At 46.5% G+C, this 71,915-nt stretch overlaps 2 protein-coding genes across 2 annotated transcripts; both read right to left on the bottom strand.

Moving 5' to 3' along the window:
• Positions 1 to 32,978: 32,978 nt before the first annotated feature.
• Positions 32,979 to 39,814, bottom strand: LOC311195430 (keratinocyte-associated transmembrane protein 2; the record flags this gene model as incomplete). The annotated part of the gene is made up of 3 exons (XM_084268828.1): positions 32,979 to 34,550; positions 36,292 to 36,881; positions 39,715 to 39,814. The coding sequence occupies 3 exons, from the start codon at positions 39,812 to 39,814 to the stop codon at positions 34,419 to 34,421; spliced, it is 822 nt and encodes a 273-aa protein (XP_084124954.1). The 3' UTR covers positions 32,979 to 34,418.
• A 1,348-nt stretch (positions 39,815 to 41,162) lies between these two features.
• VDAC1 (voltage dependent anion channel 1) lies at positions 41,163 to 56,821 on the bottom strand. Its single transcript, XM_084268405.1, has 9 exons — positions 56,731 to 56,821; positions 50,391 to 50,460; positions 49,777 to 49,826; positions 48,280 to 48,432; positions 48,122 to 48,174; positions 46,116 to 46,343; positions 43,901 to 44,051; positions 43,036 to 43,093; positions 41,163 to 42,137 (listed from the first exon to the last, which is right to left on the bottom strand). Exons 2-9 carry the CDS (start codon positions 50,455 to 50,457, stop codon positions 42,046 to 42,048), a joined length of 852 nt encoding a protein of 283 aa, XP_084124531.1. The 5' UTR covers positions 50,458 to 50,460; positions 56,731 to 56,821; the 3' UTR covers positions 41,163 to 42,045.
• Between the last annotated feature and the right edge of the window lie 15,094 nt (positions 56,822 to 71,915).

Below are 71,915 nucleotides of genomic sequence, written 5' to 3' on the forward strand. Positions count from 1 at the left end.
GAAATTCCCAGTGTTACAATCCTCAGGGGAAGACCAGAGAGGTACCACAAAGCCCAGAACAAACACATGAAATCCCCAATACAGCTGGTGGTTGCCCAGAGACAAGCTGTGATTCGTATACTTTGCTGAAGGAGAATCTTTGCTGAGGGGCTTCAAAATAAGACAGACCACCAAGGACCAGCTTTGGAGTCAGTCTGTGTGGGGGTTAATGGACAGACTTGTTGCCCTTCTCCAACCAAACATAGCACGGTCTCCACCAAGGTCTGACCCCTCCTGCTCTACCTAAACTCATCTTACATCACACCTTGAGTAGCTACACCACGGAGTAGCAATATCCCTCTGGGGATTCCCTATCAGTGTTCCTCTAAAAACCACGGTGTGGGGAACAGGACATCTCTTCCTTTTGCCATTCATTTGAGTTTGATGCTTCTGTGGAAAGGGAAATGCAGCTCAGTTGCCCATGGTGGTGCTTCCCTCTTGTTCATAGGATCCCTGTGACCATGAATTTAGGTGCACCCATGAAGTGGTTATTCTCCCAGCACTGCCAGGCATCCTTCTCTCCAGAACCTGCAGGAACAGTCACAGCTGAAGTTCAGCCTGTGACAGCAAGTTCTCACACTGTGACCTGGGTCACTGTGGAGCCTATTGCATTAGAAGTGAAAAAAAAAAAGGAAAAAAACAGAGATTAATCTGAAATAAAAGCATAACTAAATGGTGTGTGAAAACTAAATTGCCGTATCACAGCTTAGTGCCCAGCCCAGATCTGGGTATTATCAGCAGTTATGATACAACAAGCCATTGACTCATCAGTGGCATGACAGTTAACTGCTCTGCTGACAAGCATAAATCTATCCCACCACTATTTTGTATTATTAATTAGGCGAGGGGGGAGCTGCACTCCTAGCACATACAAGTGGCTCATCTACTGCCTAATGTGAAAGGTTTTATTTGGCTTGAAAAAAAATCATCTCTTTAAATTGTGCATCGAGGTCATAACACATGGGTAGTTTCATTCACCATGGCATTTTGATGGTGGCTGGCAAAGTTGTGAGCTTACACGCCGTATCATCATTTCCTACACATCAACCAGAGAAGCAAATAAACTTTTGATTCATAATGGGAATACAATGGAAGCAAGCTGAAAGCCTGCCCTGAACAGCTCTAATTAAAGGTATTAGGAGTTAAGGTACAAGCTCGCAGCAGGATAACAATATAAATCTACTCAGTCCTCAGGCTCTACAGAAATATTTATCACTGTCCCCCAGTCTTGCTACTGGTGTGTGCATTTGATCAATATTCAGTATCACCTCCACTTTACCCAAAGTCCATGCAATATGCTAAATAAGCTTTTTCTATTACCACATCAAAGGTATGTTTGAAATGGAACATCACAGTAATTTAGCTGAAATTACAGGCAGACCAGGTCTGTCTTGATCAGTTTGTGAAACCCTCTACATTAATCATATTAAAGACATTGCAGATGAACAAATCAGCACTGCAGGTGGAGAGCTGGCTGCCTTGGAGGAAGTCCTCACACAACCCTGATGCTAGAGACATGGATATGCCTGTCCACCACTGCAGAAGGCTGCAAGCCATGCTATCACCTTGTTCTTATACCCATACCCTTCCTCACTCTCCCACCACCCAGCAGTCTTTCACGATCACCAACAGCATTGATCATCACCAAGGCATCACCCAGATGATAAGCACTGGTTGCAGCTGCTCCTGCACAAGATGTTTCAGCCTGGTTTGAAAACACCATGATTTCCCCCAGATCATGCCACAATTCATGTTCCAGCCATCTGTCAGCAGCTGAGAAAGCCTGGTGTGGTACAGGTAGCTTAAGGCATGCAGCAGGACTGGCTGAGTCAGCTTCATGTGCTGGTGTTCCCCCACAAAAGGGAGGCGGGTAGATGGAAGAGCTGGCAGCAGGAGCTTCCATTCATCCAGCTGAACACAAGTAGCACCTACCCACAAAGGACAGGGTGGATACATCCCACCCCGATGGGTGTTCAGCTCCTGGTTCTGTTCTTTGCTAGGAACAGCTCTTGCCTTTGTCTCCTCCAGCTCCTCCACCCTTTCCTGCCCACCTCCTCCTTGGACTCAGACATTTATTGTTCAGTAGCGATTTCTTTTCTCTTTTGGTGGTTTCCTTTGGCTCAGGATCTTTCTTTCTGATTTTGACAATCTTTAAATTACGTCCTTAAAATAAACCTCACAATCAGCAATATATAAATGATAATTTCCTTCTCCACATGCTTCAACTATTATCTCAATCAAGCAATCATGTCGCTTCACATATAGCCCCTTATTATCCAAGTCGTGCCCTGTTTGTATTATATCATCCCTATCTGATGGCACACCAAACCATCTGGCAAATCCCCAGACCTAATGTCATCCTGAGCCCTTAAATATCTTCAGGTTCTTTGGTGCTGCAAGAACAGATTTCTGTGTAGATAATGCCCATTAGATGAGCTCCAGCTGTAAGCTGGAGCATAGGAAGTTCCGCACCAACATGCGGAAGAACTTTTTCACAGTGAGGGTGACGGAGCAGTGGAATAGGCTGCCCAGGGAGGTGGTTGAGTCTCCTTCTCTGGAGATATTCAAGTCTCGTCTGGATGCCTATCTGTGTAATATGAGATAGCGAGCCTGCTTTGGCAGGGGGGTTGGACCCGATGATCTCTTGAGGTCCCTTCCAACCCCTAAGATTCTGTGATTCTGTGATTCTGTGATGAGATGGGTTTCTTCACACATCCACCACATTATCTGGCCTTTTCAGCCAAGATCTAAGAGGAGGGAAGTGTCATTCTGCTAATCACCCAGTGATCTGGGGCGCGGCTTCGTCCGTGCAAGGAAACGCTCTAGATCCAAAAAGTCTTTGCTGGGATCACTTGCACAAGTGAAGCTGGGAACATTTGGCCCATTGATGGAGAAGTTTTTGAAGGTATAAATTCTCCATGGAATGGCCATGTATTTGCCTGGGACATGGTCCTCCAGCTCAGGAGTACCCTGAGCACCAGCTACAGAATACCTGACCGATGTGATGCAGACTCCTGCTTCTTTTCCATCCAACCACTGCCCAGGATGAACACTCCTCACATGGAAACGCCCCATTTGTATGCTGGGAGCCAGCTCAGCCGCTCACCCAGCACCCAGCCTCTCTCTATGCATTATTAATGAGCAACATCAGTCTCCTGTTTTCAGTCAGCTAATTTGTTCCCACAATCATGATTCCAAATATCACATGAATAATTCAGCAAGTTATTTTAACTGTGGTTAGATAAGCCTGTTAGCCATCATAAATTTAAATAAATTATCCTTTTCTCACACATGAAGGTGCAAAGGCAGAGCACCTTGTCAGGTGAGATACACCTCTGTGCATCTTCAGTAACACATACGGTACCTGGTGACTCAAAGCCACATGATGTGTGGCCTCAAGAGCCCTTCCCTGGTCTGTGGAAGGGATGGAGATGGGGGCAGCCAGCCTCAGACACCAGCCCTGTCCCGTGCCAAGGGTGTCAGGGTCACCATGACTGCCTCAGACACATGCAGCAGTGTGATTTCAGTGTCACAAGTGCCCCAATCAGTGAAGATAACCCAAAGATGGTGGGGCTTGGCTTGGTCCTGCCCCTCCAGAACTGCTGGGTTTTGCTCAGCCACTGTGTTTCCTTTAGAGAAGCCAAACACCTTCTTCTCTCACTCGTCACATTCCTCTGAAAGAGAATTTTAGGGTAAAGCAGAACTTCAGGCATAAATCCTCCCTTGGGCTTCTCATTGCAGGGTCCTGTTCAGTGTTTTGAAGTTCTTCCTTCTCCAGCATCTTTGAGGAATGGTGCTGCCAGTGCCCTGGGGCTAGGAAAGGAGAGGTATGGCCAGGCAGTCTTCTGTCACATCACTGCTTGCTTTGATCAACAGGGACTCACCTTGCTCTAGGGAAGAGAAGTAGCTCCATGTGACCCCAAATTTCTTCGTTCTTATGAGACTTAACCTCCCCCTAGCAGAAGAGGATGACATACAACAAAAAAACCTCACCTCAACCCCCCTCACACAAACAACCGACTGTCATTAAAAGTAACCTCAGTGGTAAGTGACACTCTGCAGATGTAAATCTTTCCTGGCTTCCAACACACCGCATGAGGAACACCCTCACGCTGACACAGAGAGTCGTGTGAGGGGATGTCATGACAAGCTAGTGACAGATTTTCTGCAGAAAAGCCACGAAACTGTTGTCTTTATCACAGCAGGATGACAGTAAACAACTGTAAATAATATATAGGGAATCTAATTTTAGTAGGTGGAAAAAAGAAATTGCAATCCCAGCCTTAGTTAAATTGCTGGTAAGAGGGATATTTTGAGGATTGTGGTTGAAGGTGCAGACATTTAACTGCACACTAGCAACCAGACTGAGCTTTATAATTAATTAACAGGAGAAAATGTTGTGAAGAATACCAAACCTTGGGTTTTTCTGAGACTAAGGCGCCCACTGACTGTGAGGGATTAGGGTTAGATACTGAGGCAGATATAGACTATCTCACATCCCACTATAAGGGGGCTCTTGCAGCAACTGGTATCCACCACCATATGAAACACGGGTATTGGACTCAGTGAGGGCTGGAGTGGAGACACTCAGGCAATTTTTAGCATCCCTGCCTCTGCATGGATGCTGGTAACTGTGGGTGGAAGATGTGTAGCTCCTTAATATCACAGATCTAAAGAAGCAGTTTTCAATTAAATTGGTACAAGTACAGAAGGAGCTTCCTCTCAAATATTGCTTAGGAAGCACAGAGGATGAAAAGGTACTTTTCAGTCTAGTTGTCCAATTTCTTTTTAAAGTAAGTAACAAAGGGTCTAAAGCCCCTGTGAAAGGGAGCCAGCCTATGGGTTGGGGTTATTCTGATTTCTGAAGCAAACACAGAACATCAACTGCTTCATATCTGTGGGCTACACAGGCAGATAACCTGAAAAAACGAAGGACTGCTTCCTTTAGGGCCGCAAAGATGATCAGAGGGCTGGAGCAGCTCCCCTATGGAGAGAGGCTGAGGGATCTGGGATTGTTCAGCCTTGTTTTTTTTTCTTGCACCTGTTTCTTGTCACCTTCTAGCTCCTGTCTTTGCCATTCCCTTCTCATTCAGGTCTGCCTTTCCCTAAATTCCCCTGCTTGCTCCCCTGCCCATCTTTCTGCCCCAAGGTGCTTCAGTTCCCTACATCTGCCCCAGGAGGGCTGAGAAGTGGGACATCATTTCTGACCTCTTCCTCCATTTCAGCACCCGTGTTACCCTCCCACCACACCCACCTCTACTCATAACTGTGTTTAAAACTCCCTCATCTTCACCACAGGATCTGAGGTTTCCCTACCATATTGCCATGCCAAAGGCAGAGCTACCCCACACCCCATAGCATCCCAGGGAGAGGAATGGAGGTGAAGGGTCTGAACTTGGGGTGTCCTCACCCCCATCATCAGTGGGTGGAAGCAGGAGTTGAGGTTTTACCCCAACCCTGCCACAGACTCACTGCATGGAGCAAGTCCCTGGGATCTAAAATGAGTATCAGACCCTGCTGGACTGTAGCAGCTCTCAATTAATGAATATTAGTGGGACGCAGAGATCCCTGGATGAGACCTGGAGTGGAGGTGTAGACTGCCACGTTTCATTAATTTCTTATTATCTTATAAGGGCTTCACTAGAGCCTAGAGGGCTGTATGAATAGTGCATGAATCTGAAGAGCTTGCTGTCAGCCTCACCTTCAACTTCAGATTGTTGGAACCAGGACCTGAAGGATCCCTTGGCTGAGGTTGGACAACATGCCCGGGAACCCACCCCATCCATTGGGAGGCGGCCAGCCTCACACACTCTTTTAGAGTTCAGAGCAATAAACAAATCACACTTAATTAAGAGGAAAGACCTTCCCTGAAGGTGGAACAAACACACTGCAGCTGATGCAGGGAAGCGATGGACTGTGCAGGGTAAGGAAGGAACGGTCAACGTGGAGGTTGCAGGAGGGAGAGGATGCTGCTAGTTAGAGGATACTCCAGTAGGCAGCAAAGCAGCCATTGTCTGGCACCTCCAGTCTCTCCAGCCCCCATAAAAGACATCTATCTTCTGACTGAGCAAGAAGTGCTGGCAGAGGAAAGCACTAAGGTTGGGGGTTTCCTCTTCTGGGTGACCCTCTGCTGACAGACCAGGTGGAATGTGGTAGGAAACACAACGGTGAAGCACCACGCTCTGAGCAATTAAGTAATCTCTGTTACTGCTTTACAGGGCCTTTCCAACTACTCCTCTAATCAGTGCAAGGTAGCTCTTAATTTGTTTGTAAGCACTTCACCATGTTCTTTTAAAGGCAAATTGCATCGCTTTTGCCTAGCTCAGCAGTTTGAAAGTTCATATGGCTGGAACACGGGGACATCTCTCAGCAGGAGAGATGGGAGCAACCAGGTTCTGAAATCAGTGTATTAAATCACCATTGGCATTTATTTTATAGGGATAATTGTTCTATATCAGCTAATTTGCTAAGAAACACAGTGCTATCGCCACATCTTCTTGGAGAATGTGAGGAGACCCATGTGCTGGTCATTTAACCTCATGTTCCTGCTGGCTTCAGCTTAGCTCTGGGATCCAAACCCACACACCTCTGCTCGCTCTACACCCCCAAATACCTGGGGAATGCAGGTCTCCAGCTCACCCAAGCAAGAATGCTGGGCAGCGTGTGAAAACCACCAAATCACAGATGCTGGCGTTGGCCATTTCTGGCACTGCATATTTTTCTTCACCTGTAATTTAAGAATGTGTCACCTCAGAGATACTCTACTGCTTATTCCTAAATACAGCCTGATTCTTACCCTGTTCTCAACTGGGAATCTGGGAAGACGGGTGAGACTGTAGAAGCCACCTTGGAAATGCCAGCTGCTATCCCAGAGATGGAGGTAGTAATTGTTGGGCATCCCTTATCTCAAGCCCTCGGTGCAGTTGACCCAACAAGGTAATACTGTAGCTCTGGAAGAAATACTGCTGGGGAAGCGATGCTATCCAGCATGCCAGGCTCTCTGAGGCTGGGGCAGCAGACCCTGCACAGCTCCCATCAGTGAGAAGGTGTTGAGACCAATCGCTCAGAGAAGGGCAAAGTGCAGAGAGAGCAGGGAGGAGAATTGATGGAGGCCCAATAAATGAAAATGGGTTCAGGGATCTCCTACACATCATGCAGATCCAGCTCCCAAACCTCTGCCCCTGCCCATGCAGCTGCTGGGCTGCAGGAACCGCAGTTCATCCCCTGCTGCTCCCTGATAAAACTCAGAGCAGGAGAACACGGCAAACACCAGCACAGAAGACCGACAGGCCGGGGGGGTGGGTGGGTTTGGGGGTGGGGGTTGCACTGACCTCTCGGTTTGGGGCTCGGAGGGAGAGCTGGGCGCAAGGGTGCAGCTGAAGGAGGACGTGATGCCTCCTCACCAGGCAGCAGCAGGATGCTGGCAGCTCAGCTGCGCTAAATTCCAACCCAGAATGAGTGCCACCCCCTACACAAAGCCTGTTAATGACTCAGGCAGCACTGGGCTGGCCTTGCTGAAAAACCTTTTGATGTTGCCCTCCCTCACTTCACCTCCTGCTCAGCCCGGGGCTCTGTTTCCACACTAACGTTGCCCATATTGCAGGACAAAGCTTTGGCGTTTTAATCCAGGGGCAACTCAGACCACTGTAACTCCTCAAGCACAGATATCGATGAGTTTCACATTAGGAACAAAGCAAAACTCTCCTTATCCTCCAAAGCCACAGGTTCTGACGGCCCTAAAACCTCTCCCAGGTATCAGCAGTGTGGGGCCAAGAGCACACAGCAGAGCTGCTCCACTCCCAGCTGGCAGAGAGCACTGGCCCCCCGAGGAGGCATCACAGAATCACAGACTGCTTTGGGTTAGAAGGAACCTCAAAGACCATCTAGTCCACCCCCCCTGCCATGAGCAGGGACACCCTCACCAGATCAGGGTGCCCAAAGCCCCATCCAACCTGGCCTTGAGCCCTGACAGGGACCCAGGGGCTTCCACAGCCTCACTGGGCACCCTGTGCCAGGGCCTCCCCACCCTCAGAATAAAGAATTTCTTCCTAATATCTAACCTACCCCTGCACTCTGTCAGCTTGAAGCCATCGCCCCTTTTCCCGTCCCTGCACTCCCTGGTGACCAGGCCCTCTCCCTCCTTCCCGTGGGACCATCCTGCCCTCACCAGCCTGGCTCCAGAGCCCTTGAGTCTGTCCCAGCAACTTCACCTCAGCTTTGGCACATGCAGGACGAGCTGGATGCAGTTTGTTTTCCCAGCCGACATTGAAATAACTTTGCAGCAAGCAGCCCACAGGCCACCCCGTACTCCATTTACCTCCCCCAAAAGAGAAAGACTGTGCAAAGCACTTTTCTCCAGCCAAACACATCATGGAGATGCAGTAAGCATCTTTGCTTCCTAATTGAAATCATACATCACTTACTTAAGTGATACTAAATCAGAAGCAAGCACCACCAGCAATTCAAGCATTAATAACCAGTTCCCTGCTCCAGAGACAACAGGTCCTCTGCCAGCCTGAACCTCACTGCTTCCCACAATGGTGGTCCTGACCCTGCTCCTGCCACCCTGCCCCACATCACTGTCACTGTGCACATCAGTCCCACGGGCAAGCCTTTACTGTATGGTTCTTAATTGTAGTGGCTTGGTGTAATGGGGAGGTTGCATCTTGCAGCTGTTGGAGAACAGCCATCACCCAACCACGTTTTGCCCCATATTTCTCCCTCAGCCAGCTGTAGGTGCTGGGAGATGGCTGCAGCTCAACCATGCCTCCAGTGGGACCAGAGGAGTGGGGCAGCTGCGCATCTCTGCTTGCTTTTTCCTCAGGGCCAGGGGCTGTGAGACCTCCTTCCATCAGCCCCGAGGTCACCCCCAATCAATCATCTCACAGAGGACACATAGGGCCAACCCAGTAAGCTCTCACGCTGAGGACAGAGTAGTCCCAGCTCCCCATCCCATGTGAACATCACCTCCAAGGCAACTTTGACTTGCAGGAGCCATTCCAAATATTTTTATTCAGGCCAGTGATCCCATCCACAGCTCTGAGAAGCAACGACTGACTTTATTTCATTGCTTTTTGTTTTAGTTTTTGCTTTTGTTTGTTTTATTTTCAAAGAGAGATTTGATGATGGATTTTTAACTCCTCTTGTAGTAAAAATGCTCTTCTGTGAGAATCAGAAATAAGCTCTAACTCAGCTTTTAATGTGCTGCTTGCAATGATTGTCCCTCACCACTGCTTTCAACAGGTCTGTGTTCCTTCTCTGCACAAAAGCTTCACAGCTTTAAACATCTCAGTCCCATAAGAGCCTTTCACATGGCTTTCTCCATGAACTTGACCTCTTACACCCCAGCAGCAAGGAGAGCCCTGCACGTGGTTAGGAACATAGCTGAGTCAATATGCAAGTAATTAATTTAACAAACTTTGCCTCTTCAAAGAGACCTAATCCCCTGCCTGGCCAGCTTGGACCTTGACTGATGCTGCTGGAAGAGCTTCCAGGGGGGAATGAGGAGTTCACACCACTGAGCCCTTTCCCCGTTACGATCTGCTAATAAAAATGCCTATTCAGTTTACCTGTCCTGTGTGGCTTTCCTCTGCTCAAGCCCCATGCCAATAATAATAACAGTTATTATGAATAATCTGTCAATTAGCTAATTTACAAGACCATTCAAATGGCCCTACGAGCTGAAATGTGATTCTCTTGTTACCAAGCCCATTCAACTTGTCCTGCTCCCACACCAGAGGAAACCCACCGCCTAACTCCATCTCCACCTCAGAAACAAGGTGGTTTTTCCCTTCCTTTTGATTTTCATTTCCCATTCAGCTATTAGAAGCAGCCCATTCATCACAGCTATAGGTTTTTCCCTCTGAAAACCTTCAGCGTTTAAAAGCTTTTGACTGAAATATAACATATTAATGGGAGCCGTGATTGCCCAGCCCTCTGCTGACCTTCCATAGGCTGAAATTGCTTATTTGGCTAAATTTATTTGCCACCCATTTATCAATCTAAATCTAAGGTGGTTTTAAAGGTCAGAAACCAAACAGCCACTGAAATATGATTAAAGGATATGGAAATAAATTACAAATTCATAATGTTATCTCTTCCTGTGACTCAGTGGCAGAAGCTGGGATGAAGGATGGGAACTTGTTTAACATCTTACATATTTGGGGATTCGTCTACCTCCAGAGGGTCGCTCAAGCTCTGTTAATTCACATTGTTCCTACCGAAAAGAGGATTATAGGAGGCAAACTCTAGGTCAGAAGCAGGCTACGAAAAGGCTTTCACTGTCCTTAGAGGGGAAAAGTCTCTCCTTGGTGACCAGACTGCATTTATTGATGGGGGTTAACGCTGTGCTGAGAAGTTGCTTCCTGTTGGATAAGCAGGTGAATAAGCAGCCGGTGCCAGCACGGTTCCCAGGCCGCCTCCAAAATAATTAATGGAGCATTAAACTGCTTTAACACTGCAGGATTAGCACCAAACCTGCTGAAGGTGATAGGAAAACCAAGCAAATTTTCATGTTTTCTGTCTGGAGGATGGATGTTAAGGTGAATCCTAACATGAAGATTCAAGGCATGTAGAGCAAATCCAGTTAGGGTAAAATAACTGAGTTTGGGAGCAATTCAGTGGTGAATGCCAGGGAGGAGGAGATTGTGCACAACTAAAGCTGGGGGGATGAAGCATCACCAAACTGCCCTGCACAAGCTGCTCCAGGAGCATTCAAGGCAGCATCACAGAATCACCGAACGTGAGTGGAAGGGACCTGGAAAGCTCATCCAGTCCCACCCCCCTGCCAGAGCAGGATCACCCAGACTAAATCTCACAGGAACGCGCCCAGGTGGGTTTGAATGTCTCCAGAGGAGACTCCTCAAACTTTCTGGGTAGCCTGTCCCAGCTCTCCATCACCCTCACAGGGAAAAAACTTCCTCCTTATATGAGGGGAACGTCAGGTCTCAGCACTTCTTTGGGAGCAATGAGCTATAAGCAGAAAAGCAGCAGCCACGCTTGTCTCAGCTGCTCTCTATCAGGTGCTCCTGCCATCAGCTATGGAAATCACAGGTCCTGCCCTGGCAAGGGACAGAGCTCCTTCAGAGCAGGTCAGACCAAGGACTTCTTCAGACCTACACCAAAGCCAAAATCTCCCTCTCCAAGATATATTAAAAGTAACTGGCAAGTGACACCAGCTGTAAAAACAACCTGCCTGATCAGAATTCCTACACAGAATCCTTGAAAACTTTTGACTTTATTACCAGAAGCTTCAGTGAAATAACTCTGTAGTCACTGGTGAATTTTAATTCTTGATGAACCTGTAATTGCTTTGCCCAGCAGACTCCGATATCGGCTTCTCTGCAAAAATCAACCACCAGCTCCAGAAACACAGAGCCGGTTTTGCTTAATAGCAATCGATTTCCCAGGGAACATTTTACCACATAACAATGAAAAAAAGAACTTTCTTTTTCCCCTTCTTTCCCCCCTTTTAAAGCAGATCTACAAAGACAGACCTCCAGAGCTCTCTGGGAGGACTATTGCAGGTAGTGCTGGAGAATGATGCAGCCTGAGGTGCAAAATATGCACAGCGCAGTTCCTGAGCTGTGATCACTTCTAGCTGTTGGTTTTGGTGCCTTTTTTTCCCCCCTTCTGATCTAAATTGATTAATGAATTATTAATAAGAGCGAGACGTGCATAGCAGATAGACACTGTTTTATAAAGACCTCTTTAGAGACAACAGGATGAAGATAAAAATAAGCAAGGCAGTAAAAAGGCGAGATGAAAGCAACTAGCAGCCTTGTGAGTATAAGTAACGATAAACCCAACAGATGAACAAGAAGGCAAGTTACTCCCTGGCACAGCCCCTGCAAGGGTGCTGCACGGATGGGTTGTTGGGAAAAAAACAATGTATGTACCTAACACACTACTGCAGCCAGTGGAATAACCCTGCATGTCAGACCAGTAGTGTTAAACATGTGCACACATGTGATCTTTCAGATTGATTTACCCCTTGTTGTCTCAGACAGAGTGGCCAGTAGGTCTGGGGAGGTGATTGTGCCCCTGTACTGGGCATTGGTGAGGCTGCACCTCGAGTGCTGGGTCCAGTTCTGGGCTCCTCGCCATAAGAAGGACATTGAGGTCCTGGAGCGAGTCCAGAGAAGGGCAGCCAGGCTGGGGAAGGGGCTGGAGGGCAAATCCTATGAAGAGCAGATGAGGGAGCTGGGGATGTTCAGCCTGGAGAAGAGGAGGCTGAGGGGAGACCTTATCACTGCCTACAGTGACTGGACAGGAGGGTGCAGAGAGGTGGGTGATGGTCTCTTCAGCCAGGGGCCAGGAGCTGGGACAAGGGGAAATGGCCTCAAGTTGCCCCAGGGCAGGGTCAGCTCAGATGTGAGGGAAAAGTTCTTCCCTGGCAGAGTTGTGGGGCTGTGGCACAGGCTGCCCTGGGAGGGGGCTGAGTCCCCACCCCTGGGTGTGTTTAACAGATGGGTAGATGAGGTGCTCAGGGATCTGTTTTAGCACAGGACAGGAATGGTTGAACTCGATGATCTTAAAGGTCTTTTCCAACCTGGTGACTCTGTGATTTACTCCAAGGTGAATAATCCAAAGATAAAATAGAGTCAGAGATTTCTGACAGCAATTAAAAAAACCAACAGGACTTGTGACTTGGTTAAAAAATAAAAAAAAATTAAAAATCCAGCTCTTTTCCTCCTTTTCATCTAAACAAGCAGCTCTGCACGAGCCAGCACAGCTCCCTTCTAAAGCCTGAGCTCTGGGGAAGGTCTCTGCTCACCTGCAGCATCCCTACAAGATGAGCCCTCTCCTCTGCTCCTTCCCTGGTACGAGCTTACCAAGGAGCTGAGGAAACACTTCAGCCTTTCCCACAGTCTAAAGCTCTGAAAAGGCTTTTCTCTGCTGCCTGTCATCACAAAACTTGTAGGAATATCATCACTTTGGTGGAAAACAGGGTTAAAAAGGGTTTTATGGGTTCAAAACGCACAAGAAGTGAGGATGCACCCTCATGCAAACATGCACACTGGCAGCCTGCAACCCAAACATCATCTTCTCAGGAAAGCCAGCTAAAGAAATAAACTGCTCCACACTGTGACCTGTATCCCTTATATCAACTTTTAACCAGGTCCTAATTCTGCGCTCTGCAAATCCCAACTACACGGAGGCTATTCTGGGCTTGAGGAATTGGAAAGAGACCAGCTGTCAAGCAATTGACTGTACTGACATGGATCCAGGGGAATGCTTCTGTGGATCAGCCCCAACATTCATAAGATATTTCAGCAATTTCTCCAAGTCCAATTAGCAGCTGACGTGTAACGCGTTGAGAGAGCCTGCAGTTAAAGAGTGTTTTCCTATTAACACTCTTATTACCTGCTGAGTTTGACATGCTGTCAGCTTAAAAGGAATCACAAAAAATCCTATATTTAAAAATAAGGGTCAAGAGGATGAATGAATAGGCACAAACAGCATTTTATGGCTGGGAATTAAAAAGAACACGCAGCCATTCCCAATTCCATGATCACAAAATTATTCCTTGATTGACTCTTTGTCTTAATGCTTGCACTGGCTGGCACAGCTGGATCACAGAGTATTTCCTTTGAATATATTAATAGGTATTAAAAAAAAAGCAATCAATTTTGGAGTTAGGAAATGCCTCCCTAATTTACCACCCTGCAATTTACTGCTCAGGAGCCAAGTGCTCTTCCAGGAGGACACCCTGGGAGTTCATTCTGGCATGGCATTTCTTTCAAGAAAATTATTTGTTTGAGGTTTAGAATAATGCTGCTGGGGCGGGGGCAGCTGGTGGAAGTTGGGCTGGAAGGTCAGAGTGGTTGCAAGGACTGTGTTGTTCCTTAAACCCAGTTCTGTAACTAAACCTGAAGGGGATTATTCTGCTATGAAACTTGCACAGAAGAAAGAAATCAGAGCAATAATTTTAAGCACTTCCTGAGACCATTGCACACAAGCAGTCAGAAACTGGGGACTATTCCTGACCTCATAGATATGCATGGGGGAGACACAGAATCACAGAGTCACCAGGTTGGAAAAGACCTTTAAGATCAAGTCCAACCATTCCTGTCTTGTGCTAAACCAGATCCCTGAGCACCTCATCTACCCATCTTTTAAACACATTCAGGGATGGTGACTCAACCTCCTCCCTGGGCAGCCTGTCCAAAATAATAACCCCAAATAAGGCTGCCTGCTTTCTGCTAAGCACCTGTGACACTCAGGAGCTGAACTGGACGCACACATGGAGTACACTGTGCCTCTGAGTCCTGTCTGACTCCTCCAAAATAAAATAAAACCCCCATAAGTCTCCACCCTACCATCCCCTCCTGCTGTCAAGGGGGTTAAGAGTTGGACTCCAACTTAAGACACCACCTGATGAGCAATGAGCCTCGCCAAGTAGCCAGTAATGGACCAGGAACAATGGTTCCTATCCGCTGTGATGGACATGAATTAAGCATCAGCGTGGTGCACAGATGGAGCCCCAGCTCTACCCTGCATCACATACACTTCGGGCAATAGATTCCCTCCAGTGACAGAAGAAACTCTGGTCTGAAGAGTACTGCACCCAAACCTCATCCCAAGCCAATGCTGTCCAACAGCACAGCCTAACTCAGCTCATCTCAGCCCAAAGCCTCCACACATGCAGGTGGCTGCTCTGTGGAGAAACAGCCTTCAGGATGTGTGTTTGGGGCTCAGCTTAATGAATGATGGCTGTAGGTCAAGATCCACATGGTACAGGTGTCTTTTGATCCGTGCAAGACTGGAATTACAGGAACTCATGAGGCTCCTGAACAAAGCAGCGGATGGGGTATTTATTCAATAATGCTCCTTCTTTCAGCTGCAATAATAGCCACATCAATTAAACATGCATCTTCAGAAAATACAAGCTTCCGAGATAAAAGATCTTCTACCTCACTGCTGTGATTTTTTTCCCAGGCTGCCAGGGATTTGATTGCCAAGATCTCAGTAGGAATTGAAAAATTCAATTATTGACGCTGTGATCTGGTGCTTCCAACAAAGCTGTTCACCTTGCTGGAGATCTGGCAGCAAGAGAAAGCGCTCAACAGCTCTGTGAAACATCTGGATAGGGAGCTCCTATCACAGCACCCTGCTTCCAGCAGCTACCAAGCCAACATGGCATGGGGAGGGACTGGGCAGATAGAAGGGAGGCTCTCCAAGCCACATGCTTTTGCTTTAATAACAGTAAGCAACTTGCAACACGCTTGGCTCCCCGTCGTATCTATCCCAGTTGACTTGTTAAACACTTTGTGTAAGTTTGGAGACTCAGCTTTAGTGTTTGTTACTACTAATTGCCTAACTCCTCTCAGCTGCACAGCAACAAACCTCCCTTCCACCAGCACCAGGCAGGGATTAACTAATTAGTCAAAAAAAAAAAAAAAAAGGATTTTCTGGAGATAACTTTACATAGATAATTAAAACTAAGAAGCTATGTCTGAGGAGGACAGACTTTTTCTTAGCTCAGCTCCAGCTCTTGGTTTGGTTATTCCCCAGTCACACGTTTTCTCTTCCTCTGCTACGCCTGAGGCATAATAAATCATTAAAACTGGACATGCATCCAGTTAAGGAACAAGATATTATTTACCCTCATCTTCAGGGGTAACAATAAAATCTTCCCTACTCTGCTTACCTGTTGAGAGAAGAGAAACCTGCAACACCAGATGGTTGGTAAGTTGGTATACGTGTTCCATTTCTCTACTTTTTGGTGTAACCAACTAATTCAGAGCATGCAACCTGGCTGTCAGGAGAGGGGACAGAGTTCTTTACCTGGGAGGGACCCATACTTTGCCTGACAATACGTCTGCAGGTCAATAATTCAGAGAGGGGTGAGATGAGAAGTGGAATAAAAGAAGTAAAAAATAAAAGTGTGGAAAGTTAGAAGGAAAGTGAAGGAAGAGAAAAGCAGCAGAAGTGTTTAAAGTGTCTCCAAAGGTATCATGCTACCAATTTAGAAACTTTTTACGGGTGTAAGAGCATCAGCTTGCACAGCTGGAATTTCTATGGCAACACTCAATACGGGCACTGCGGCAGAGCAAGGTTGTGAAAGAGTCTGATAAAAACATCGTTGGTACCAGCAAGGCAGGAACTTCTATTAGATCCTGACATCTAACAAAGCCTCTCCCGGAGCAGAGCTACAGATGGAAACATTATAAACACCAGCAACCATCACCACCGCCTGCAGCCACACAACTTCCCCTTTGAACAAGCCTGGAAATTCAATGCGCAGCCCTTCTTGCTATTCTAGCAAGCAATGATCTTGGGTTGAAACAGCAGCAGAATATGCTTGCTTACTTTTACAAAACATTGTTTATAAATATCTTAAGTGTGGGATGCAGGGGGAAATGGCCAGCCCCTTTTCAGTGGTCTGTGGAGATGGGACAAGGGGCAATGGCCTCAAGTTAGAGCATAGGAAGTTCCACACCAACATGCAGAAGAACTTCTACACAGCGAGGGTGAGGGAGCTCTGGGACAGGCTGTCCGGGGGTGTGGAGTCTCCTTCTCTGGAGAGATTCCAGCCCCATCTGGACACCGACCTGTGTGACCTGTCCTAGGGAGCTGCTTTGGCAGGAGGGTTGGACCCGATGATCTCTCAAGGTCCCTTCCAACCCCTACAATTCTCTGATTAAGTAATAGGAAGATCTCTGTATTTGTGAGCAGCAGCAGGATGAAGCAAGGAGATGGTGGGACTGGCTATGGTATCTCCTCCATGCAGGTCATGGCGTGGTCTGTGCTCCGGAGGAGGCAGCAATCCTGTCCTGGGAGAGACAGGGATGGTTTGGTCCCTCCAAAGTTGGGAGTAAAAGGAGCAATTAAAAGCTGAAGAGTTATATTCTAACCTAATGGGGATTACTTGGAAGTGGATGAGAAAATGATTGAGTTGGACCACTAATTAGGACCCGTGAGTTGGTAACCATCTGACCACAGAGCCTGAAATCCCTGAGCAATGGGACTCTGAAAGCGTTCAGGATTAGGCACGGCCTCTTCACGCATTCGCTCACATTGTCAAGCCCTGAATCCGATTTCACAGGCCACGCTAACTCTTTGAAAGGGACTTGCCTGTATTTTCTTTACAGCAGATTTTGCACTGATCCATTCGCAACAGCTCTCCTTTTTCTTTCCTAGATTCATGAGGTTCAGGAGTTGGAGCTCAGGAAACGTGTTAACCTGATTCAAACAGACCAAGAAACACCTTCACAGGTAACAGATTAATAGCTTTTTCCATCATGGAAATTACTAGCTCATATCTATAAGATATCAGCACATGTTCACAGATAGGTGTGACCATCAGGCTTCCTTCAAAGGAATACAATCAAAAACACTTCTCCGGGCTCACATCAAACTCACCCCTTGGGTGGTTTTGCTAATACTTGTTCTTTATGCACAGACAGGAGAAGGGGAAAGAAAGGTATTATCTCATTACCGACACTGATCACAGATCAGGCACTAAATCCTGCCTAAGAGAACATGCATCATAATATTCATAAACTGATTGCATGAGAAGAAACTATTATCAGTCTGCAGCGTGGAGAAGCATTGTCCTATGACATTCAGGAGAAGAAGACCAGAGCGTGCCCTTCAAGTTTTAGGGCTGAGACCAAAATCTGCCAGCATTTCATTATGAACTTATTAACGTTACGAGATCGGGGAAGAGTGTGGCAACGGGCAGAATAGATATATTTTTTTAGTAGTAGTAGTATTTCAGCTCTGTACCCATAACAAATCAGCTCTATTATGTCCCAGGGCTTTCTCTTTGGATTTCCTAATCTCATTGCCACCACATAACCTCCAGCTGGCTTTAAATCTGACTGCCATGTGCCTCTTTCCTATTTAAATCTCCCTGCTTTTTATCAGCTTCATTTTTTAAGTATATAATTTACATTTGGGTCCCAGTGGCTATAATAAAACGTCCAAGTGAGTCATTCTCAATGCCTCACCACAACATGAAGAAATCCCAAGCGATGTGATTCCTTCTTCACTTAGACTTGAGTTACCAGAGACACGCAGTAAAAGCCAACTTGCTTTGGCTACATCAGAAGTTTGAGCACCTGAGACTATTTTGTGAAAAAATAGATCTGGGACTGTAGATTGTCATGGTTTGGTGTCTCTTCTGATTATGGACATTGGACATTCCCTGTAATCCCTGGCATGAGCAAGTGACTGATCCTTTTCCATTGCTTTCTCTCTGGATAATCAAGGAGTGATGGGTCTCCTGGTATAAGTAACTGCTGGCAAATCATATTCTATTTTCCAGAAATTGTGGGATAAAACAGATTCATTCAGTAAATCCAACTACTTTCTACCTAGAACTCCAGGCTGCAGCTCTTCAGTTGACAGCCACTGCTGCAGAGCAGGAACCTCTCATGGAGGTTTCTTGGTGCCTTTCCAAAGAGGCCCAAGTTTGGGAGGCAAACAAGGCAAACCAACCTACCCTATACTTGACTGACCAGGGCCAAGAGAGATCAGAAAACACTGGGTCTGCATAGTTCCTGGGGAGCACCCAGCACAAGTCCTTTATGGGAGGCTTTAAGGGACCCACAAACTGTATAACCAAGGAGGAAGATGTTGTAATTTACTCTCTGTCCTCCTTGATGTGAATCCTCCTCTCAGGTGCAAGAAAAGTGTGTAACCTAAAGCCTTGGAGACTGGGAACAAGTAAAACTGCCTCAAGAGCCAGGTTTCTTCCCCAAATAATATTTTCGGGGGACTGTTCCTAACAGATGCCATGAGATCTCTGGCACATCTTGAACACAAAACATGGGAAAAGGGTTCTGAGATGTCATTCACAAAGGAAAAAGACATTCAAAGACATCATTCATGTACCCTGGCTCCCCGTGTGAACCCTGCCACTTCACAGAGCTCTTTGGGAGAGGTTTCTCAGACTACGTGCTCATGGTTCCCATCACACTGCAAGTCTCATCCAGCCAGGATCCAGGTTAGTGTGACCACACACTCAAGCTCTGCTCTTACAGAGCACCACACCAGTAAAATATACCGCAGCTGTGAACTGGAACCAGCAGACACCGCACCAGCCTCCATGGGACAACGTGTTCCTGAACTTCCTGATCTTTCCCAATCTGATAGTTGGTGGTTTGGGGGTTTTTTAAGTCCTGGGCTTTAATTATTGACTGTCCCACACACATCCAATGAGACAGGTGTGAGGACTTGCTGCTGTAGCTCCATGACGAATTCAACCATTTAAAAGTTCCCCTAAGTACTTACTGATGTTCAAGTCTCTATCCAGCACCTGTTTTTTGTAAAGTTTGCTGGCAGTGTGGCTTTCCAAAGCCTGTTACTACATGCTGGGGTGTGATTAAAGTGTTTGGCTTTCCATAGTAACATTACCCAGCTATAATCTTGTTTCTTAGCGAGATCTGAACCAACTGTACTAGTAATTTCCTTTAATAATAACTCTTCAGGAATTATTCTGCCCTTTAAACCCAGAATCTGAGGCAGCACGTGATTGACAGGTATCATGGCTTTCAGCTAATTAAATATTCTCAGTGCCTAGCAGTGGGAGAGCTTTGAAAGGAAATAATTATAGGTGCCAGACCCCTGTGGCTGTTCCCCCATCCCCAAAAGCCCCAGCACAGCCCCAGGGTGACTCTGCTGAGTGGAGGAACCCCTCTCCCTACGTGCCGAAGGAGCTCACCAACCCCTCCTTTCCCCCCCAGTCTAACTGGAGGTAAATGGAACTCCACCCTCAATTGCACAAAGCAATTAAGCATGCTGTATTAATTAGTTACAGCAGTGATGATCTAGACAAGGAACGTGCTATTCCTTGTAAATGATGCTGCCACAGAAGTGTTAATTCCCTTCCAAGATTCAGCTGCGGGGTATAAATCAGATGCTGCAGCCACCCCAAAATACAACTTGTCACCCAAAGATCATAAAGGCCAGGGGAGAGGACTAGAACTGGGGCAAGACTTTGCACAGATGAGTCGCCTCATACCGCTGGTGAGATCTGTCACAAGGATGCTGCACCTTGTATCAGATTGACTCTAATGTGTGTGGTGTGAAAGCCTGGTCAGCACATCATAGCTCTGAGCTGGGTTTAGGCCTTTGGACAGCACTGTAATCAATTTATTTGCAGGAAATTACAGCACTGCAAAGATGAGGCACATCACCACTTCCCACATGTCCCAGAGGACAAGCTCTTCTGCGCTTTGTCACAAGTTCAGAACTGCTGCTGTGCCTGCTGCGCTTCAGGAGACAGCCTGTACCAGCGTAAAGGTATCCCAAAGCCCACCTCCAGCAGAGATGATTTGTTATGATAAATCTCAACCTCAAACCATGCGTTCTGCCAGCTGCAGTTGGAAGGTATCTGTGTGTTTATTGCATGCACATTCTGCCTATCCCACTGCTATCGTTCAGGAACAAATGCATTCATAGCTCATACCAGCTCCCCACCTCAGATGCAGAGAGCCTTACAGCCAGAGACATCTGTGTGGACTGGGAAACACATCCCTAATTTAGCAGGCTATCTCCCCCACACTGAAACACTGAGTAAGTCAAGTGTTACATGCAATTTTGCTGCAAAGCAGCTCATCTGCTCTAAGGGCCCCCAGGTCAGCCGTAACCCAGGGTCTCCCAAGGCTCTGTAAATCCTTGAGCTAAGCTTTGAACACCAGGCTCCCTGGAAAGAGAAGGAAGCCAGAGAGAAAATAGAAGTTAAAAAAAAAAAGAAAAAAGAAGAAAAAGCTGCATTCTTGGAAGAAAGGAAAAAAACCAAGCCAAAGCCAAGAACTCTTCACAACATTTGCAAAACTAAACCCGTTCACTTGGCAACTGAGCCTTGGGAAAGTTTGAGCTGTTCCGTGCAGGAGGAAGTATTGACATCTTTTAGTCACAGGATGCAGGTGGTGATATTCTGGAGAAGATTACAAACAGATTGCAGGCATCTTGCAATTACATTGCTGGGTTATTGCAAGTAGCTCCAGGTACACCAGAGCACACCCAAGCCCAGATTGCTGCCATCAGGCAGAGAAGTCAGAAATAAACCCTGAAGGCAGCAGCGCTGCCAGGATCAGGCTGTGGTCCCTCAGACCCACCCCAGGGACCATGCCAGGCTACGTGATTAGGATCCTGCTGCTTAACGAGGATGTGCAGATCAGTTGTGAGGACAAGGAGAGGCTTGTCATTCAGTTTGGCACCGAATAGAATACGTGTGGCATCGTGCTGTTAATGAACACACACATCACTGGCAGGGCTGCTGCATAATTTACCACCACAAGCAACGTCTTTCTCCAGAGTTTTCATCATTCTCTTTATTTATAGAGCGTTGATCTGCTTAAAAAAGGGAAAGACAAAGGTTCACGTGCAAGCCCTAAAATGTTATAAAATAATGGAAACCGGGACAGGAGGAGAAGAGATTCAACTATGTATTTTTGCAACTTTCAAACACCACACATTCCCAAAATCCTGAGTTTTGTGGCAGTTGAGCTTGGTACCTGGGTCTGACTGATGCCCTGAGCTGCAGAAGAGGAGGAAGAGGCTGAAGAGGCTCTGCTGTTAGACTGCAATTGAGATGCACTTGAGCTGTGATTGCTGAAAGCCAAGTGTTATATCTCCACTCTTTGGGTCACTTGGTGCCTTTAAAGGCTCCAAAATCTCTTTGGGATTATGAACTCAGTTAGGTAAGGGCTCTCCTTTTTCTCTATGACACCTTTGTACTACACATACAACTGAGGTACCTGAGTATTCATAGAAACTATCACTTTGCTCTTGCACTTTTGGGGTGAGAACTCCACTAGAAGCAACAGGCTTTTGTGTATCTTCAAGGGAGGAAATTATTTGAGTGTTTGGGGTTTTCTTTCCTTATTGTTTTGTTCTTTTAAGAGGTTTGATACATTACAGATACCAGTTTTGGAGGGAAGACCTCTGTCAGACCAATGCTTTCCACAACAAATGGTAAATGCTTCTCCAAAAGTCTGTAAACATCCTGTTCACCATACAAAAGAAATTGTGACATTTAAATAGTCTCACCCAAAAGCAAAAAGACAGTCTTTAGCAGACCAGAAAAGAAACAAGCAGATTATACCCCCAGAGATAGAAGAATATGTCTGGAAAAGCTTTTTAAGTATCTCAAGAGCAAAGGGTTATTTGAAAACCAACATGTCAGTCAGATATTTTGACATGAACATGCTGGTTCCATCAACACCTCTACAGTAAATATTTCAAGATAATCTTGTCCTGAAATAGAAAAAACAGCTACTTTATTTGAATGCCTTCCATCACTGCTGGGTTCCTAACAGCAAACTAAAGCTCAGCACGATGGAGCTGTGTAATCCTGGGGCTGGGGGAGAACACACCCAGGCTGAGGAGGGTGATGTCTGTCTGGGGAGGTTTGCTGGTACAGCATAATCACACTCAACCTCCCTGGTTGCTTGTTGAGTGCTGGTGCAGAGCTACCTACCCACCTTCTCCCTGAGCACTGATGTGCCTCCCCCTTCCCAAGAAAGGTTCCCCCCTCCCTTTTTAAAGAGGAACGCAGCCAACAGAGCATTTTGAGCCATGTTTTGTAGCAAGTGCCATGAACTGAAGAGAACAGATTGTTTGCTTTTAGAGAAGTTGCCTCATCTTTATCCTGCTTTCACAGTCATCCCACAGCAGGTCCCACCCGTATCCCCATCAGGGCATCCCTCCCCTTGGACTCAGCAAAGGTGCAGCCACAAGCCTTAGAGATAGAGGAGGAAGCCACGTTCTCCTGCTTTCAAACCAGGGTCAGGCAGCCGATCCACCCCTGATTTTCTGTCTTTTAGTTTCTCACACAGACAGGATGCTCCCCCGTTACTGCTTGGCCTCAGTGGAGCCTCCTGCATAAACTGCTGACGTTAATCCCAGAAGCGATTCAGAGGGAGAGGGAAGAAGAGTGCTGTAAACCCAAACAGGGATGAGACCATCTGGCAAGAAGCAGCAAAGCCTGTTAAAATCCCACTATGTCCTTCCTGCACCTCCAGCACAAGCTGTCGGTGGTGTTTCAGCAGGAACAAGTTTCATTTACAGTGCTGTGTGCAGTGCTTCATTTAATTTAGGTACTTCCCCTGCTTTTAAATGGTTTGGTTTATTGTACCAATGCTGGTGGGACTGGTTACACAGCAAGGTATAATCTAGATGGAGTAGCATCACCAGAGCCTGGACAATCATCTCTAAAGCCTCAGCCCTGAATGACCCAAGCATCTATATGCAATTCACAGAATCATAGGGGTTAGCAGGGACCTCCAGAGATCATCGGGTCCAACCCTCTGCCAGAGCAGGGTCCCTAGGACAGGTCACACAGGTCAGCGTCCAGACGGGGCTGGAATCTCTCCAGAGAAGGAGACTCCACACCCCCCTGGGCAGCCTGTCCCACTGGGAAGAAGTTCTTCCCCAGATTGGTGTGGAACTTCCTGTGCTCCAACTTGGTGGAGCTCCAATTGCTCCAATTCAGTGGAGAAAGGAATGAGACAGCACTCAATGCAACAAGAAACTGGCCAGAAATAGACTCATTCAATCTTTCTGTGCTTGTGGCACCAAACCCCTCATGCAATAGTCACTCATGTCCTTGTCCTGCCTTTTGAACATAGCCTGGAGCTTCAGTGGGGCCCTCACGCATCAGTATCAGGACCTGAGAAACTTTACATGACTGTAGAATCACAGAATATCTCAGTTGGAAGGGACCTATAAGGCTTATTGAGACCAACTCCCTGCTCCTCACAGGGCTGCCCAAAATGTGATCAATGGCCCAAAATGTGATCAATGGCACTGTGTCACTCCAGTATCCATCACCACATGGGAACCAGAGAGGCTCAAAGGAGCTACAGCACTTTTTATTAAATGAATAAGATACCTCAATTAGTTTAGTCTAAATCTTATAAGAATATTCAGCTTATGCAGAGCAGACTCAAATATTTCAGACAAGCACTAGAGAAATCCTAAGTCACCAGCCAACATTGCTCTGGCCATGCTGCTGAGCCACCTCTTCTTAAACATTGTGTCATCTCCAAACTATCCTGAAGTACCACTGACATATTTTTAAATCAGAACCCATCCCTTCTGCTGCTCTCTCCATCTCTGGATCCTGCTTTGTGTCCTGGGACTGGCACGTTACAGTCAAATACATTCAACCAGGTGGATACCATGGTGGTAATTTTCTGTTTCTTTGAATAATTCTAATTAACCATTGTTTGGAAATCAATCACCTTAATCTCAGGAAAAGAGGAGTGTTAATGACACACCAGTTTAGCAGCTGTTTTAAGTTTTATATTCAATTTCATTTTTGAAGAGCAATAGTGTCGATGACTGATATGCTTCAGATCCACATCAGCATCCTTCAAGTGCTAACAGAGCTCTGCTCCAAGCACTCCCTCTTCAGAGTTACAACTGATTTTAAGAGAAGTTAATTGCTGTTGTGCAGGTGAAAAACGAACCTCCATGGAACTCTGGGATCCTTAGGATCCCTTCCAACCCAGCCCAGTCTATGATTCTATGGTCTCACAGGGAAAAGAGAAAAGGGAAAGGGGAAAAAAGGAAAAGGGAAAAAAGGGAAAGGGGGGGGGGGGGTGTGTGGAAAGAGGGGTGGGGGAAAGAGGGGTGGGGGAAAGAGGGGTGGGGGAAAGAGGGGTGGGGGAAAGAGGGGTGGGGGAAAGAGGGGTGGGGGAAAGAGGGGGGGGAAAGAGGGGGGGGAAAGAGGGGGGGGAAGGGAAAAATGGGAAAAGGGAAAAAAGGGAAAAATGGAAAAGGGAAAAAAGGGAAAAATGGAAAAGGGAAAAAAGGGAAAAGGGCTTCACTGGAGTTCACCTGAGACCAAGAAGCTGTTCGCTGGGGAATTTTTATGTCTCTCTCCAAATGGAGAAATGTTTCTTCCCTGTTCCAAGTCTCTCCCACCTCTTCTCAGACATGTTAATGCCCAACACTGCAGCCCTACAGGCATTAGCAGTTCCCACCCGATGACCGCACACGTGTGTAAATGGAAGGAGAAACGGCTACGGAAGTCAAACTACTTACAGATACAAAAGAACCCCTTTTCAGGCAGAGAAATGGGCATTAGCGGCCTGCATGTAATTAATCTATTAACTGGTGTGTTGCTGGCATTTTTCTCCATCTGTATTTACTCAAGCACCTAGCAATCGTTTGCATATTGCTCTGGAAAAGGTGGGATGCTGTCAGGTAAAACTCATCATCTTATAACGCCGTAATTAGTGACTTTTTTTTCTTTAATATTTCTGTTTCCATGCAGCAACACTTTGGGAGACTGGTGTCCTGGGCTCCCCCCCCCCAGCACGAGGAGCAGTGGGAAGCCAAGGTGAGCACTGTAGGGCTCAGCGTTCCCGCTTCGCTCCGAAGGGACCCCAGCTCTCCTTTCGGAACTCATTTCGTGCTTCCCCGGCTTTCTGCTGGCTGGAGGCCTGTCGCATGGTGCAGCCACACTCCCCTCTGCCGGCTGCTCATCCAAAAGCAAGGGAAAAACAGGAATTATTTTAACACCTAAACTGGTGATTACTCTTCTTCTGGGTATCGCTTTCATTGAATCACAGACTGGTCTGGGTTGGAAGGGAACCCCCCAAGGATCACAGAGTTCCAATCCCCTGCCACAGGCAGGGCCACCAACCTCCAGGCCTGGACCTACACAAGGTTGCCCAGGGCCCCATCCAACCTGGCCTTGAACACCCCCAGAAATGGGGCATCCACCCCCTCTCTGGGCAGCCCGTTCCACCACCTCACCACTCTCTCTGTAAAAACTTCCCCCTAATATCTAATTTAAACGTCTCCTCCTTCAGCTTCACTCCATCCCCCTTGTCCTGCCATTATCTACCCTTTTAAAAGCTGATTCCCCTCCTGTTTGTATATTTCCTTCAGAGACTGGAAGGCTGCAATGAGGTCAGCCTACAGCCTTCTCTTCTCCAGGCTGAACCAGCCCAGCTCCCTCAGCCTTTCTCCGTAGGGGAGCTGCTCCAGCCAAGGCCGATGTGGAAAGACCAACCTTGCTTGTGAGGCTCAGCTCCACCTCCCCACAGGGCTCAGGCTCCTGGGAGCTGGGTGGGCAGGAACCCTCCTGAGTCTGCAAAACTCCCTGAAACCTGTGGCACCAGGATGCAACCCCTGAGGTAGCAGGAAGAGCGAAAGCCGGGCATGTGCATTCAACCTCTTGCAGTTTCTTGACCTCCAGAGTGAGAAATCAGGCATGGAGCCGGCGAGGAGTAAGCCTGGCCTGCTGTAACATCACAGGAAAGGAGACTGGACTTTGAGCTGTGACAGGGTGCAGCAGGACCTGTCCCACAGGCCTCAGCCCTGAACAGCTGGAGCCTGCAGTGTGTAAAAGCTACATCTCTGCCCCAGGGCTTCCCACATTTTGCTCAGAGCCAGGATGATACTGGGACTCTTAAATATTTATGTCTTACTACCCCCCAGAAAAATCATCTTCCAGGTAGGAGAGGAGATCCCAGACAGACACATCTGCACGCACAGCCCCCGAGCTGACAGTCATTCCTGCCGCTGAACACACAGCAAGGCTTCAGGTCACAGCTAGCCACCATCTAAACACCTTCCCACAAATCACACAGCCACAGGAAAGCACTTAAAGTGCTAACACATCCCCCCAGATCACCGAACTGGCACATGTGAGTGCTCTGCAGCCACCTCTGTAGGAAGTTATGCATCTTAAATTAAGTAAAACTTAATAACAGAGACCCCAAAAGAAGGTTGCCTCTCAAACTGCCCCAATACTGCTAAGACAACACATAGCCTTTTTGCCATTCTGTGGTTCCCTCTGTACTCAGGTAGCATCAAGGACACCCTTCCTTCTCTAGGGAACAGCTACTCCAAGGCAGAGAACCTCTCCCATAAACGATACTGAGAAGGTAACATCACTGCTGGGGAGAACGTGGCTCAATTTGTGCCTGATGCTGTTATGCCCTTGACTTCCACCTTCTTTCCCTCAAACAATGTGGAATGTAATTCTCCTGCTCCGGACATCTGGCATTGCAGCTGTTGGGATTCACAGTCAGCACGTATTAGAAATTAAAACCTAGTCTAGATTAACTGGTAGAAATCATCAGCCAATACTGAAAGAACAAGTTTTAGACGTTGAAAAACACTTGGCACCTTTATAAAGGACAACCAGCTGCTCCTTGGCCCCATGACTGCGGCTCAGCAACAGTCACCCCATCACAATTCCACGTGCAAACAACAGAACTACTAAGAACAAGCAGGAATGAAGGTTAACTCCTTGAGTGACTCACCCCTCTGCTCGTAAGGCAAAAGCTATGCCATGCAGGTACTTCCCAACGTTTGCTTGCTGGGGAAACAGCTCTGTGGAGAGCATAACCACTTCCCCTCTGGCCAGCACAGGGACAAGAAGGACCTCCAACACTAGGTGACAGGGAAGACGAAAGGCAATAAGGTGCTAACAAAACCAGACATCATTGGTTGTATCAGCTTTGTGATCAACAAATGCCAGAGTCCCTGAATTCATGTGAGCTGAATTTAAGCATCCTTGGTGCATCTGTGAACCCAAACTTCTGTCCTTAACCCCACCAGCTTCCTCAAATAGCTTAATCACATCCATTTCAACATTGTTTACAGCACAGGACAGAGTGATTAAATCTGGTTTCACTTAATCTTTAATAAAACCTCAGTGAGGGCACCTCAGGAAGGCTAACACAACCTTTGTGCCTTCATTTTAATAAAGAAAGGAAATTGCCAAGTTTAGTGATTTTCAGTGTTAATAACTTAACAAGGCAACAGACCTTGTAATTAAAAATAAGTTTAAGGAGGCTGCTAAATGATGTTGATAATGATTTAAGGACCAATTAGAGAAAAGATGTCATTCTTCCCTTTCTAATTAGATACACTGGAAACGGTGAAGCTGAGAAGTTCTGATACTACCCATTTTTTTATTACAGTGAGGACATTTATACACTCTGTGTCTGAAAGGTTGAACAAAAACCAGTACAAGGACTCCTCCTTAAAGGACAATTGATTGGAAAGGAAAAGGTCTAAGAATGATGCTATTAGTTCTGCTGCTTTGTGGTGGCCAGGATATACAGCCTTGAAGATTACTGCTCTATCAGCCTTACAGGAGGATTTAGCACTCCCATAAAGCTACTCAGCCTTAGAGGAGCTCAAAACACAGCTCCAGTTTGGATTTGGGGCAGGAGAGGGAAGCTGCTGGGCCAAGCTGGGGCTATGGTGTTAGGGGACCACGCACACACCACCGCTGCCGTGGGGCAGCATCCCCCCTTTGCCACCCTGCTCAGGTGTTTCCCTCCCAGAAAACCATCACATGAACCGACCCAAACCAAAAGAAACCTCAAATCCTCAGCGCAGCTCAGCAACAAACCACAGTGCTATGCTCAAACTGCAAGTACCAGTTCCTCACCTGGACCCTATAAAGTAAAACACTCTTGCTTGGGCTCAGCTTTATGACATAGCAAAATAACAACTTTATGAGACACCAGATTAACAGTTTGCTGCTGTCAAATGAGGAACACTCCTACCTCTGTCCTTAACGCTCCCATCAGCTGCCATGAATCCACTCTGGCACTGATCTTCCTAACCTGAGACTTGGGAGATCCCTGACCAACGTTTCATCCACCTTGGTCTGCAGCTTCCCATTTGGAGCTAAGATTTCCCAAGGCTGAGTTACAGCTGTGCAAGTAACCCCCTTCTCCTTCTAATATTGATAGTAATCCACATTAGAGCCACAGAATTATCCCTTTTCCCTGTTACTTTTGTAGCATTTACATTTATTTAAGAGCTATCACATTTTTCATCTCCACATTGCAAATTAATTCCCTGTAACTCAAACCACCCTGCTCAGATAAACCTTTCTCAACTCATCCTGTACACAACTGAGCAGCAGTCAAGGACAGTTGGCTTAGCTGAATAATATGTACTGGTGCTAAATGAAAATTAAACTATAAATATTTTAAAATAGCTGATTTCCTGGCTAGTAAAAGTGAAATGTATCATTTGTTTAAACCGTCCCATTCATTATTTCTCTCCTCGTTTCATAAAACCCAACCACTAACGAGAACCTACATAAATAGAGCTTCAGCTTTCATCTTGAGAAGTTTAATCAGAAAGCTCTTCAGGAATATTTTATTCCTTTTATCAGAATACTGATGGAAGTCATAATTCACCTTAATGGGAGAAAGTTTCCTTTCTTCAGTAAAGAAATCCATCAAGCCATTTCCAGTTGGTGAGATCTGACATCAATCTGCTTGCTTTTTCCTCTATTTGATCTCAGCACTTTATGAATTTTTGATTGCTTGCTCTTAATTTTCCACAAGCAAATTCAATTAAAGCCATTAAAAAACAGTAGTTCAACCCTGATTACCTCATCAGCAAATGGCTCTTTTATTGCACAACGGATGACATACGCCCCACTTCCCTGGTGCTGCTGGAGCCCTTATAAAACTGGATCATGAGGAACCTTTCCCCCTTTATTGGTGCTATTAGGAAATGGTGTATCTACCACCCAAGGCACTTCCCCATTTCAGACAGGGCTATAGCAAAAGTAGTAAATCTCTTTGGCGGGTAAAAAAGTCATTGTGTGCATTTCAAACCTCATGTCTGTACAAGGGTCAGTTCTTTTTTACAGTACCAAGGTGGCACAGTGATACGCAAGTGCCCTGGAGAAGCCATTCAGCCCCGTCGTTAGCCAGGGCAGAGGTGACAGGTCACTATTTTCCATCCTTTTTCCAACTTCATTTCTGGTATTTTCTTCCTACAAGCAAAGGTGAGCAAGTACACGCCATGCTGTTCATTTGGTATTCACCTTTCCAGGACCCAAATCACCAATGGAAATGGTTCTGCAGCCTCTGTTATGCTGGCACTGTTGGCTGGATACCGGAGCAGATCAGTGGTGGTTTGAAGAATAGTTACATTCCACAAGCATCACTATCTAAATTAACTTCCTTAGATGCATCTACAAACTCTCTGCTGTTTATGTGCAAACCCATCCCTTGGGGCAGCTGCTACAAGCACTGTCAACCATAGCAGACAATCATAGAATTGTTTAGGTTGGAAAAGACCCTTAAGATTGTCAAGTCTAACTGTTAACACAGCACTGCCAAGGCCACCACTAGCCCACATCCCTGAGCACCACATCTATGTGCCTTTTAAATCCCACCAGGGATAGGGACTCACCACTTCCCTGGGCAGCCTGTGCCAGTGCTTGATAACACACTCAGTGAAATTTTCCTCACATCCAATCTGAACCTCCCCTGGCACAACTTGAGGCCATTTCCTCTCATCCTGTCCCTTGGGCGACAAAGCCCCACCTGGCTACACCCTCCCTTCAGTTAGTTGTAGACTGACCACATCCGGTCTCATCCTTCACTTTCCCAGACTGAACAGCCCCAGTTCCCTTAGCTGCTCCCCATCAGACTCATGCTCCAGACCACTCACCAGCTTTGCTGCCCATCTTCAGAGGAGCCCAAACCTGAACCCAGAACTCAAGGGGCCAGTGCCAAGTGCAGGGGACGGTCAGCTTGCAGTCATGCTGCCCACACATTCTGACACAGGCCAGCCAGGATGCTGCTGGCTTTCTTGGCCACACTGCTGGCTTGTAGGTCCTCTTCTGCCAGCAGCTTTCCAGCCACTCTGTCCTCAGCCTGTAGCATTCCTGGGGTTGTTGTGATCCAAGTGCAGGGTCCGGCCCTGAGCCTTGTTGAACCTCATACCCTTGACCTCAGCCCATGATCCAGCCTGTCCAGATCCCTCTGTAGAGTCTTCTTACCGTTAAACAGATCAATGCTCCAGCCCAACTTGGTGTTGTCTGCAAACTTACTGAGGGTGCCTTTGATTCTCTTGTCCAGACCATTGATAAGGATATCAAAGAGAACTGGCACAGGGGAATACCACTTGTGACCTTCCACCAGCTGGATTTAACTCCATTCACCACAACAGTTCAGGCCAGGCCATCCAGCCAATTTTTTGGCCAGCAAAGCATATGGCTGTGCAAGCCATGAGTTACTCAGTCCAGGTAGACAAGCACCACAGTCTTCCCTTCATCTACTAACTGGTCACTTGGTCACAGATCAGGTTGGTCAAGAAAGACCTGCCTTTCACAAACCCTTGGTTACCCTGTACATGCCACACAATGGCACTCAAGATGATCTGCTCCAGAACCTTACCCAGCACTGAGTTCAGACTGAGATGTATTTCCCTGGACTCTCCTTCTCGCACCAAGATATGGGAGCAAGATTCACCACGAAGTACTTAAAAAACATCAGCATCCTAGAAGTGAATTTATTAGACAATTCCCCAAATGAAACCCTCTGTTTCAAGAACTTGAGGGATTTCAAATTCATGTTCATTCTCTGTGAACTTAAAAACATTCAAATAAGCTGCCCTATAGTAGAAGTAATAAAGAACCTTATTAATAAACATTTGTATAAATATTTAAAAGAAATTTTTCTTACTTGTGAGATGAAGAGGAAGCACACAATAGCTAGAGAAAGCCAAGAGTAACTACTCATCTTAAGCGCCCGAAGTACTTGGGTGACATAAAGCTGCTAGAGAAGACATGCATGCTAACCATGATGTCACAACCTCAACTATCAGTTGCCCAAATCAAAAGGTTTCAGTACTGATACAACTATCAAGAGCAGAAAGCTCAAGATACAATTTTCTCCTTTAAGGTAACTTCACACAAGAGCATCTTCAGAGAAGACAGTTAAATGGACATTTCAAAAGAGAATTTATTAACATCTGCAGTGAGCTGGAGTCCATCAGGCCTAAATACTGTTTGGTGCACCTAATGAATACTAAATCTGCAGGACAAGTATTGTCACAGCACTGCTAAACAGAAGAGCATTTTAAAATGCAACGGCTGCAAAACAAACTGGGAAGAAGCAGGTTTAGTAATTGAGTTGACATTAGGCCTTTGACAGTTTTCCCTGTAACTCTCACAAAAAGCAATCTTGCTATTAGCTGCGTGCACTCCTCCTCCTCCAGTAAAAGTTACAGGGTTTTAAATGAGTGGGTTTGTTGGAAGGAACAGCTCCAAAGCTGGAAAGCTAATAAATTTCTCTCCCTACCAAGTCTTTGCACAAGGACAAACAATTTGAGGGCAGGCAAGGAAATGTGCAAAAAATTTTCCACCAATATATTAAGGTATAGTCTTACAAAGGAAAATAAAGGACACTGTTACTCATTCAGAAAGCCTGGAAGAAAAACATTTAAGATTGGTAAATCTTAAATGCTTCAAGAGCTTTGGAAGTCATCCAAGATGGAATAAGGTAACACATCTATGAACTCCAGAAATCAACAAATGATGCCTTATTTTACTGATTAAGGTTGGTATTTATATTCTACATTTTTTTTATAATAGCTAGCATTCCAGACAGTGAAGTGGCTGAAAATGTAGTGCCTCCCTTGATGGCTCTAACTCACGGGATGGGTTGAAGAGAAAGTGACACGGGTACCACATGCAGTCAGGCACTGGGGTACCTCGTTCTACATAAGGCCAGTGGTACCGAGCTGAAAGGAAGCACAAGTGTTCTGCAGGAGGTAAACATTCTACTGCACACGTTATGGATGTTGAGGAGGAAGCTGCTGAACTTCCTGTGTGTGAAAATAGCAGCTGCCTCCTCTCCAATTCCAACATTCACACCTTTCCCTTTGGATCCAGACCACAGTAGTCTTACACTTTAACAAGGGTATATTCAGGTAACAGTTTAATGTATCTTCCACCCAAATTAATTATATAACTTAGGTAAAAAATTACTTGTTAAAGAACGTATTAATTCCTACAACCTAAAACATTTCATTCAAGCCTTACTATCTACCCTAGATACCATTTAAAAGCTGCATAAAGCAAAACTCTGTACACCCCCTACACAGAGTGATAGTTTGGAACTGGTTGTCACATCATAAACAAGCTCTTTATCACAAGGTACTGTATAAAAGCAGGGAAACAGTTTAAATAAAAATACAAGCTTATTATTGTCATTTATTTTAAAAACCTTATTCAAAATATTAAATGATACAAGTCCAAATACGATAAAAATTACTGCAAGAAAAGAGTTTGGGGATATTTTGTTTGTGCTTTACTGCTTGTGGTTATGAAAAGAACGCATTAATAGCAGGATTTAGAACTACTAGCACTTCATTTGTAAGATAGTCTCATGCCTTCAGACTCCTCATGCCATAAAGTTGATTTTTTCAAAGTGTTACATAACTACTTGAATACCAAGTCATTAATTATGGGGCTCTGGATCCACCATTATTTACATATTTATCAGTTTGAAAACTAAATCACAAACAGAATGTACAGAAAAACTAAGATTTTATATTTTACAACTCATGAAAACATAAATAATGAAAAGTACAAAAGACAAGGTAAAAAAAATAATCTACTGTACCAGTAACTCGATTTACATTAATGCATAAATGTTTGTCAAAAATTAAGAGTGTGCTGTCCACAGACTGGCAGCCCCATACAGCTTTACTGTCACCTGCATGTTACCTGGGTCAGAATAACAACAAAGTATTCTCACAGTCTCAGGCCTCTCCCCTTTACGATATAACAAACCATGTAACTGTTTCCCACGCATCCTAAAGTTCAACAGAAAACTTCTATGTATTGAAAGCCAGTCAACTGTCTATATTTTAGTAGGATTATTCAACAAGGCTTGTTTTCCATTCATTAATTACAAAGGTAATGAAACAGTCATAAAGAGCATTAGAGAAAAAAACTGGACAATCAAGAAGTTGCATACCTTCACAAAGATCTTGAACATTTTAAAGTACATTATATAACTTCTGATATAAAATGGTTCCCACATTATTATTTTTTAAATTATTTGCCACATGAGCACATACAGAAATGATGAAATTGCCATGCTAGCTATTCTACCTAAAACAGGATCAAGTTATGCAACAAGAACAGAATTAAAAAAACCCAACATGAAAGATTTGCAGCATCAGGATTTAAGCAGAGAAAAAAAGTAATTATATTTTAAGTTTGCAATATAGTGGGATTTATGAGCCATATAAGTGATTAGCAAAGAGATTATTAATTAGATTTAGTGATGCCAAAGTCATTAATTTATTAGACCTAAAATATTTTATGCTTGTTTTCTGTAGTACCACTATTAAGACTGCTCCAGACAGAAGGGATGATGCTTAATGAATGGAAAGAGCACTAATTATTAAACTCTGTATCTTTATAGTTGATATAAAACCTGACCAAAGTAGCAAACAGATGTATCATGCCCTTGATCTTGCATGAGATTTAATCTCAAAAACATCCAGGTCAAAGAGAGTACATCTCATTTCAGTACAAGCAGCATATTTAGAATACCTGAATATCATTACAAGACTAGGCAGGCAAAGAGTGATAAGTTCAGCAAACTCAAATCACAGTGCTTTCAAAATACATAGTCATTAGTTATTTTCAGGGAAGGCATTGCTTCGTTAACGTTTTGATCTAAACGATGATATTCTACCGTCCGAGAGCACAGGCCATCCCTCCACCTTCGGCTCTGGACCAACAGGAAGATCTGAAAGAGAAAGCATCCAACTCACATAGTGGTATGGAGAAACATTTTTGGGTTTGATAGCTTAATAGCTGTGTTGGTATCCCAGTCCTACCCCTGGATCCCAGCAGTGGCATCACTGTCACTATAAAACACAGCACTGGTAGTCAGCAGTTTCCACACTGCCCTTGCCAGCAAGTCACTGACTGGCAACCTCAGCTGCAGTTTGGCAAAAACCACAGCCTTCAACCCAAAAAAAAATACACATGCAGCTTCAGAACATACAGGCTATTAGACTATCCTCAGGTGGTGACATTTCCTACTTTATTCATCTTGCCTACTCTGGCATTTCCCCCTTGTTAACAATAATCGTGTTACTGGTGCTGAAACAAAGGCGAGAGAAGCAGCAACGGTGTAATTTGATAAACCACTTCTGCCTCACAGCTCAGTGCCCCCTTCAGCAGTATCAGCAGAGCAGTTAAAGAGGTGACACAATAAATCAAAGCACTCGAGTGATCAGATTTTTAAATGTCTATTACCTTCACCCTATTTAGCCTTGTTTCTTACCAACATCATCTAAGAATCCACTTTACTATACAGGGCAACTATATGGGCAAAAGGGGAAATCAGATGCTGGTAAGTGGAGAGAAAAAGGAGAACCTAAACCCAGCATGACTGCTGTCTTGCACAAACAGATGCCACTATTTATGTACTTAAAGTACTAATGGTTTTTTTCTGCTCCCAAAATTATTTCCAAGTGCTAAAACACAGTATCAACAGATAGCTTTTCAATTACCCACACGATACAAGCATTTTATGTCACTTATGTAGCAAAGAGAACGCATTTTTAATCACTTATTTGAATTTCCCTTAAATTTTCAAATACAAGTCAATCATTTTCCCCCATAATGACCTGGCAATGCACATTCTGGATACACCACTACACTGTGAAGCAGAGGTTTGTGCTGCTGTGATTTTTCAGCTGTGTTCCTTTCAGAGCCCCCCAAACCCTTGATCAAATCAGCATTCTCTACAAGGATAAGCACTCTGTTTTCCTCCTATCTAAAAACTAGCCCAGGACTTAATTGCACATTTGTGCATACATCCGTCTGTGTGGGGTCTGGCTGGGCTGAGTTCATTCTCTATGCCAGCAACGTATTCTGAAGTAACACTAATCAAGCTACTTCTGACATGCTGAGAATGAGTTTGTCCTGAAGAAACAGTTACCTGAAAACACACTAACTTTGGGCTTCTCTACATCTGGAAATAGCATAAAACATTTCTGAGAAGTCTGTAGTCAAATACTCAGAAGATCTGATGTAAAGACCACCTTAAACTGAATACTTATTACAAGGATTATCACAGTCGTAACAAGAGTGCTCCTGCACCATCTGGGATTAAACCTCCCTTAACGTCCTGTTTATTATCTCGTGCAGAAACAATATTAGTTACACAATCACTCAACTCGGCTCAGGTTTCATTTATAGAACTCATGTTGTACACTGTCACTGCCCATTACTGACCTGACCCGTTACATTACTGATGCTATCAATTAATTCATTTTCTAACCCACAATGCTTGATCCAAGTTTATTTTCATTGTGCAGATAAAAGCGATAGTAACGATCTGAATTTTAGTATAACAACACTAAGCAAAGATTTCTTTCTCCAAAAATCTAAGTTCCTCTTATAAAAAAGGGTACAAGGAATGCAACTTCATTTTAAATACTAAAGCTGTTTCTCCCAACCTTTCCCAGCATACCTACCTTCCTCTTATTGTGATAGGTGACATAAACAACCGCTACTATGAAGGCAACTACAACCAGGTGAAAAAAGAAATGGCTGTCTTCTTCCTCTTCCAACCCCGTGACAGATATATCTTTTATCTTCTCATCAAGGGACTTGATTTCTTCGTTGTAATTACTAATGGTGATAGAGTTGTCCCGTTCTGGCATGTCTAGGTTGTACCTGGAATTCGATGTCATTTCATAAGAACCATAGTCATCTCCTCCATCTGTCTCCATCGTTTCTTTTATGACGGGCGGTGAACTATTTAGTGTGTCTTTCAAATCTGTTAGAAGATCTTCTTCCTCAATTTTAGTATCTTCAGAAGCATCAACATCCATCTGAGATACAGGACTAGCAGTCACCTCTTGAGAGAGAACGTTGGGTGGGGAATCACCTCTTCCTGTAGATGGTTTCTCTGTGGCCACCAAACTGATTTTTGTTGGGAATGCCCCTTTGCTTCCTGGGGTTGTAGTCTGCGTACTCTCTGCCAAATTCTGCAATCTGTTTAGTGTTTCATTCTCACTTTTAGAAGAAATATTTTTTTGAAGCATATCCACTTTCACAGAATCTGAGAAAAGGATGAAAACCAGTCAATATTAAGCACAAGGCCCCAACTTTTCTCATGACCTCAGCTATAAATGAAAATTATTGCAAGGCATTTACTTTGCAGACAAGAAATCGTATGAAGAACAGGGCATATTGCACACTGCAAACTTTTCAGAATTCATATGCAGAAATACTCACTCCCTTACTTCAGCAACTTCAAAAGAGAAGTCTTTTGTAGGACAGGAATTAAAGCTTGAAAGCACATGGTTACTAGAATAGTATTTGGCATGCATATTTTCCAGACTCAGAACTTCAAAGACATGTCCCCTCCTCTTGTAGAATCACGCACGATTAGTATTTTCTCCATCAATGAACTGCTCCTCCCACAGAATCTGCTGAGGTCTAGAGAAGCTGTTCTTGGTAAAGTTTTTCCTGCAGTTAGAATTATCTTTCACCCCTGCATATTTTGCCAGCAAAACCAAATGAGAACATACTGCAATGTTTCCTTCAGTCAGGATGCAAGTTCCTAGCATCTCCTCCCTGGTGCTTTTTCCTTGAATTTTAGAAAGAGAAACAGATTTCCAACCTTATGTTAACATTAATTAAATTACTGAACCACTGATTAAAAAACAAGGCTGAAGAAAGGTCAATCTGCTTGCATATGCTCCTGAAGGAAAACCTTTTGTTGGCAGCAAATTATTATGATAGAAGTCAGCAGCAGTGCTGCAAACAGGGTAATCTTAGGTAAACTGATAACCTCTCCAGGACTAGGACAGATTTGCAAAACTAGATAAAAACCTCAAGGTGAATGTTAAAACCACACACAGGGACCACCACCACCTACTCTATCTAAAAGAAGGTACAGAGGGAGCTTATAGCCCAATGTTTTTTAATCCTAAAAAAAATGAGAGCAAGCTACTCATGTTTAGGGCACTTCCTGTTCAAACCAAGAAGCATCTCAAAATGAAGAACTCATTTTAGACTTTCAGTACACAGCAAAGTTGGAATAGTGGAAGCACTCCTCTTGTATTTTGGCATTCCAAACTATTCTTAGTTTTTTTCATTTTTAAAAAGTAACAGCACCTTCATTAAACACTCCCAAGGAGCTTCCTGGTTCACTGGAAAATTACAGCTTCTAGAAACGAAGCATTCAACCAACTGCTTGTGTCAAATTACTCATAAGTAAAATATACAGAGAACGCTGAATCGTGTTATTCATGAAACGTGTATTTACAGAGGTTCAGGTACAACAGACTTCTCCTTGTTTACATGGCATACTCTTCCAGCAATGAATTACTCTTTAACCCACTGTAAAGCAGAGAAGACTCAACTAATCCCACTCAAACTAGACGTTACAGTGCTCCTCTGCTACAGCTTCAAGTCAATCATTTACATTTAACACAATTATTGCTGAAGAAATTATCAGTTTTAATTATTATATTGACATTAAATCGTTCAGTTCTTGTACAGAACAAGCTCTGGGAATTCCTATCTCCCCTCAGAAGTCAAGCCAGCTAATTGCATACATGGAGATATGTGTGAGGAAAGGTAGCTGCAAGATGGTTTTGTATTTATTGGCATGTTATGAGTGAGAACAGTAGTCCTTACTGCTACCAAATAGACAAAAAGTATTAGAAAGTAATAGCTTAATTTTGTTGAGGTACAAATGAGCATATTTTGCCCACAGAACTACCCTGTATGTATCCTGACACTTCAAACTATTCTTAAACTCACTTTACCTGGAAAGTTTTAGGAGATATGCTTAAATGCAAGAGATTCCCACCAGCACATGCTGCAGCTTCAGAATGAGAAAGGAGAATTTCCTATTACTCATAAAAGAATTTTTTGTTGTTTTAAAAGGAGTGGTAAGTTTAGCAACTACACCACAATTGATTTATGACATCTGTGGAAAACTATTCGGCATTACAAACGGTGGTTGCACTGTTACACAGTGCACACAGGTTACACAACACTGTCAGATGATTTTAGACACAGTGTTTGCACTCCAGAGATGCCTCAGCTTCAGAAAGAGATAGCAACATTTTGTCTTGGTGACAGAAGTAGCAACACAGTCCTCTGAGCAAAGACAATACATAAAAACATCTGACAGGGTCAAAATTAACTTCTGGGGGAAATTACTTCTTAGAATTGAAGATGTTCTGTGACCTTTGAAATTAAAAGCTCTTGGTTTCCTCCAGGTCTACATCCTGCATCCTGAACCTCTTCCTTCATTACTGCCTACCCGACAGGCCAGGCAAGGGGCCACACAAACAGAGATGGTTTGGAAATGCTGGGTGCCAAGAAAGGAACTGCCAGCTCAAAACACCACCCTTCGCTCCACCAGTAACCCCCCTTCTCTTCACTGCCCAACCAGCACTTCACCTAAACAAAGAAGAATTAACCGCCCTCGAAAGGCGGTTTCTCACAGGGCTACAGCCGGTCTGCGGGGAAGTGCGAGAAAGAAATGAGACTCAAGCAGCAGCCAGTCAAACCGATCTTCACAGCGCCCAGAGAAACCCCGGCGAGCCAGTCCCGGGCAGGCGGCCCGTTCTCCCGCAGCGCTCCGGCCCCCGCTGCCACCGGCGCTCTCTCCCTCTCTCTGTCCGCCAAAACCCGGCCGAAGCCGGTTCCTGGGCAGGGCCCTGCCGCCCCGAGGCAGGCCCCACCGGCGGCCCCTGCGCACAGCCGATGCGGCCTACCGGGACCGACGAGCGGGCTCCGCCGGCCACAGAGACCTTTAGGCCTAAAAGCGCTGAAGCCGAGTCCGGTGAAAGATCAGCGGGGCGACCGCGCAGCACCCGCAGCCCCCCACCCAGCCGGCCGCCCAGGCCCGGCCCACTCCCCGCCGCGCTCACCGGAGGCTTCATCGCCGCGGGCCGCCAGAAGCCAGCCGCACAGCAGCAGGAGGCAGAGAGCACGGCCCGCCGGGACTCCCCTTTCACCGGCGGCCGCCATCTTCCCGGACCCCCCCGCGACGTGGCGATAGCACCTCCCCCGGCGCTCGGAGGAGGGCACGGCGCCTGCGCGGCAGGGCGGAACCCCGCGTGCCGCCGGTGAAGCGCTCGCGCATGCGCCCGGGCGGGAAGGTTCCACATTGGGGCTGAGGCGAGTATGGCCGGGCAGCGATTGCTAGCGCCTGCGGGGCGGCCCGAGCGGGAGGGTTCCATCCCTGACAGAAAGTGGGGTCAGGGAGAGGCAGGCCTTAGGAGTTGGGCTGTCCCCACAAGGCCACGGCCCTGGGAAGCTCTTCACCAGGCCACTGTCTGCATGCGTGAATAGGCATGGTGCTGGAGCAGTCACAAAAGCTTTTTGCAGAATAAAGTTTTAAGTATGGGAAAACAGCCACTGTGTTACCCTAGATTGCGTACAGCCTGCCCAAGAACACCCAACAAGCCCATCTCACACTTCCGCACAAGAGTAAATATATCAGGAAACAAAGTGTAAGGATGGAGAAAAACAATTTTACAGCATGAATGGACTTGGAAGGTGAAGGCTTTGCTGTTCTTGCCTGAAATGAGGTGATCCAAGCCCTAACAGAAGCCTTGGAGCTGATCATGGGAGGACAAATTCCAGAACAAAGTGTCTTAAGCATGAGAAAAATCAAGAGTGAGTAGCCTAAAAGCCTACGGGGACACAGACATGCATGGCATACAGTGAAGTTAATTAATTTTGAGCATTTTTTGTGTTGCTGCAGACTGGTTGCAGGTAGTTTGTTTCAATCGGTGAAGCCTGTAAGAGGACCGCCTCTCCAGCAGTGTGAGGTTATATGTTTGAGATACGGCAGATTAGGAAACCCTCAGCAACAGCCTGGGTAAGAGGGAAGGGAACCTGTGTAATGAAATTTGTAGGAGTCCTTGAGACAGAGCTGCCTGTCTCACAAAGTTATAATGCCACAGTTGCCTCATCAGGCATGGCACAGCCCCTGCCATCTGCACACCCCCACACCAATTCCTTACAGATGGATAAATACCAAGTTTAAATGAAAAGCCACTCTGGTTTATCTCAGGTGATAACTGTTAATTGCTCACATCCATTTCTTTATCCATTTCTTTATGTAAAGGCAATTCAATTTAGTGAATTCTGCAATGAAAGCAAGCTAAACAAGTCACATTATCTTCTTTTCTCTGTGAGCAAAACACAAACATATGTGCAGTTGCCACAGCTTAGCAGCACTAAGAACATGGCCATGCCTGGAACTTAATCTAACAAGTGGTTCTGTTTGTGTGGTACAAAACGTTGTCAGTCTGCTTCTGGAGTCAAGAACAGATATGAAATTGTTTCCACAAATAATGTAAAGACAAAGTAAAAGGTAACATTTCAATATTTTATTCAAGTTGGGTTTGGGTTTCTTTAATCCATTTTTAGTAGTGTCAAGTACAGCATTTTGGGGTCTAGTTCCACACAAAATGGAAGACTCTCTAAAAATGTACCCATTTAGTTGCTAAAAAAAAGTGGTAAAACAAAAAAAGTCCATTTTCAATTTTGTGATGCAACTATGTGACTGCAGTTACGAAGACTCTTCCCTGATTATGGCCCTGTCTTACAAGCTTTCCAGTCAGTGCAAGGGAAAGGAACCACAACACAGGACAGGTAGTATTGGCTGAGTCACATCAAACCTCCTCCCCCACAGACTTAAACAAGCTGGACAACCTAAAGCATTCTGGAGACAGCTGTAGGTGTAAGATCACCAAACAAAACCAACCATTCATTAAATACCTATGTAAAAAATAATTTTGCTTCAAAATCCCTTTTTCAGACAAATTTGCACATTCCATCATGAATTAAAACTTTCAGCATCGGAACATTTTCCTTACAGAATTAACAGTATGATACAGTGATCTGCGACTCGTTAAGTCTCAGTCTTTATACCACATTAACATACTCCTTGTGCAGTCAATGCATTAGTAAAGGTAATCAACCCCTTCACATTTCCTGTCGTTGTGGCAGCTGGTAGATGCCATCGGCAATAACATTCAAAAACCAAAGCCTGGAACTAGGAAAAACAATTATGCATTTGTCTCCATTTCTGTAACAAGATCATTTTTAAAGCTTAGCTCTCTTTAACCAGCACTAGCAGGACTGATACTTAGCAATACTTGCATCCCAGACATAAAACATTGAAAGGTACACTATATTCTGAAGGTAGCTATGCTGTATTTTCAAATTAGCAATTGTAGAATTGCTCCTTATGCTTCAAATTCCAATCCTAGACCAAGTTTGTGACCACCTGCATTGACATTCTTGCCATCCAACAAAGCTGACAACGTCAGTTTGATACCTGCAAAATAGAGAAAAGTGAGAGAAAGGGCAACGTTAAATCTTGGAACGAGCTTTACGTTTGGTATGCCCAGTGTCTGTGCTGCTGTTTTAATTTATCAGGGATCTAAGTTAATGGAATTTGGCAGCTAGTCTTGTAGGGACTGGGCATTTTAAAACAATTTTCAGACATTAAATCTTTCTGAATTATGAAAGTCATAATAAAACAAAGTGATAGATTCTGCTTTTTTTATCACTGCAGGTAATTAAAGCTCTGAGTCAGTTCACTGCTGCTGGCCCACTGATTAATCTAATTTTAGAATCCACTATTGAGAAAAATTGGGACCTTGATGCATGCCGCCTTTCTAAACCTCTCACATCTAGGTATGAAAAGGCCCAAGCGCTGTGAACGGTAATATCTCATGTCAGTCTGCTTGCTGTTCTGGCAGGAGATTTATTAGGCTACATTAAAACCAATTTCACAGCAGTAGGGTTGTCCTTTTCCTGGACCAGGGGACCTTGAGAAAGTCACATTTTCAAGCAAAATAAACTGAGTAACATGAAGCCTCTGGAAGTACTAAAACTGCATTTACTTCTCTGTGAATCACCTAACAGTAGGTATGTTTTGTATCAACATAAAAAGGTATCTATCTGCCTGGTCAGGGGATGGTAGGCCTAATTATTCTGCTTCCATTTGACATCCCAGGACAGGGCAGTCCCTGGAAAAGTTCCTCACTGAATTGCCAAGCAGAATGGGAGCGTGGCAAAACCAGTCACTTTTTGTCAGGAAAAAACCCATGGATATTTCCAGATTAAAAATCACAGAATCATTTAGGCTGGAAAAGACCTTTAAAATCATCGAGTCCAGCTGGAAAATAACATCACTCACTGATGTCTGGATTCCTTCTGCGTGGGCTTACCTGGCTTTAAAGTCTGAGTGTATCCTAATCCGATCAGACTGGAGTTGTTCACTTTAGCCTTAAAGGAAGAAATAACCGTATGTAAATCATCATAGAATCATAGAATGGCATAGGTTGGAAGGAACCCCAAGGAGAGTTCCAACCCCCTATCACAGGCAGGGCCACCAACCTCCAGGCCTGGAGCTACACAAGGTTGCCCAGGGCCCCATCCAACCTGGCCCTGAACACCTCCAGGGATGGGGCATCCACCCCCTCTCTGGGCAGCCTGATCCAGCCCCTCACCACTCTCCCTGTAAAAACTTCCCCCTAATAGCTAATTTAAACCTCCTTCAGCTTTAATCCATTCCCCCTTGTCCTGCTCTTCTAACAAGCTGATTCCCCTCCTGTTTCTCTGCTCCCTTCAGGGACAGAAAGGCTGCAATGAGGTCCCCCCAGAGCCTTCTCTTCTCCAGGCTGAACCAGCCCAGCTCCCTCAGCCTCTCTTCGTAGGGCAGGTGCTCCAGCCCTCTAATCATCTTTGTGGCCTCCTTTGAACCCTCCCCAACAGTTCTACATAAATAATTTGGCATTTCTCTCAAAGTCCTTCCCATTTGAAAATTAAATAACACCTTTTAAGCAGGCAAAGGATTTCCCCTTTTAAATCACAAGGAAAAAAAAATAGAACCTGGAGTTAATTTTTGCCTCAAAATGAAAACCCCAAACCAGTGCCCAGCAATATGATAAACTATTCCGTGTTTATATGTATGTGCCAACCCTACATGACAGAACTGCATCAAAACCATACTTCATGATGTAAAGGCTGCTTCCCATTCCATTCCAAGAGCCTGTTTTCAAATGCTGACAAATGCCCATACACAGCACTCACAGAAAAAGAGGCATCCGGGTCAATCTGGTACTTGGCAGCTATCCCAAAGCGCGTGTTGCTGTTACCGGCCGTCCAAGCCAGATTCACGGCAGTTTCCAGTTTATCATTCACCTTCTGGTAAATGGAGCCGCCAAATTCCGTCCCATCATTCCTGGAAGGAATGCATTAGTCTAGTTTTAAACCGCACCCCAAAACAATCCTTTTCATTTATTTTTAATTTTCTCGGTAAGATCTCTATTTGCAGAGCATTCACTTACACCTCATTTAGAATCACAGACTGTGCTAGGCTGGAAGGGACCTCAAGGATCATAGACTTCCAGCCCCCCTGCCCCAGGCAGAGCCACCAACCTCCAGGCCTGGAGCTACACAAGGTTGCCCAGGGCCCCATCCAACCTGGCCTTAAACACTCCCAGGGACGGGGCATCTACCACCTCTCTGGGCAGCCTGTTCCACCACCTCACCACTCTGTCTGTAAAGAGCTTCCCCCTAATATCTAATTTAAACCTTCCTTCCCTCCTTCAGCTTCACTCCATCCCCCTTGTCCTGCCATTATGTACCCTTTTAAAAAGTTGATTCCCCTCCTGTTCCTCTGCTCCCTTCAGGGACTAGAAGGCTGCAATGAGGTCCCCCTGCAGCCTTCCCTTCTCCAGGCTGAACAAGCCCAGCTACCCCAGTCTGTCTTCGTAGGGGAGCTGCTCCAGCCCTCTGATCATCTTCATGGCTCCTCTGAACCCTCTCCAACAGTCCCACATCAGTCTTGAACTGTCTGGATTTAACAACCCAGCAGGGTAGTGATAGGAGTTCCATATAGAGCAGTTTCTGGCATTATTAAAAAACTCGGACACATTTCAAAGCTAAAACACATAAAATACCTAAGCAATATTATTAATACCGAAATTATTAGTGTAAATACATAAGATTTCTGTTCATATCAGACATTTATGGGTTTGCCTGTCGGTTGGTAGAGCATGAATATTCAATAAACAAACTAGGTGTCCTCCTGAAGATGCTCTATTATCCATGTACAGTAACAGCAGCCTAGGAAGCAGACCCTCAGGAATCCAAGAAACAAGACAGTAAGATCTGAGCCCCTGCTGCTGTTAAAGTCATCTTCTCCTGTTGTTTTAATTAAGAGTAATAACAACTACAGCATTTTCTTGCAAAAGCCGATAATAGTGTTCTGAACAGCTCCAAGTTGAAAGTCATGCTAGCAGGAATAGCTCCTGAGTGGAGGGGGACCCCCACATACTGTTTGATGAAAGTTTTCTGCCCACACTTTTGTGCTTTGGCAATCCTTCAAACAAGCTGTCTGGGCTGTGAAGGTTCAGTTGTTCTGTAAGGCAGCATGAGCTTCCTAAACCAGATCTCTGCAACACAGCATGAAAACGGAACAGAAAGCCTTTGAAGAAGCAGCTCCAGGAAGGCAGAACAGTTGTTCAGCCCTCAAATTGGAACAGCCTGCAATAGCTCTGCTACATGCAAAATATCCAATTACCCAAGGGCACTGGAAGGCGGGGGGTGACTGAGGGAACAGATTAGGGATTGCTTAATCTTAAAAAACTGTCCTCCCCACATCATAAATCGCTTTAAGAGGAACAGGAGACACAGAAATGAAGGTTTTAACAGAATTTGGCCCTGCTTTCCACTGTTCATGCATTCAGAAAGGGTGAATGCTTGTGTAAATAGATTACTATGAGTTACAATACTAAAACAAACTCTTACACCACCTTCCTTCCAGTGCTAACCCAAACCCAGTGCATATCTCCTCCATTCATTCCCTCTGGCCTGTTCTTGTTCATCCTCTGGTTAACTCTTTCACCTACAGATCAAACCACCATTTTTGTTTGATTTTGACATGTGCAAACGGAAGGCATTGCCTTTATGTCAACTTTCACAAAGAGTATTTTCATAACACACCTGTTTTGTTATCCTGCTAAGAGATTCTGCTAATCCAGAACTGTTAGAAAGACAGACATTGGATACTTGAGTGCTCAGCGAGCTCCAGATCTTTCCATCATGCACTCCCTCACCTATATAACCCAAAGGAAAGTTAATGCAGCTAAAAAAAAATGCACCTTGCCATCTGAAATGAAGAAGTGATTTGAAATCCATCATCCCCTCTTTCACCACTGCTGCAGCTCCATCCCGTTCATTGCTGTAGCAAGCAACAAAACCTTTTCAAATTCCGTTTTAGTGCCCATCTGCCAATACTTACACATTAGTGTGAAGCTGGAATTCATCAGTCTTATAGCCAACAGCAAAGTTGCTCTGGGTTACTCTAGACTTCGTTGTCTCAAAGGTCATTTGGTAACCTGCCAGCCACCCCTCGTAGCCAAGCACCAGGGCTCCACGTATTGAAGGACCGGCAATATCAAAATCCATGTCGCAACCGATGTTGATGTGCTCCCTTTTGTACCCTGTCTTAACTTTAGCACTCTTTTTCCTAAAGAGAAAAGAAAGAATCTCGTATCTTTGAAAAAGTACCCTCACAGGTAGCAGTTCCATCAAACTGGTTATTTAACTCAGTGTAATAGTTCTTGAAGACAAAGTGTACTTGGAGAGCCATGCGATCTGTCCCCTTCTTGGCTTTCACATCTGCACAACCCTAATTAAGATACAATGAATTATTCGCAATCAAGCAATAAAACATGGTGGGGCAACCCACTAAGCACTTCTGGGCTGCGTTCTGAAAAGCAGCAGCACAAGCAGCCAGACAGGACACAACAAAAACAAATCCTCATCTCCAACTCATCAGATGTCTTTGGAAGGCTGGTAGATGCAGAGAAGGAACAGGAACTGCAGCAGTGACAGAAAGTCAGTAGCAGTTGGCCTGCCCCAAACAATTTTTAACTGATTCTAGTGAACTGGGTAATTTCATCATGAAATTACTGCTTTCTCTCCAGCTTCCTGAGGGAAAGTCTCTGCTACTGAGGAAGCAGGCTGCTTTGGTAGCTCTAACACCCTGTTCCCTCCTTAGGATGCCTTACGAAGTTCAGTGGTTACAGCCATGAAAAGGCTGCCAGGTTAACGCAGAAATAATCCTCCTGACTCACTTGGTTCTTTTTATACTGCTGGCCAGCACAGTGTCTTCTCACGTGTCCTCAGGTCAGTTTACATCAAGGGAGCAGACCCTCACAAGGCAAAAGACTTACATCTAATATATACAGCTACTCTTACTTAAGATTATTTTTCTTCTCTTTTCACCTTACAAGAACCTTCTGTCTTTAACCAAATCTTTCACTGAGATCTTTGGGGAAAACTCAGTTTAATTTGAAATATCAAATCAACCTTTCACTTCAGCTAGCAAAACCACTCTCCACTGTCAATGCCATATCAAAACCACAGAGAGATTGCTCTCTTTTTTATTACAGTTCACGCCTGAACTGTAACTTGTCACACTCATACAGGTTTTTCCTCATATGGGATTCCATGAGTTAAGAACAGTTAACAAATGCAACAATATCTAGTTAATACAGAACTGGGAAGGGACTGGAAGCAGTTTACAGTGCAGGGGACAATCTAGAAGACAGGGTGAAACCTCTACAGGACTATAACCACCCCAGCAGCCTGCAGTGCAGCACCCTGCTCTGCAAAGCTCATGTGCAGAATATTTTGGTTCACTGGCAGCATTGCCTGCAAAAAGATAATCAGGGGAAAAAAATAAACCAACATCCCGACCTCCAGCTGCTGCTTAATCCCTCTGGCCCACATAGAACGTGGCATCCAATCACTGTGTCAGAAGCACTCATCCACCACCAAGGCATGCTGTGGCCAGCAAGAATTCAGATGATAAATTCAGCTTGGGAGAAGAGCCCAATTACTGTGTCAACCTATTAGAGCCGTGGCCAACTGGCTCCCAGAGCTTGTTAAGCTTTGCATTACAGCTGATTTGTTTAGCACTTTTTTTCAGACAGTAGCTCATCCTCTGACATGGCCAGGAATAAGCAACAGGAATGCAAACAAAACCTTTTCTTCCTGCCCTAGTTCTGCCTGTAATTTTCAAGTTACTGTATTGAAAAGTTCTCCTGCTATAGCTTAGGATTGAAAGGGGATTGTTAATACCAAGATTTAAATCAGATATACGTGATTTCATCATACACAGGCTGATGATTAACAGCCTCGGTATCTTAGGACACAGGGAGTAAAGCAGCAAGACAGTACTCTGGAAAGCTAAAACTAAAACCGGGGTTTTTTTGTCACTTAAGCTTACTCACTTCTTACCCAGTGTTAGGAGAGAAGGAGGAGTCAAAGGTCAACTTCAGGCCATGTGCAAGCTGAACAGAAAAGAAATTCACTGGTGATTTGTAATTCATTCTAATTTGTAATTAGAGGTTGTCATAAGTTCATTTGTAAGTTGCATCTCTTGAACCAAAAATTACCTGATCTTCAAGAGTAATCTCAGTGCCTAGCGTGTTGTCGGTGTTCCACTTCTCTGTGAACATCAATCCGTACTCCACCCACTTGTATTTTGTTTCCAGGCTACCACTAACTTTGCTGGTTTCTGAGTTTGCTGAACCTGAGCTTGTAAATTCCTAAAAGAAAAAAGATAATCATGAGATATATATGTGTATATATACACACACATAACAGACAGAATATTTGCCAATCCATATCTACTTGCATGCAGACAAATACTTATAGAACATAGTTGTAGTAATTTGAGACATGATTAAAAACTGCAGAGTTCTCAGAAGATTTAAGAACATGTGGCTGGTCATTCATATGACACACTCTTGCCCCATACAAAAATTTCCCTGTCAGGGAGCAAAGGCATTTCACACTGAGGGAATAGATGTGGGATAAGAACATGGGGAACCCTTACAGACCAGAATAAGGCACCAGTCTGACACCTGACTGTACATCTGTCAATCAGCATGCAAATCTGAAGATGCATCCCAGAGACCATCTAAATATCAGCCCAAATACACAGCCCCATCAAACCGCATTTGATCAGGAACTGCCAGGACAGAGAATGTGCAGCACCTTTAGGAACCAGCATATTACTGATTCACAGAATCACAAGGTTGGAAAAGACCTTTAAGATCATCGAGTCCAACTGTCCCTGTCCTGTGCTAAACCAGATCCCTGAGCACCTCATCTCCCCATCTGTTAAACACACCCAGGGGTGGGGACTCAGCCCCCTCCCTGGGCAGCCTGTGCCACAGCCCCACAACTCTGCCAGGGAAGAACTTTTCCCTCACATCTGAGCTGACCCTGCCCTGGGGCAGCTTGAGGCCATTTCCCCTTGTCCCATCTCCTGTCCCCTGGCTGAAGAGACCATCGCCCACCTCTCTGCAACCTCCCTTTAGGTAGTTGTAGGTGGTGATAAGTTCTCCCCTCAGCCTCCTCTTCTCCAGGCTGAACATCCCCAGCTCCCTCAGCAGCTCCTCATAGGATTTGCCCTCCAGCCCCTTACCCAGCCTGACTGCCCTTCTCTGGACTCGCTCCAGGACTTCAATGTCCTTCTTGTAGTGAGGGGCCCAGAACTGGACCCAGCACTCAAGGTGCAGCCTTACCAATGCCCAGTACAGGGCTCCCTCATGTCAAAGCTCAAGGGAGGGAGTGACACTTCCCTGAGCATGGCAGTGACACATCCCCAAGCACAGGGTACGGCAATGGCCCCAAACAGCAGAGTGGTTTGTACTGTAAGCAATAGCCATGGTTGCAAAGGAGCCCTGAGTTGTAACTTCTGCTGTAATTGGTGCACAGTCTTGTTTTGTACAAAAATCAGACAAGCAGAGTAACCTGCAAGGTTATACTCTATCTGAAAAATGATACAGGGAGAGTAAGGGATACGTATAGCCTTTTAGAAAGGAATATACAATAAAGTCAAAAACATCACAGTATTTTGGATTTCAGTGTCTTTCCAAACTCACCAGTCCATTTTCAGATTTCGTTTTCAAATCAAGTTTTATTAACCCAAAACCTAGAAGATGAATAAAAAAAAAATAACAAATTATACATGTTAATTTGAGAAGCATTTCTCATTTATTTCTTAAACTCCCTTCTAAGTTGCCTTTGAACTATTACAAAAATAAACCGAGGGTGTAGTTCTCAGACCATGCAGTTTTATGAAGCAGGTTTTGCAGCTTGCACTCCCTTCAGATTGTACTTGACTGATTAATCCTGCTGACCTCAGCAATATAATTGGGACCAAACTCAGTCATAATGTCTTTACTCCTACTGAGCAGCATTTTATTCACAGGCAGGCTACTGACATCAATGATCCTATTCATGAATCAAGGAAACAGTCAAAATACAACACAATTTTCTTTCAAAACAGCAACAGTCCTATGGGGAACAGGAAGAATTTTGTCAAAAGAAAAATTTCCGTTCCTTTCCAGACAGCAAGGATGAAGCTATGAGAAAAAATTCTCTGGATTCTAATGGAAATTATCAGACTGTTTATCAGAGGAGAGCAGTAAAATCCTAGCAAGTTTCAGGTATTGAGTAGACAGTGAAAGACCAAACTTATTTTGGCTTTATTTACCATATCCTTTGGTGAAAACATCTCTGGCAGATTTGCCCAGATCAGCATAAGCAGGTGGAACAGCCATTTTCTGGGGGAGAAAAAGATGAAAACAATAAAAATAAAAAATAAATTACTATGTTCAGAAACTTGTTTATTTAACTAATTTAAGCAACAAGCAACTTAAGCCCAATTCCCAAGTTTCAGGCAGTTTTATTTTCTATCCACTACCCATCAAGTAAATACAGTATGGAGAAAGTAGCTCTAGCAGAGTGGGATTTGAGTTTGCTTATTAGCCAGCAGGAGCAATTACTACATGTTTGCCACTGAGGATGAGAAACAGGTTGCAGAACCGAGTCACCCTCTCCGGAAATCCAACCAGGACAGGCATCGAGCACCAGGAGCATCTCCCTGCCCCTAACTCGCAGCAGCAGATGGATATAGTTTCTGTTAGTAGAATTGATAAATGGTTATTCTTCACCACCAGTTTTCTTTTACTCTGGTCCTGCTGGTAGTTAAGCTGTCTCCGTTGACATTGACCTTTCAGTGGTTTTCTGCTTCCCAACTGGGAGCTCCTGTGCTTGCTGAATGAGCAGGACTGAAGGGATGCTACGCTGGGAGGATGTAGAAGCCGGGCAGTCAGGATGGCCACACCCTGCTTCCACAGCCAAATGCCAACTGGAGCCCTCCCCAAAGCCTGGAGTGAGGCACCAGCCCAGAGGCACAGCCACCATGGAGCCAGCATCCTCCATCACCTGTGGTTCCATGGGGATGGACACACTGCTGTGTCCTCGCTTCAGTGGGCCCTGATTATTCTTAGCTCAGTTCTTGCCTCCAGCAAGAAACGTGAACGCATCCCATTGTCTCACTGACCAAGAAAACCATCTCAGGATTCAGGGAAGAACATAGGATGCTGAGAAGAGCAAACCAACCCAATCTACTTTCCCATCCAAGTTCAGTAATTTGTTCAAGGGAAGCAAAGCCAACTGATCTGAAATGGCACACACACCTTCTGGTTGGCTCCACAGACAAGATTCCATGGTTGTAAAATGCAGAGGAGATAAATCACACTGACAAAGCTGGTCCTAAATGTGGCTAAAATGCCACATTCCCAAACTTTCTGGATATGCAAAAGCAATAAGCAGTTTATTACACAAGCCTGCAAATGCTTAAGAAAACCTGCCTGCCAATCCTTACTGCAGACTCTGGAGGCCAGCAGACAGCTACTCCCCCAAACCACACACAAAACAGCTCCAAACACAAGGGGTGGGTGCTCTTAATAGTCTTACTGGCTCTAGACTCAGATGCAGCTCTCTGGGCAGCACCACCCCACGAACATCAGATGGGGAGCTTCAGCAGTCACTCAGTGCCTCGAGCACTCCAACAAGTTGTTGCCTGTTAAAACAGAATATTGCCGTGGCATACATCAAGAATTCCTATCCTGGAGGGAGCACAACAGATCTGCTGGCTAAATAAAAGCAGTCAGTCTTCTCAGAACAGAAATAAAGCAGGATACAAGTAGCTTCAGCTGCAGAGACTACCTGGATGCGTGTCACCTCTTTCCAGCTCTAGTTCAGTAATAGGATGCAGCTTCAAATGCACAAGCAGCTAAACAGTTAAATTAAAAAAGAAAGTATTCCATATTTCAGAGCAGTTTCATCTGCTTCTGTTAGACCTCAATATCTGGCTTCGCTTTTAGTGCAAACAAAAAGCAGGGATTGAATGTTCATACACAAAACCAGCCTTCAAAAAAGAAAAGGGGGGAGGAGGGGGAATGAACGTACACAGAGAAAAAAACCCAAACCAAAATCTTTTAAGTAAATCCTCTGTTCCTTATTATCATCCCCAGAAGTACAGAGCCGTGCTTCGAGGTCCTGCCTTAAAGTCAGAGCTCAGGCAGCACTCTGGGGGAGCACGGCCGGACTCCCCAAGAGTTGTATGTGGTGAGGAAAGGCTTCTGCCCTGCCAGGGCAGCCTGCTCTCAAGAGAACCCTCCAATGGGTATTTCCACTCAGCATCATCAGATATTAAGGATGTCAAAAGCCCAACATTTGACACTCCAATAAGCATTGCTTTGAAAGGTACCGCACTGTACTACCATGTGCTCTCGGGGAGCTACCAGGTAGGTTTTGTCACCAGTCCTTTTGAGAGACCTCATGAAATCAAAGTATTTTCTTGAAAACCAAATGCTGTAAACATCTGGTTTGGATTTTTTATACGTTCTGCTTTTCCCTTGGCCAAGCCCGTGAAGCCAGGTTTTGCTCACACTGATGTTTGTGTATCTGTACAGGATGCAGCCAGGCTCCTTGGGTGGATGGGCTGTGATGGGCAACTCCACCGTTGCCATCTGGGCTGTGGCTGTAGGGCAGCAGGAGACCTCAACATCTCCACTTAGGCAATTACTATAATTAGGGGACAATATTGGAAGCTAAATCCCTTCTGGTTGTAAGGCAAATCATGTAGCACACACAGAGCAAGGTGCTTAAAATTGCTGAGTGTGGCAAACACCATGGGCTGCGTACCTGGTGGTATAACCTTGCTGTTGTCAGCAAGAACAACAATAATTATTCCTGTTTGCACTGGCTAATCAGAAGTCTCCTGTTTAACAGATGGAAAGCAAAACTGATTACATCCTGTGCGAGTGCAGGTTGTACAGCAAGCATGCTTAACGGGGATTCAAACTCTTAAAGGATCAAGGAATGGCCGTGGCCGAGTGCCCTTGCTTTTCACCAGTGAGATCCCAGCACATTAATTCAGATTAGGTTGGGACTGAAATGAATTCATTGCTTTTATTCCCATCCAGTTGTGCAAACAGCTCGGGGTGATGACGTACCTCGACCCCCTCACGAAGCAGCCAAGTAGACTACCTACAATGTGCTCTAAGTAGGAAAATATTCTTTATTATCTTGAGTAGGAGACACCGTAGCAGCAGCCATGACTGAAGAAGGGAGGAGCTGGCTCAGGTGCTGCTGTGAGCATCATCTCCAGGAAGGACAGAAGTGTAAGTGCCACTGGAGAGCACAGCTCCCTTGGGAAGGACCCAACAGCCAACCCTAGCGAAGGTCTCATCGGAGATGAAGCACTTCCAGCAGGCCCAATCTGAGTATTTTCCAGCCTCACAGATGGCAAAGTTTTCACTCTAATCTATGGGCAATTAAATCAAAATCAGGCAATGAACACCCAGAGTGCCCTTGGCAAAGGTAAGGACTGGCTGCAGCCAAAGGAAAACTCATCGCAGCTTGATAACCCTCATGTGCCCACGTTAAAGTTTCCCTACACAGACTTAGCAACTTTGTGATATTTACTTGAGGGGAAGGAACAATCTAAAAATACTAAGATAATAACATTTAAGACAATAATAAAATCTATAAGAATAAAATTCCCATGAAGACAATGGGAGCGTGTCAGGTTCAAGGCTAAAAAAATAAAGCTGTTGGATGTAACCCTGCCCTAGTCACATTTTTCCTAAGAAGTCTGATCTTGCGTAACATTTCTTCATGATAACAGTATTTCTGAACATTTCAGTTCCCCGTCTCCACAAGCAGCACCCCTGAAAAGATGCTAACTGTAGAGCTGACACACAACACACACATCCCACCGTTGCCCAAGCTGGAAGGGATGGACAGCAGCAGGTTATTAAGCCAGGTACGGTCTGCTGGCATGACGAACAAAGCACGAGGGTCTCTTGCCTCAAGATGCAGAAACCTGATTAATTTATTTCTCATTCATCTCCTTCATTAATGGAAAAAGTTATTCCTTGGTATGGAGTAACTTTTAAGTGCCTTTCTGGAACCCAGCCTGAGCAGCAGCATCTTCCAACCAACATACATTGTAGCAATAAATAGATCACAAAGGATGGTGCGTTTGCTGTCAGGGCCTGGCTCTCTCCACATGCCACAGCAGGCTGGCCATGGTCACCAGCTCCACATGGCACCAGTGTCCCTGTGCCCCCTTTTGACATCCCAAACTGCCAGGTGAGCACAGCGCTGGCTCCAAAGGTTGGGTTTCATGGTCCAGATCCCAAACCCACGCTGGCTGTGAGACACAGGGTGTCCATCAGAGTGCTTCGAGTCAGGTTCAGAAACCTAATTGTGCAGAGATTTAAAAACAGGCTTAGCCCTGAGTACGTGAGTAGTGCCGGTGAGGCCACACATCAAGTTCGGCACGTTCACACGGCTTCTGAGCAGCTGGCGTTTGTAAATACTCTGCATTACAGAATGAAATACTTAACAGCACTTTTTGCCCCAACTTGCTGCTGTGCTGACGTCATGTAATCTGTGCACCATTATGACTCAAAATTTAAGACTCTGGAGTCCACGGTTTGGCTCACACAGGTATTGGTGAGCCCACACAGCGCCCCTCAGATATGGGCAGGATCCCAACCAGCCCCAGCTTTGCTTTTGACCTGCACACATGATGGAGCAGATTTAAAGCTTGGTTCCTGCAGGATCTCCACAGCCTGATGAGCACAGAGGAGACAAACCCCTTAAAAGCAAATGTAAATATTGCACGTTAGCCTGTACTAACATTTGTGGAATTAAAGAAAGAGACTTCCCTTAATTGTATGGGAGTAAATTAAGAACGGCAATGCTGTTTAGCAACCCTTCATTAAACTATCACACAGAAGTATTAATTAAACTGGGCTGGGGGATATTGCAGTCTGCTGTAGCTGCTGTCGTTACAAGAACTGCAAGGGCAGAACAACGATGCCCAAACCCAATGAGTTAAATTAACCATTGAGGTGACCTATCCGTTCCCTTTGAAGACCCGCTGAGAAGGAGCCGACTAGCATTGCTGTCACACCCCATGCCACCAGCACAGTGCAGGACACAGCACTGGGAAGGGATATGGCCCTCGTTCCCAGCCCCTCTGCGGGAACACCCAGCACCGAATCAATGGGGATGACTAATTTAATCAGCATTTTGTCTTCCAGCACAGTCTGACAGCTTGCTACTCTTTGCGCTGATCAAAAGCATCCGCTGCACCCGAGCTCAGGCTACGACTTCCGACTGCATCCGGCCAAGAGCCAGGGCTGGGGAAATTACTCCTGTGGCTGTGGCAACTGATGGAGATGTCCTACACACCATAACGCCCCCTGCACCAGCCAAAACATGGGCAGGAAAAACGGTACAGAGTGTGGATCAGTGTAAACCTTCAGTGGAGAGTGCTGGGGGAAGGATTATCTTGGGGATGTCTGCTCAGCACTGCAAAAGCCCCTTTTTTTCATTTGGAGGGAAAGAACTCTGACAAAATTTCCTAGACAAAATTCCACAAGACAAGTGATTATTCAACCATCCCCTGCACCAAACGAAACAAAGCGCACAGAGCTTCTGACCCTGACTACACCATCTGAGAAACAAGATGGGATCTCTTTCAGCCAGCATCGCTATAAATATTCCCAAGAGACACAACCCTGCGTCGGTCAGCGAGGATGAGTCAGCTCCACTTGGTTTTCAGAAAATTTGGTTACTGTTATTTTATTTCATTTCTTTTTTGCACAAATGCCCAAAGCCTGAATGATGAGACCATCAGCCCCCAGCAAGAGTTGTTCCCAGCAAGGGCTGTGACGAGGCAGAATGGAGGCAGTGGCACTGCTGCAGCTGCACAGAGCTCTCTGCTTCCTTTGGGAGGGTGAAACAGAGTCCTCCAGTTTTATACTCCAACAGCATCCCCTCCGCCCCCCGTAAAGAGCTGTATTTTGAGAATAAGTGAAATAAAACCAGAATTAGTTGAGCTGCTTGGGGTGGGGTTTGGGCCTTTGGTGCACGTTAGGATGAATTTGCCAACCTGCAGAAGAGATCCTGGGGTGCGGACGAGGAAGGTGGAAGGGATGCTACTGCCGGAGCGGGGCTACACCCCTGCAGATACAGCCAGCGGCCACCCGTGACCTTTGCTCCCTGGGAAGAGCGATGCCCGCTTGCGGAAGCGTTCCTCAAGAAACCTGCACCCAGCTCCGGGGCCGAACGGCCTTTCAACCCCGTCCCGCATCGACCGGCGCTCAGCCTGTCCCGGCGTGACGGTGGCATCACGCCACCACGGGCATGTGGCAGCACCCCTCGCCACACGCCACCGCCACGCCGGACTCACCATGGCCCCACGCCTCCAAAACCGGCCCGAATTTCGTCATGCCGGGCATTACGTAACAAAACAGTTATTCCCATTCCGACGTGGCAACCCCCGCCCGCCCCGGGCGGCTGCGGAGCTCCCCCGCTCCCACCCCTGACCCGCGGCCCGGTCTCGCCGCCCGGCTGCTGCTGCTCTCCCCCTCCCTCCCACCCCGCCGCGGCTCGGAGGGGGCGGCCCAGGGGACGATGCTCAGGACCCCCGGGACACCCAACCCCTGCTCCCTGTCCCGCCCTACCTGCCCCGGCCGCGGCGGCAGCTCCCTGCGCCCCGCTCCCGCCTCGGCCTCCTCCGGCGGCGGCTGCCCCTGCCCGGCACCTCCCCGGGCTCTGCGGCGGTGGCTGCGTGACGGCGGGCGGGGCCGGGAGGGGATGGGAGGGGAGAGGCGGGCGGCGGGGCGGGCCTTACCGCCGCACCGGGCCGCGGGAGCCGCTCCCAGGGGCTCCTGCCAGGCACTGCTTCCCGCGTGGCACCGCCACCCCGAACCGCACCGGCACCGGGTTCGGCTCCGGGGCGCAGCATCCCCGACAGGCACCGGGACCCCACTGGCACCGGGACACCGCCGGCACCGCGGCGCAGCATCCCCGAGATGCTCCTAAGCGACCCAGGGCACCCGCAGTATCCCAGCCCGGGGCACCCGGGTACCGGCATCCCCAGCTCCGGTGGAAACTCCCCATTCCTTTAGATTAGGTACATTAGAATTACCTCCTTGTAGTTACAGTCCAACTCCCCATCTAGTTAAAATTCCTGTTACTGCTGTTCTTGTTGAGCCAAGAGTGATGAGAGAAGCTGTGTGGGGGGTGAGCATAGAAGGAGCTGTTGGGATGAGGTGGCTTTGAGGCAGCCAACTTCAGGGGCGCAGAGATGCTCCAGTGAATTAGGGAGCTTTACACCTTTCCATTGCTCCCACTCAGACACATGGATCATCCCTGACAGCTCACAGGGAAGCTGTTGCCAAGTCCAGAACAGAATTGTCCCGGTGACTGAAGGTCAAGCAGGGATCTATCAGAGAGGAACAGATGCTGAAGCTGTGCTGCTTTCAGGATGAGATATAAAACCACTCCTTCACTGCTGGAGTCTCCGATGCCCAGAGCATCATCCACAAGATAAACAGGAGAGTCATCCCACTTAGGAAACTCCTGAGCCTCTAGATAGTCACCCTTCTGGCCCAGCATCCAGGGGAGATTTTTTGTTAGAAGCTGTTGCAAAGAGCTCACATCCCACCCACGGGAGCTCCTATTTACTTGCACAGTAGAAAGGGATGGCAAAAGGCAGAAATATGACTGGAGTGCACACAAACATACACACACAGCACTGTGAGCTCCAAATCAGGATTCAGACTAAAATAAACCTTGCAAGAGACCTTCTGGCTTTTGGGATTCAGTGAGATCCTGGTAATTTCTCAGCATTCACTGTGGGGTGGGAGAGGAGAGGGGCTGAAAAAAAACCAGCCCAGGGAAAAACACCGTGTAGTGTTGAGCCCATCAGCCAGGAGGCTGCCAGCATGGAGGCAGAACCCTGTCAGGAAGCAGGGTCAAAGTGGGGTGAGACATTTCCTCATCCCTTTGGCCCAAGCAGCATTTCCTTGACCTACCAAAGTGAGTACAACCCCAGCTTTATGCCTGCTGCAAAGGAAAAATCACACAACAACAGGTATGATATTCAGAGTACTGCCTCCCTGCCTTGCTCCCTCCGCTACCAGCATCCTGCTCCACCCCAGTTATTATTAATGTATATCAGACATGCCATTATTAATTGTATATTACACATCTTTTATCACCTCCAGGCATACAACCCTCTTTGATTACCTGTGGGCGTGCAGAGATTGATTCCCTACAGCCTCTCACTAGCTCAGGAGATTTTTATACCTCAGTGAAGTCCCAGAGATATTTTGTGGAGCCATAAGGAGATTTTTCATACTGGAGAGGACAGGGACAGAGTTCTGTCACAGCCAGTGTGTGACCTTGTGTCACCACAGGGCTGGCATTTAGGTGCTGAGAGGGGTGAGGGACCAGACAGTTCAGGGGATGCCGCCACTGCTGTTGGACAGGGAAATGTTTGGCACCTGCAGCAGCAGCAATGAGGAAACAATCAAGCCCTTACATCGTTATTTTGAATATCCACCTTGCACACATGCTAGGAGGTTGAGGGGAGACTTGATTGTTCCTGCAAGGAGAGTGTAGTGAGGTGGGAGTTGGTCTCTTTTCCCAAGTCATTAGCAATGGGATGAGAGGACATGGCCTCAAGTTACACCAGGGGAGATTTAAATTGGGTATTAGCAAATATTTCCTCACTGAAAGAGTGGTCAGGCCTTGGACCAGGCTGCCCAGGGAGGTGGTGGAGAAAACAGCCCTGGAGAGGTTCCAAAAATGTGTAGATGTGGCACTCCAGGACATGGGTTGGTGGGCATGGTGGTGTTGGGTGGATGGAGTTGATGATCTTAGAGGGCTTTTCCAAACGTAATGGCTCTGTTGTTCTGAGACTTCCCTTACTTTTGACTTTCCTGGTGTTTCACATTCCTTCTTCTGGGCTTTCACCACTGCAGCCTCGTCCAGAGCCTTTCCCCTTCACCAGCTGGACCAGGCAGAAACCCCCAGGCCCCTGCCCCACACTGACCCCTCCAGCCCCATAGGCACACTTGGGGTGCTCAGCATCAATTTAGGGGTGTCATTGGCCAAGGTTCATTTTCACGGGTTGCCCCGCAGGAGGGGCTGAGAGGATGCTGCAGGTGGGCTAAGGAGGAGCAGAGGGAGATGTCCCATAGCCGTGCAGAGATTAACTTTCATTCCTTTCTGGAACATGCATCTACCAAAAGATGGCAGCAAATCTCCTCGCATGGAGCCGGGGATGGGCGGCATCTGCTCCCCTGGGCTTCTCATGCAGGCTGCGAGCTGCAGATTATCCTGGTGAGTGCCAGGTGAACAGAAGGATTACACTAGATGTTCTCAAGGGAGAAAATCTGCGCTTGTGACTTCAGTTTAGATGAAAGAGACTCCTTCACCAGCACGTGAAATACAAAATGCTCTAAATGTCTGCTCCTTTTATTTCAGCAGCCCGTGGCTTGGGTGATGCTACCTACATCTTCATTTATTTTACTGGGTGAAAATGGAATAAGAGGGAATCTGTAATAATGGATTTCAGAAGTGGTATTGCCACAAGGAATTCAGACCCAAAGTCCACCTGAGTGTTGCTTTAGGTCTGGAGCCCCCAGAGGGGCTCATTTCACACCAGTTTGCTGGGAAGCATGGAACTGCCCCACCCTTTGTTATCTAAATCTGCTCACCAGCCAGAGGATTATTTTTAAGCTCTGCCCTGTATTGGTCGTGGATATAACTGTGACCCTGGTTCTCATCCTATTTCCTATGGAATGAACTGGGAGTAAATCAGCCCGTGGAGTTTCACTGCAGATACCAACAAGAGGTGCAGTCCTGGGGCTGGGCTCTGAACCCATTTCTGCGCCGTGCTCCTTCTGATGGGAGCAGCATTGCGCTTGTTTTGTACAGCACCTGGGGCTGAGAAGGTGGGAAGCACGGGAGGAACAGCCCTTCAGTGTGTTTCGGACCCAATTCCTTCAGAAAACGGGATCAGTGAATACAACTTTCCTTAAGCACTTTTGTATAGCTGAACTAAACACAACTGTCATCTTCCCCTCTGCCTCCAAACAGAGCAGAGCTGAGCTGCCAGAAAACATTGCCCTGCTGCTCACTTGCAGCTTGTGAATTTTACATGAGCAGCTAGCTCTTAATTCAGCTGCAGCTCCATTCATATCACACACACATCATGTCTGGAGAGATCATTAGCTGCAGCTCCAAGATGTGTTTGTTTGGTAGAGCTCGATTTGGCCCTCGTTAGTAACACCAATGTTTCCAGCTTGTTAATTTGCAAGGAATTCATTCACAATCCATCAGGAGCACACTGATGGAATGTGTAAGGTTGGAAGAGACCCTTGGAGACCATCTAGTCCAACCCCCTGCAGTGAGACATCTTCACTAGATTGGGTTGCTCAGTCCCATCAAGCCTGACCTTGGATGTCTCCAGCGATGGGGCCTCCACTACATCTCTGGGCAACCAGTGCCAGTGATCCACTACCCTCATATTGAAGAACTTTTTCCTAATAGCCGATTTAAATCTGCCCTTTTCTAGTTTTAAACCATCACCCCTCGTCCTATTGCTCCATGCCCGGTTTTCCCCAGCTCAATCCTTTGTGATGCTGAAAAGACCATCCTAGCAGGTACTGAAGGGAAAAGGCATTAGGAGTTGAAGTCAGTGGAGGGATGCTCAGTGCACTTCTGGTGCAATGGAGCTCCCGAGAATCTTTCATTGTCCTAAGGCTCCCAAGAACCCTTCATCAACACCACAGGGTGAGCTCTGCTCAGAACAAATCCCAGCCCAAAGCAGAGAAGAAAGGCTTCTCTTAGTTATTCTCAGGATCCAGTAGGCTGACAGGCCATGGCCATCCCCAATCCAGGTGCTATGCCAGCACACTGCAGCAGTTTTGGCAGGGCCGGGGGGACACAGGGTGTTACAAGCCCAGAAACAGCTGTATTGTTTTTTTGAGGAAGAAGCCAAAAAGCAGCAAACAAAAGGGGGAGGCAATAAAAGCTAAACTCCCCCAGTGTCTTTTGATCTCAGGGAATACCAACGAGATTGACCTGGCATCATTACACCCCTCACTCACTCCCTTTGGGTCATGTTTTTATTTCCTGTAACCAGCAGTGATCAAAGCCAAAAGCCTCTCCGTCCCCACACATTTCCCTCCACGCTCCCATCACAAGTTGCAAAGGCCACAACGCTTCCTAAACGCTGTGACACTTTCTCTCACCCCGTCCTGGACCAGTAGTTTGCTTCAAATGGTGTTTGTGGGAGCACAAACCCCCCTTGTCTTGGATACCTCATCTTCCCAAATGTGCACCTCCCCAGGAGGGAAGAGTAGAACGTGATACCCTCAGCCTTGGACACAGTCTGTCAAACAGCTGTCACAGCTCTTACAGCTTGAGTTGTTTGGGGAGAGATGGAAATTTAATGTCAAGCAAGGCTGGCTGGAGCAGTTCTGGGTCTGTGGAGAGAACACGGACAATATTCCACCTGGAGTTTTGTGTCCAGCTCTTGGCTCCCTGGCAAAAAAAAGACAGGGATCTCCTAGAGAGAGCCCACCGGAGGCTACAGGGATGATTAAGGGCCTGGATCATCTCCCCTGAGAGGAAAGGATGAGTGACCTGGGGCTGTTCAGCCCTGAGAAAAGAAGCCTGAGAGGGGATCTGATCAATGGTTATCAATAGCTGAAGGGTGGGACATAGAGGGACATGGGCAGCCTCTTCTCAGTGTCTGTGGGGACAGGACAAGGGGCGATGGCCTCAAGTTGGAGCACAGGGAGTTCCACATGAATATGGGAAGAACTTCTTCCCAGTGAGGGAGCCCTGGGACAGGCTGCCCAGGGGGTGTGGAGTCTCCTCTGGAGAGATTCCAGCCCTGTCTGGACACCGACCTGTGTGACCTGTCCTAGGGAGCTGCTTTGGCAGAGGAGTTGGATGTAATGAACTCTGGAGGTCCCTTCCAACCCCTATGATTCTGTGATATCAGGAACTGTGGGGAAACGGGGAGTGATGCAGAGGCCCCATGTGCCATCGATGCAAGGTACCCCAGAGATCTTCAGAGAAGATCTCGCCCTCCCAACACAGTTTGCTGCTCTCTTCGCCTCTCAGGAAAAGGAAAAAATCAAACCCATTGTTTGTTTTCTAAATACATACATATTTAGAAAAAAAAAAAACCTATGTTTTCTAAATACATACAATTATCTTGTCCGGAAAGCACCTTTAGAGAAGCACCAAAGATACAGCGTGTAAGATGAATAGGTAACAAATACATGCCAAGGAAAACATTCTTTGCAGGCCATTTAAATTCAGGAAGCATTGGGGTTAATTTAGCAGATAAATCTCCCACACTCTGGTCACAGAGCTGCAAATGTGATTATTTGCTATATGGTGTAACAGTCCTGCTCATCCAGGATCAGACTGAGGAGTGGAATCGGGAAAAATAACCCACTTATTGATGATTTTTTTTTGGGGTGGCAGAGGTTGGCCTTCAGGTGGGGAGATGTTTCTGGCCACTGAACCCATCTACAAAGCAGAGCATAAAGAACCTTTCCAGCCTTGCCAGGAATGATCAACAAAGGGAGAACAAGGAGACACGAAGCACCTTGCAACAATGCCTGCCCAGCCAGGCAGGAGGTGGTCAGGCACGTGGTGGGTCACCATCCTGAGTGCATCCTCAAAGCCTGATGCCACCCAACACAGCTTGCACCTTGCTGCCTGGTGCCCCCAGCAAGGACATGGTCAGAAAAGGAAGATACCCGGTATTTCACATCAAAAACCAGCTTGGGAGAACCCAGCCCTTGCACCATACATCAGCTGGGTATTAAAAGCATGACAGTGGCTCATTCTTGGTGCATTTGCCCGGGGGCTGCAGCGATGGATGAGGTTCAGGGAAGGAAGAAGCCAATAGGGCTCACACTGACTGCCGTCCCTGGCACAGCAGCAGGTTTTGTAGCCCTCTGAAACGTGCCAAGGGAAATTCTCCTTGGCAAACCTGAGCGGCTGGAGCTAAGAGGATGCTTGTTTTTGTCATCTTCACAAATGAATCTAAAGAGCTCAAAAGCTGCTGGAAGGGAACAGGTTTGGCAGCAAAATGCTTGCTTTGGGTTGGTATTTGCAAAAAAAAAAAAATCACAATCCCAAGTTCAGCTCAATTTAAGTGATTATTTAATCAAGTCGTATTTAGGCTGCCTGGTGGGATAATCCTGCAAATACAGACAAAATGTAGCAATGTGGGGTTTTTTAAAATTAAGAAAAACAACACCGCAAAACAAAGCTGAGGACATCTGCTCCACAGCTGCAGTTAAACCGAACGCCTGAGATCAAACCTACATGTGGCTGGGTTCTGTGTGTGCACCCCCAGCCTCACATGCAGCTGTGCCTGTGGTACCCAGTGAACCAGGACACGCAGGTTTAGGCTGCAGGTCTTTAGGTTCCTTCAGATAAAACCAAGTTGACAAATGAGATCTTCTCTGAGCAGTGTGACAAATGGTTTCTGCTGTTGCAGAGTGGATACAAGTCATACAGAATCACTAGGTTGGAAAAGACCTTTAAGATCATCAAGTCCAACCATCGCTGCCCTGAGCTAAACCAGATCCCTGAGCACCTCATCTACCCATCTGTTAAACACACCCAGGGGTGGGGACTCAGCCCCCTCCCTGGGCAGCCTGTGCCACAGCCCCACAACTCTTTCAGGGAAGAAATTTTCCCTTCCATCTGCCCTGGGGCAGCTTGAGGCCATTTCCCCTTGTCCCATCTCCTGTCCCCTGGCTGAAGAGACCATTGCCCACCTCTCTGCACCCTCCTGTCCAGTCACTGTAGGCAGTGATAAGGTCTCCCCTCAGCCTCCTCTTCTCCAGGCTGAACATCCCCAGCTCCCTCAGCAGCTCCTCATAGGATTTGCCTTCCAGCCCCTTCCCCAGCCTGGCTGCCCTTCTCTGGACACACTCCAGGACCTCGATGTCCTTCTTAAGGTGAGGGACCCAGAACTGGACACAGCACTCGAGGTGCAGCCTCACCAATGCTGAGTACAGCGGCACAATCACCTCCCCAGATCTACTGGCCACACTATTTCTGATACAAGCAATTAACACTGAATCACAGATTCACAGACCATTAGGAGTTGGAAGGGACCTCAAAAGCTCATCTAGTCCAACCCCCTGCCAGAGCAGGATCACCCAGACTAAATCCCACAGGAACACATCCAGGTGGGTTTGAATGTCTCCAGAGAAGGAGACCCCCCAACCTCTCCGGGCAGCGTGTCCCAGGGCTCTGTCACCCTCACAAAGAAAAAGTTCCTCCTCACATTCCCATGGAATGGGACAGTGGAAATGGCCATCAGACTTGGACAGTAGAACAGTTCTACCCATTTAGTGTAATAAATAACATTTGTTAAATTATGGGATGCCCTAAATATGATAGGTAGACCTATACAGCAGGGTGTACACAGGGTGTCTATCAGATCACGTATTCTCTTATCTACAGCTTTTCCATTTGGTTTACCTCATCCCATGGCAGAAAAGGGCATCCCTTGCTCAGGGAGGAACAGCTCAGGCCAGGGAGACTCATCCTTTAGTTTCCTTCCCAGATAGCACTGCAGAGAAGCAAAGCACCCACAGAGAGGACAAGAGGTGCCCAGGGGGTCCTTTCCACCTTGCTGAGGCTTCAGACCCATCCTTGGTGTTCCACAGGAACAGCCAGAGTTGTTATTTCACTTCACGGCCCATGAGTTTTCCTCTCCAGGAAACTCAAGCAATCTTAGGACTGACTGAGCGCTGACCAGCCAGGATGTAATATCAGAAACTCAGGAGGACAGATGCCATGGTCAGGAGCCCACGAGAGAAAATACCTTTCACAGCCCTTGGAGCAAGTCCTGGCACCAGATGAAAGCTGGGTATCGAGTGCACTTGTAATCCCATCCCTTGCTGGAGTGGGGGGTTGCATTAGCACAAGACAAATTGCTGTTTGCCATTGAAGCTGCGGCTCTGCTCCAGGAAAGAGGTGTGTTTGCTCCATCTGGAAGATGAAAGAAGATGGCTCAGCTGCTAAGGGGTATTCCTCAGGGGGCACAGATCCTGCTGCCAGGGAGCAGCCTGCGCTGTGCTGCTAAGAAAGTCTGTCACCACATCTGCTCCAGGCCCCTCGGAAAGGGGCTCTTAGTGGCTGTTACAATTCACACACCCCAGCCAAGGGGCTTGTGCTGAGTCCTGGCTGGATTGCCTTTATAGTAATGCCTAAAAAAATTATTTATCCCGAAAGAAATATGTTCTAGATGCTGCCCATCTTGGGGTCACTGTACTGAGCCTTACGGGGAGGATCAGTGGGTGACTTGAGCCAAGAATCCTTAAAATTTCTGGTTTGACTTTTATTCACAAAATTTTAGGGGTTGGGAGGGACCTCCAGAGATGATTGAGTTCAATCCCCAATTTTTAATATATTTTTAATACAAAAATAAAGTCAAGTTCAGGGTGAAAACATCACAAAATGATGGTGCAAAGGATCTTGCAAATTAAGTCCAAGTGGGAGAGGAGGGCTTCCCATGTCAGAGGGGAGATCAGAGCAAAACCTCCACCTACTTCCTCAGACACAGGTGAGGAAATAGTTCAGATGCTTCACTGCACTAGGCTGAGCTCAGGGCAGGCTGTTCCTGGATCCCAGTGGGGTTTGGAACTGGCATCATTTCCCATGCACAAGCCAAAGCATTACCTGGCATCTGGCACTTCTGCTGGGGCTGGGAGCAGCATCCCAGGGGATGCTTGGCCCCGAGAGCACAGCAGAGATTTTTTTCCTTGCTGCATCCAGCCTAAAGGAACTCCAGCAAGCAGGACAGTGATAGCAGCTTGCAGAGCATCCTGGAAGGATGTGGGTTTCCTCGTCCCTGGTCACAGTGTGGAGATATCATTAAATTGCTGTGAAAGAACAAGGCAGAAGCTGGTGATGAACGCTGCCCTCAGCATCCATGCTCACACATACACATCAGCCTCTCTATTCCACCAGTTAAAATCAGCACTGCTGATTTCTACTCTCTTTTGATCAAAGTATTTTCTTCCTCTCTATCCAAAAGCCTCTTTTTGATCTTTGGTCTTAGACTTTGATGGAGAGCTTTAGTGAAGGAAGCTCCTCCACGGGTTCAACACCTGGCACCCCAAGCCCTGACCGAGGCACCTCATAAACAGAATAATTCCCCTCTGTGGATGTGACAAAGGTCCCATTAAGCAGCAGATGTTAACACTAGTGCAGGGACAGCTGAGGAGCACGTTTGACACTCAGACACTTCAGGCCATAGCTTAGTTGCATAGCATCCCTGTAGTGACAGCAGAGGGACAGACACCCCAGGAGAAAGGCACCAGATGATCAGGGCCATGCAGTGGGACAGCCACCACCTTGTCCCCTGCCAGACCAGACCATCAGACCGCTCTTGCTCTGCATTTTTAGACTCTCGAGCACCAGTGTAACTGCAGGCAATAATTTATACAAAGGCAGAATTCATAAAAAATACCATAAAAAGCAATTATTTATACAGATATGGAATCCAGAAAGTATGCTAGAAGGCAATCTTTGTAAAGATAAAGCAGTTGGCTTATCTATTATATGGTAGTTCCTGGGTTATCTTTAATGCTTGTGCAGGATGGCTGAGGATTGGCTCTCTCCTGGGCTTTCCCTGCGATGGACAGCACAGCTCAGGGGGTTCTTGGAACAAGGTTGGGATGTGTTATCTGTGTCCTGTGTGCAGAAGCAGCCACAGAAATACAAAAAAGAAGAACTAACAATATGGGAGAAAGCTCAGAGCCTGGCTTGTCCTCTGCCAGCCAGGCAGGAGCAGCTCACATGTGCCACCTGGTGATGCAGATGTTTCCTGTGTCAGGAGTTCTCCGAGCAGGACCAAGGCTTTTTGGAAAGGTTTGAGGACCTGTAGCCACAAAGATGGCCACTGAGCAAGCTGTGCCCTGGCTGACAGACACCAAAAAAACCAAACCCAACCTAAATTTCCCAAGTATAGCAGCAAGGCTTGTGTTCCAATCCATACCCTCTGTCACACAAGCGTCCAAAAAGAATCACTCCTGGCAGAACTCAAGTAACTCAATAGCTAAGAACAGAGTGATGTGACTATAACTAGAGTAACCAGGACCTAAGAAGACACCAAAGCTTAAATCTGAAGGAAAACCCCAGAATTTTAAAACCATGTTAATCAAAGGTGGTCCAGGACCCTTCTCCAGGGGAAGGGCACTCACACAGATCAAAGCCTTGGGGCCGCACAGGATTTATAAGGGCAAAGTAACAAAGGCGGCAGACAAAGGGCAGACACTGGGATTACCAGTTTAATTACTGGAAGTGGGTTTCAAGGGCACAGGCCAAGGCAGGATGTGGGAATAACCATTAAGGTGCAAATGGAAATGCCTTGTGCTGCTGCGCTCACGGCTGCGCGTGTCACTCAGATGCAGAACAAGTTGTGTGGAGTTTCACAACCGGGCTGGGGAGGAGATGGGCAGGAATACACCATGGAGCTGACAGCCCCTCCTGTGCTGATGGGCTCAAGACCATCTTGTGTAGTGATGGGGAGGGATGGAGGACCGTGGCATATATTGCTAAGTGCTGGCGATGAAGAGCTTCCTCAAGAGGTTATTAAAATCAATGGGGCGGGCAGCTCACAGCAGAAAACAAGCTGAGAAGGTCAGGGCAGATTCCCTGCCTGGGAGAGTGGGCTCTGATGGGTTTTGGGATGGATATTAGAGGGGTGCAAACCTGGCTGCCACCTCAGAAGGTTTGCTCAGACAAGAATCCATAGTCGGGTGCTGTCACTCAGGGCAGAAGAGCTGTGCCAGCGGGGCAGCATGCCAGCAATACTGCACCCAGGGCTCCTCTAATCCCCAGAACTCATTAAAGCTGTGACACAAGCACTTTGTCTCAGTCTAATCTGTCCAAACAAGTTTCCATATTTACCTATAACTGCTCTGCCTTTTACGCTCCCATTTGCCCTCCTTTATCTCCAGGATATCTCCATCCTTCACGGAGCTAAGTGCATCTCATGCACGCTTGTTGTAGCCCACCTACTATTCCAAGTAATACCTATTCAAAGCACAAAACGCAGTGTAAGAGCAGATCAATGTTTTCCTTCCCAAAGACCTTCAGTGCAGACAGTGCTCAATGTTTGCCTCTGAAGGAGGAAAGCCTCCCTCTCACACATCTCCAGCCATCTTGAGGGGTTGGATCTCAGGGATGTGACCTGGCTTTTCCCTTGGTGGTTTGCTGAGACCTTCAGCAGAACCTGGAAAACAGCCTCCCCCCCCCCCCGCCCAAGACTCTTCCTAAAGCATTTAATCCCCTTCTTCAGTAACAAGATCGACAGCTCAACTCAACCCCCAAGCTCAACCCTCAACAACTTGCAACCCCCAAAGGATCGCCCTTTTCCCTGAAACAACTGGAGATGTTATCTCTGGTTTACCTACACACCTACACTCATTCTTCTTCAAGTTTATCCCTGAAAGCCCTGAATTCTTCTTGCTCACTTTTCATGGCCTGCAGCTTTACTTTTAACATTAAGAGCATTGTTTCTGGCAAGACATTAAGGTGCTCACCCCTTGCCAACCTGAAAGCCATAAAACCCCTTATTTGCATTCCTATTTTGATAGTCCCTCTGTCTTCTGCTGCCACGGTGTCTCTCCCCTCTCTCAACGCCGGGCTGTCTCCATTCTCTTGGCCCAAGCTGGGTTGTGTCACCCAGGCTGGGATCACATGGTTCCTCTTCCCATCTGAGGTTGGTCCAGCTGTGACAGTCGCCTATGGGGAGCAGCAGCTAGGGATGCTGCGAGGGTTGGATTTGTGAAGCCTTGTTGTCTTGTGCCTCAGATATCTTCTCTTGTAGGAATCCCATCTTCTGGTGGAGAGTTTGAAGTGCCCATGAAACTGCCAGTCTGGGGAGGCTTTGGCAGGCTGCTCACAAGCCCAGAGCCAGTTTCTCTTTCATTTTGCCTGCTCTGGTGAAATCGTGCCGCTCGTTCCCGGCATGGTGGCTGGTGTTCCCCAGACCCTGCACCACAGGGTACCTTCAGCATCGCTCAGGGTTGACAGCAAGGCTTTAGGTACCTGACTGGGTCCTCATCCACAAATACCCACCACTTGTAGAGCGAAGCAGCTGTCAAACATCTTCAACTACAGGCCACATTTCTGTCATGATTCAGTTCCAGCAGAGCTGCTGCCTGTTCCTTTTTCCTCCGCCGAGTTCAGAGCTGTCCTCTGCAGTTCCAGCAGTCCCCTCCCTGGTTTCCACCACAACAGAGGGCAAAATCTTAGTCTGCCTTTATTGCCCAGATGTAGGAAACACTCCAGAATGGACAAAACCAGATTTTGCTGGAAGGTGAAATGAGTTGGAGCAAGGATGACTCCCAGAACTTGTGATTCCCAGCTGAATCTTTATGCCACCAGATTTTATTAGGTGCTGTCTGCTTTCAGATCCATTTCAGGATGTCAGTGTGAAGACCTGAATGATGAAGCACAGGAGTGCAATTAAGAGCAGCCATCAAAAACGAGCAAGGCCCTCAAAAATTCCAATGAGCATCATGTATCCTGCCAGTTAACAGCTTCTCATGCTCTGGGGAGAAACTGAGTATAGCTTTCCTGCATCCCTTGGGGAGATGGGTTGTCATAGCTCTCCTTCAACAAGTTCTCAGCAGATGGAGGCACTAGCTAAACAAATTAACTCATTCCCACTTTAGGGCCAGCACGACTTGCACTGCCAGAGCCCACAGTTGATGTGTGCCCCTGTTGCTGCTGCGAGTTCAACCTCACGATTCAGAGATGACAAGTAGAGAAATCCCCCAAAGAGCACAAAAACTCATGCTCATCACTTTTCAAGCCAGGGATGGCATTTCCCACGTTGCAAACTCTTCCTTGTTTGAGTCTGCAGTGGACAGGGGAACCAGGGAGAAGAAAGGGTTCATTGGATTTTCTTTTTTCTTAATATTACTGTGCAAAAAGGCACCTTCTGAGACTGGTTTTGGAGATGGTCTTCATGCCCAAGCCTTCCTGGAAGGTACCCTGTCCACAGGCTGCACATCATCTGCAGCAGCAGCTCAGCCCTGAACACGTGTGCTGCTCAAACATTACCGTTTGAGCTCCAAAGTGGAAACAGGCTGTGAACTTTCCCAGCACAGCTCACACATGGGGCATTAACATTCAATTGTTCTTTGAAGCCAAGTTTGACCTAGTTTAGGTTTTCCTTTCTCTTTCTCTTAGTTTCTTGGCCTAACTGAGCAGCTCAGTGATTAGGAGGTGTTCCTCCCATCCCAATATCTTTCCCTTCCAGCTTGAAGCCTCAAGCCGCAGGGCTGACTCTGCTACACCTCCTGCCCTGACTCTTCACACATCCACTATGAGTACAGCCCAGGCTGAGACCAAGCAACCACCCAAAACCACCCCAGAACCTCTATGAGCTACACGAGCAGCAGAACATTGACACAAAGGAGCAGAGTGCTGCTCTGCATAGAGTCTTTCAGGCCCAAGCAAGACACAGGAGAAATAACACCAGGTTTTCCCCTTCTGGAAACCCAGATTTTGTGGGAGAAGCAGGTGCAGCATACAACTGGCTTGTGCAGGTGTCACCTTTGCCACTATGTCCAGGAATGGTGTCATGTTAAAGCGAAGATGCTCAGAGCTTTTAGCATCATGGCAAGGAGTGGGGTTTTTTGGTTCTTTTATTTTTGTTAGGTCAGACTTAGCAAAAATAATCTGTTTTAATGATGGCTGCTGAGTGGGTTTCTCCATAAGAAGCAACAGTGCCCGTGCAGAGCTCCCTGAGGAATGTGAGTCAGGTCCCTGCTGGCCCCGAATAAGATTGTTGCTTTGATGAAGCTCTCCTCAGGCGAAGCCCAGCAGCCCAAACCGCCTGAGCTGGAGGGAAGATGAGTGACAAAACTGGATCCAGACCCTCATTCCATGAGGAAGCCAGGAGCCACTGCCAGTGTGGACTTGGAGGAGGCTGGAGGAGCCCAACCAGCTAAGCTGAAGCCCTGCTTGCCCCTACTCCTCCTGTTAGAGCTGAGATGGGTTTTTTCCTGAGTCAGCCTGACAGTCCTACAAGATTTAAAGGCTGTTTTGTTCTGCCCCTCAGATTAAAAAAAATACTTAGTGGCAGATTTTGCCCAGCCTCCCAAATTCCCCGTCTCAGACAGGCTCACGAACATCTTCTAACACCTCTGCACTCAGGGAAATCAATCAAAATCCCACATCTCCATCACCCTCAAAAGGACCCTAAATAAATTCCTCCCTCCAGCTCTTTGCTGGGCTCAGCTATTCGTGATCAGGGACAAGCTGGGCTGTGATGGAGATGGCTCAGGAGGACGGTGGTGACGGCAGGGTTATAAGTGTGAGACCTTATGAAGAGCTGCACCTAAGCAGGGTCACCAGCAAGCTGCCCCCACAGCAGCACCTCAGAGCCTTATTTATTTAACCCTTTTTAAAAAAACCTTTTCCTTTAATGGGAGAGAAATGAACTCCATGCCAGCAGCCAGAGTGCACACAGCTACTTCTGATGCTGGTAAAACGCAGTCTTGCAGTTCTTTGAACCTTTGCCTGGCATCTTCCTGAAGCACTTGACCTACATCTTCCTCCTACTCTTCCTTTTGCTTCTGTGTATTCAAATCAGCTACTTAAAGGAGTTGTCTGTTTTTCTGTGCTTCACAGTGATACGATCTCTAATGATATGGAGAAAAGCCTCACAGATCGATGTTTGCAGTCTGTGACATCTACCTCAGGTGTTATTTATGTGGCCAAGCCCCTTCTCCCTTTAAATTAGCTCCCCAATTACTGAGGCCCTTTTATATGACCTCGGGTTGGA

Source organism: Gallinula chloropus, assembly GCF_964237585.1.
Source record: "Gallinula chloropus genome assembly, chromosome: 10".
In the NCBI taxonomy this organism is placed as follows: Eukaryota; Metazoa; Chordata; class Aves; order Gruiformes; family Rallidae; genus Gallinula; species Gallinula chloropus.

Bases quoted from the DNA above. Each gene is read 5' to 3' on its own strand.
- VDAC1 (XM_084268405.1), bottom strand. From the start codon at position 50,457: ATGGCTGTTCCACCTGCTTATGCTGATCTGGGCAAATCTGCCAGAGAT. The intron at 48,433-49,776 runs GTGAGTTTGGAA...TTTTTCTTTTAG, and splicing joins CGAAATCTGAAAATGGACTG to GAATTTACAAGCTCAGGTTC. The intron at 43,094-43,900 runs GTGAGTGCTGTG...TCTTCCTTTAAG, and splicing joins ACCCGGATGCCTCTTTTTCT to GCTAAAGTGAACAACTCCAG.